The sequence below is a fragment of the Ambystoma mexicanum genome, chromosome 8 (genome assembly GCF_040938575.1).
Source record: "Ambystoma mexicanum isolate Mex_15411 chromosome 8, UKY_AmexF1_1, whole genome shotgun sequence".
In the NCBI taxonomy this organism is placed as follows: Eukaryota; Metazoa; Chordata; class Amphibia; order Caudata; family Ambystomatidae; genus Ambystoma; species Ambystoma mexicanum.
The window spans coordinates 715,217,925-715,290,013 of record NC_090929.1 but is presented as its reverse complement, the minus strand read 5'-3'; positions in this window follow the sequence as shown (position 1 = coordinate 715,290,013).

The window sequence follows — 72,089 nt, the reverse complement described above, 5'->3', positions numbered from 1 at the left end:
CATGAGGCAAATGTGCGGACCCATAACAAAATGACTGAAAGAGCGTGGGGTATGCTATAGGTGGGGCTACCCCTTCTCCCTCTCTTTTGAGCATGAGGGTAAGATAGAGCGACTATGGTCTGAAAGAGAAATTAAGAATTGTATATCAGAATTGGTAGGCACTCATGAAGAGGCGGGAGATCAAGAGGGAGCGGAACAAAGCAGAAGACAGTAGTGTATCCAGGGCCCATGGAGGAGACGAGTCAAGGGATCGAGGAAATTCCGAAGAGGCAACACCTCGCCGGAGGGAGAAGACTGAATCCAGTTGTTACTTCAACAAATCTCCTAAAGTTTTATGCCACTCAACGTCAACTTAAACCACAAGGTTGTACATAAATGTTGTGCTGGAGCCAGGACTGGTGGAGGGGTCCTTCCTCTTTTCAGTGCACCTCCTCCATCGCCTGACCTTTGCCGAACTATGACTTTGGCATACGCTGGAGATCAGAAAAGAGCTGAGTGGCTATAGACTGTTGGGCAGGTCCACCGTGACTCCTGCCGTGCACTGGCCAGGCGCTGAGGAGATCCTATCAACTTGGACGTCCCCAGAGAGGGTAAATGAGTGAGTTAAGGAGATTGAGATGCATGTTTTCAATTTTTGGAGTGTTAACGTTTTGTTCTGTGAAGGAGGGATGGGTGTGTGAGGGGTACTCAAACGATATTGTGACAGTATTATGTAGAGAGACCGTGAAGCAACGGTCTCCACTGGTGATCTGATACTGGATTAGTGTTTCTAACTGGATTCGGTTGGATGCCATCAGCTGGGAATGGGGGGTAGGCGAACAGGGGGAGGGTAGGCGAACAGGGGGAGGAGAGGCAGGTTGGGGAGGTGGGGGGGAGTAGAGTATCCTCAGTAGTTCTCAGATTGGTGTATAGTATGATACTTCATGGCTTGCTAGGTTGCCGATCCCCACTAAGGTGTCACTTGATAAATGTGAGTATAGATGGAGGTTAATTCTGACTCACAGATGAGAGGTCTCCTTAGGGTTGGAATACTAAACGTCAAGGGGCTCAACTCTCCGACCAAAAGATCCCTGGTACATCGGGAATTCCGCAGGACAGGACTTGATGTCCTCCTTCTCCAAGAAACGAAATATGCCTCAGGGGAAGAGCAAAGAATTCTGGGTGTGTGAAGGGGACAGAGTATTGGGGTTCGGGACCTCTGAGAAAAGGGGGGTTGGCATTCTCATCAGAAAAGGATTGGACTTTATTGTCACCAAGATATGGGCGGATGTAGAGGGACGTGCCCTGCTTGTTGTGGGCTCTATAAAAAAAGTGAATGTCACGTTTGCCACAGTATACTCCCCAACACAGGACAATCCTGATTTCTTGCTAAAACAATTCCCAAAATTATGTTGGAAGTGAAAGGTCATGTCCTACTTGGAGGTGACTTCAATTTATGGGCTGACACCAATATGGACCGGAGAGCACATGACGCATGTGAACCGGCTGAGTGTCGTTGCATTGCGGTGGCAGACATGTTGAGAAATATATGGGTTGCGAGATGCATGGAGAGAGCTCCATCCTGATGAATTGGGATACACCTTTTATTCTGCCCCCCACAACACATTCACTAGAATCGACTATATATATGAGTTTGAGGAACTAAACAACACAATGACGGGTTCAGAGATTGTCCCGGTCTCCTGGTCATATCATGATATGGTCACGGTCTGAGTGCACTGGAACAACTTTACCGATGAAGGGAGGACAATGGCAGTGCAATAAAACCCTATAGAAAGACCCCGTCTTTAAGCGGAAATGGAGAACGAGATTAACCAATATATTAAAACAAACAATACAGGGAAGGTTTCCGGGTTGACAGTGTGGGAAGCTGTTACGCTCACCTGACTCCCACGGAGGCGCAGGCCTGGTTTGGAGTGCTGTTGCCTCTTCTATGGTGAAGCGCAGGAGTCGGAAGATGGACAGGACCGGACCCTCAAATCTGGCTTGTCTGACTCGCAGAAATATCCTTCTGTGTGTGAAAAGGGAGTATTAACAATCTGCAGGATAATGTGTATGCCTCCCACTCCCTTCTCACCCTCCACGAAACGCTTCTGCGATTCCCCGTGAAGTCTCACCTTAGGGTCTGAAAGGACGAGCTCTCCATCCTGCTTCTGATGCAGGGGCGCGTTGTAATCCAGTTACTTCACTGGATCATGGATTGTAGAGAGTTCAAGTTTGCTTGACCTTCCCGGTAAAGTACTGTGCGAATTCTGTTTATAAGTATGAGCCCGAAATAATAATTGTCCGTTGTCTCTATTTCAGGTGCAGAACAAAGATTCCGAGATGAGCAATGGAACCGACGAAGGAAACTCAGGTGAGTTGTTTGATGAGAGGTTCCTTTAGTGTCCTTGCATTAATGCACTAATGCTTGTGTCTATTTTCCCCATAGAGGCCGGGGTTCGGAAATGCCGGAGATATGGCACCGACCCGAAGTGAAAGGTGCAGTTCCAGTAGATATCAGGTAAGTCTTTAATGAGCGTTCAGGTAATGTCTTAGTATACGCTCACTAACGCTGATGTCTCTTTTTCCCCTTAGGGGCCGGGGTCCAGAAACGCCAGGATGCGGCACCGACCCGAAATTAAGTGAGAATGACCCAACAGGTAAGTCTTATGATGGCAAATTAAGGTTTTCTTATTCTCTTCCCTAGCTCACCTTTGTTCTTGTCTTTTTCTCCCTAGGCGCTGAAATGTGGTTGCGGATCCAGATGGTCGCTGATGAACATGGAGGCGCCTAGTAAAGGTGAGTGGAATGCGGCGCTGCAGCGATCGATGCGATGTGCTTTTAAATGAATGTCTTCCTTTTCAGGATCGTCAGCGAAATGTCTCCGGAATGCGGATTTAGCAGGTAAGGACTCTTCTTTCTCCTATTCTCTTCTCTTCTCCCTTTGCAGGTGTCCCAGGATGCTGGCGGGCGTGGCAGAAGTCAGGATGCAGGAGCAGACATGGTGAGCGTCCAGCTGCTAGATGCAGAACAACGCAAAGCGTGAGTTGCTGCTTGGGCGTGGCTTAAATAGCCTTCAAAGTAGTTCCAGGTATGCATCCTTCCTCTCAGGTATGTATTCTTCCTCCGGCCACACCCTTGTGGTTAAGTAGTCCCCAAAGAGAAAGTAGTCCATTCAGGCCTCTAGATGGCCCGGATGTTGCAGCATGGTCTGCATCAGGTAAGTTTACACCAAGCACCTTTAAACACAAAGTCATCTTTTATGGGCCTGGCGCCTATGGCGCCAGGACTGTTGTCCAATATGAGCCTGGCGCCAAAGTCGCCAGGACTGAGTCCAAAGGGCCCCTACTTGGGGCTGCTGAGACTTCCCTCGGGGACATGATGTCTGCCTCTGGGGTAGCTGGGCATGGTCTGGCTCCTTGGAGGTAGGCATCATGACAGAAGCGGGGAAGGTAACATGGTGGGGCATTCTAATAAGAGAGAGTTTGAACAAGAAGAGGGAAAGGACCCTGGTTGAAAAGAAACTTAGAAAAGAGATTTACCTTCTAGACAGAGGAGTGAGATGTGCTGTGGAGAGAAGATCTGACAAGATTCTCGGGGCAAAGTGAAAGAGGGAAGAGCTCCGACTTCTAGAGAGCGGGCAAATAACCCGTAAACTGCAACTTCTGAGACAGAAGTTTTATGAGAAAGGGGATAAGGCTGACGCATTGTTAGCCGCCAGACTAAGGGGACAATGGGCAGAACGTAGAATCCTGGAAATAGAGATGAGGGGGAGCCCCCGAAGTGCAATAACTGGAGATATTCCTGAAGCCTTCGCCACCTTTTACGAGACCCTGTACAAATTGGAGGTAGATTCCGGTCATTTGGTACCGAAGGATATTTGGCTTCCATTGAAATGCCAAAGGTCCCTTACGATGAATCCCAAAGCTTAGAAGCCCCGATAATGGATAGGAAATCAAAAACGCAGTTAAGAGATTATCCCTCGGCAAGGCCCCTGGGGAGGATGGCTATACCGCTGGGTTTTACAAGTCCTTTCTTGCCCCCCTTCTTCCTTTTATGGTTGAACTCTTTAATGAGATCCTCGACACCGGGAAACCCCCGGACTCTTTTGTCCAGGCTCTTGTCTCGGTAATTCCTAAAGAGGGAAGAGACCTCAAGCAGTGTGGTGCTCATCGTCCCATATCCTTGTTGAAGGTGGATGCTAAGATATACACAAGAATTCTCGCGCTAGGCTAGAAACACTCATGCCACGCCTGATACATGCTGACCAGGTCGATTTCATACTTGGTAGACAGGGAGCTGACACCATGCGGAAGACCCTACACCTGATTAACAAGTCCCCAAAAATGGCCAATGACCCTGCCCTCCTATCGGTGGATGCGGAGAAGGCTTTTGCTCGGGTTGAGTGGGGGTTCTTGATGGCGGTCCTCCGAAAGGTAGGAATAGGACCGAAACTTAAGAGAGGGGTTCAAGCAGTACACACATCCCCCAAAGCATCTGTCTTTGTGAATGGGGAATACTCCCGCTGGTTTGAGCTAGGCAGAGGTACACAACAAGGATGTCCCCTCTCAGCGATACTCTTTGCGCTCTCACTGGAACCCCTAGCTCAGAGGTTGAGGGAGGACAACCAGGTAGAAGGACTCCAACTGGGAGGGAATTAATATAAGGTGTCTCTATATGCCTATGACCTGCTCCTGCACATCTCAAACCCCACATCTTCCATACCCAGAGCAGTCCAATTAATAAAAGAATATGGAGAGCTTTCAGTCTTCAAGATAAATAAAGCCAGGTCAATACTGTTACCCCTGCATGAAATCACGCAAGCAGACATTGAGAGGCTCTCTCTACTAGGTGTAACAGTGGAACATGTCAAACTCAAATACCTGGGTATATATGTCACAAGGGACATAAATAAACTTTATGAAGCTAATTTCCCCCCTCTCCTCTTGAGATTCCATGCTGACCTTACCAGATGGGAGAAACTCACGATATCTTGGATGGGAAGTCTCAATGCGGTTAAAATGGTGTGTCTCCCCCGATCCCTTTACCCGTTTCAGATGCTCCCTATTAGAATGCTGAAGCTCTTCTTCAACAAGGTTAAAAGAGCTATAGTAAGGTTCCTCCGGCAGGGAAAGAAAGCAATGGTTGTCTATGACACCTTGACATTACCCAAAGACAAGGGTGGAGTGGGTTTGCCAGATTTGAGGAAATACTATGAATCCCCCCAACTACGAATCCTGATCCCTCACCTAAAGAACCATAAAGAACCCCAATGGATTGCAATGGACAATCATTACCTGGCCCCAGCAACTATTTCTGAATGGCTTTGGGTACCGAAGAACAAATTGTTACGGAGACTGAAGGACCACCCGATACTGGGAACCATCTGGGTGGTATGGAGGGTAAGGAATGACATGCAAAAGATTAAAAGATTACCTCATGGCTGTCCCCCCTGAGCCACCTATGGGCTCCAGGTATCGGAGAAGACATCCCCAACTTGGAGAGATTTCAACCCTGGTTTGAGGCAGGGCTGGAGAGGGTGTGGAGGGATGGCTCCTTCATTACAATTTTAGAACTTGAGGAAGCTTTGAGCCTAGGCCCCTTGTCTGTTTTCCAATTCTTGCAGCTCAAAGGTACCATGACGAGAGACAAGTGAATAGTATCAGTAGAGATCTCACCCCGTTCGAGATATTGTTAAACTCCAGATCAGATGAGAGAGAGACCTCGGTGACAAAATTGACGTAGACATGTGGGGGAAAGTGTGCACGGCCACTTCCCAGGTCTCGATATCTAGTCAAGTTAAGCTCCACGGAATCAAATTATTACACAGATGGCAATACGACCCGCACAGGCTCTCCCAGATGTTCCAGTCGATGAGCCCGCTGTTTTGGTGGGAATGTGGAGAAATTCCCAACTATTGGCACATGTGGTGGGGCTGCCCCCAGGTCAGAGTCTACTGGGACGAGGTCCTTGGGTGGATCAAAGATCTAGATGGATTTCAGAGAACCCTAGACCCTTATCCTATTTGGGTTTGAAAGAAACGGGGATGAAAGGAGAAGAATCAAGGGTCTGGCAGCCCATCTCTTGTTAGCGGCACGTGCCACACTGGTAATGAAATGGAAATCCCAGAATTTGCCAAACAAGAGGGAATGGGTCAATGTTGCATCAAACATATGTGTAATGGAAAAAATCACTGCAACCTTACATGCAAAATCCACGCAATGTGACCTAATGTGGGGTGGCTTTGTGAGTAAATACTTACCCGTGGCTATAATTTGACTGATAGAGAGAAGAGCCGACAACCTTGCCCACTCAGCAATGGAGGAATGCTAAATGTATCAGTGAAAGCGACCCACATTACGGCCTGAAGGTGAACCTAAGGAGGTAACCAAATCAAAGGAAGCAACCAAGACTATTGTTGTAACCGAAAAGTTATCTTAAGTGCACCAATCCCAACACTCAGAAACATGTACATTTTTGTTGGAAAGAGGCACTACTGTTCCGTGGGGTTGGGGGGAAAAAGTTATTTGAACGTTTCATGCATAAACTGTTGGGGGAGAAGGTGCTGGTTTATATATCACTTTAGTAAGTCCCCAATAATGTTTTGCAATGTCTGTTTGTCTGTTTTGAAAACCTCAATAAACTTTCAATTAAAAAAAATAAATCTTTTTTTAGGGGTCAATCAAATTTATATCAATGGGGCAGAACTAAGACCGGAAATGCGAGGCGGGCCACCTGTCAAAATGTAACATGTAGAGAAAAGGTATCCCCTTGTACTACTAACGTGCATCTCGGAGCACACTGCAGTTTGACCAAGAGCAATTAAATAAAAGCCATATTCCTGGTAGCTAGATTTAGACCTTAACAAACCTAGGTAACCTAGCAATATTGTTTTTCTTTTCTTTGCTAGCATTCTTGGACTAGTAAGACCGGTTTTAGCAGGCAGGTTTTTTTTAGTTTGTAATGTGAAATTGCTAGCTGTATTTATTGCTGACTGTAGCATATTTTAGTGGAGTCAAAAGCATATTACTAGCAATGATTTGGCTAGGCGCTCATGTAAAGATGGTTCTGTGAATGAATGTGAATTCGTAGTTCATTTTTTAGTGTTTCAAGGGGACGTTGCTTGTGGTGTCATAATTTGACTTGCGTAGCTATGGGCTTCTTCTCTTTGTGATTTTCTTTTTTTACTAACACGTTCTTGTAAGTGATTGGAATTTAGCAATTTAGTCTTTTGCATTTTATCTCACAGTCGTTAATTAGAGCAGTGGTTCCCTTTACTGGTATATTGGCCGTGATGTGTTTTCAACTTGTGGTTCTGGTGTTCATCACGTTTTTTTTTGCTGGGTGGTACTTTTGCAGTGGCTCTGTTTGGCGTTGGTTCTATAATCCATGTAGGAAGGCTCACACGCGATCACATTTTAGTGGGCTGTTTTTTGTTGTCACATTACTAATCGGTTAACTTTTTTAGCATTTTCCATTGTCACTCTGTTGACACATTTTCAGTTTTCCTAGTACACATTTTAAATTTAAAGGACTGTCTCCCCATTCTTTATCTTCCAATAAACTGCCAATCAACTGTTTGCTTAATCGCATGTGTTACATTTGCTTTTCCTATAAAGCATCTCTTACTTTATGTGGTGCATAGCCTATTCGAGCCTGTGTCCACATTGCCGTGCTTTATAATATTGCCCACGCCCCTGGGCCAGTTAAAAAAGAATGCTTCTGCGTCCCAAATCATAGACCAGCAGTCTCGTGGTGACACATGGGGTCGAAGGATCTTCGTGCCTCCTCTACACGCATACTCAGACATGCTTTATCATTAGAACTTGGTGGGTGTGATCACAGCCTCCCATGACACTGAGCACGGGCTCCCTGCCTGCCTGCACTCCTTTGAAAGCACTGGAAATGGTGAAGCGACAGAGGCGTAGACAGGGCCTGAGTGGGCAAGGTCCACCCAAAAGGAACAAGTTAATTAGCTGTAACTGTTGTTCTCCAGCATGGGTCTGGCATGGATTCACATGCTCATGAATATTCCCCGTCGTCAGGCTAGGAATCCTCGGTAAAGAAAAAATCAGTATCAGTTTCGTTTCTGATCTGTCTTTCTTAGTAGTAACCAATCACTGGTCTCTGGGTCATACTGCCCCCAGCCAATGACTGCCCTCTCCCTAAGCCCCGCCCCTGGCAGCCATCCTCAGATTTGGTAGCACGTAATGTGGCAGTATGACCAAGTGAAGAGCCTCAGAGGGGAAGGAGGGAGGGTTTGCATGTGAATCCATGCCAGACCCATGCTGGAGAACAACAGTTACAGGTAAGTAACTTGTTCCTTCTCCAGCATGAGGTCTGGCATGGATTCACATGTTCATGAATATAAGAATACATAGCAGTACACACATGCACAACCACGGGAGGTGGCAAGGCTCAACATTAAGCATTACATAAAACTCAACATTAAGCATCTCTTACCTCCTCACCAGGCTCACCTTAAGTGAACAGTTTGCGCAGCACTGCTTGGCCGACTCTGGACTCCTCCCTGGAATCCCGGTCAACGCAGTAGAATCTCGTGAAGGTGTGCGTCGACCTCCACGTAGCAGCCCTGCAGATGTCCAGCAGGGGCACACCAGACAAGAACGCTGTGGTAGCAGTGATCGCTCTGGTCGAATGGGCTCTCGGACGGCCGGGCACAGTTCGGTTTGCCAACCGATGACAGTGCATGATGCAGCCGGAGAGCCATCTGGAAATGGAAGCCTTCGAGAGAGCCTTCCCTTGGTTCACAGGTCCAAAGTTCACAAACAGCTGTGATGTCTTCCGAAAACTCTTTGTTCGGTCCACGTAGAACTTCAGCACTCTAGCTACATCCAGCGAGTGCAAAGTCCTCTCGGCCAGCGACGAAGGCGACGGGAAAAAGACTGGTAACACCAAGGGCTCGTTGAGATGTAAGTCTGATGGTACCTTGGGCATGAAGGAGGGAGGTGCGTCCTCAGCACCACCCTTGTCTCGTGGAAAGTCAAGTATGGAGGCATGTAGGAAAGGGCCCGAATCTCTCCCACGTGTCGTGCAGAGATGATGGCCACAAGGAACGTTGTCTTCCACGACAGGAACTTCAACAGAGCCGAATTCAAAGGCTCGAATGGCGGGCCCATGAGCCTGGTCAACACCACATTGAGCTCCCACGCCGGGGCTGGAGCCTTCACCGGCGGGAATGATCGGGACAGTCCTTTCATAAACTCCTTCACCAGGCGATGAGACCACAGGGACAACCGTCCTGCATTTCTGTTGTATCTGGAAATCGCTGCCAGATGTATCTTGATGGAAGCATGAGCTAGTCCAGCTTTGGGCAGCGACAGTAAGTACGGTAGCACTTGAGGGGCTGTAACCCATAGAGGGTTAATCTTCTGTGCACGGCACACGACAGAGAACCTCTTCCACTTGTGTCTGTAGCACTTGAGAGTTGAGGACGCCCTGGCCTTTGCAAGAACCTCTCTGCAGTCAGCCGGGATATCGTACCCTCCAAACTCTAGTGCTGCACGAGCCAGGCCTGGAAGTTCAGCGACTCTGGGTCATGATGAAGAATGGCGCCTCCTTCTCTGGAGAGAAGATCTGCGTCTGTTGACAGTTTGACTGGTGGGGACGCTGACAACTCCAGAAGGAACCATATCTGTCTCAGCCACGTCGGTGCGACAAGGATCATCCTGCACCGGGACCTCTTGAGTTGGTTGATGAGCCTGAGCAGCAACGGCAACAGAGGGAACGCATACAGGAACAGGCAGTCCCAGGGGAACGAGAAAGCATTGCCCATGCTCCTCGGCTGGGGGAACCTGCTGGCGAACCTCTGGCACTTGGAGTTCATCACTGTCGCAAAAAGGTCGATTTGGGGTTTGCCCCATCGCCGGAAGAGTTGATCCACTTGATACTGGCATAGTTCCCACTTGTGGCACGAGCGCAGCTCCCTGCTGAGTGAGTCTGCAATGGTGTTTTTTATTCCTGCTAGATGAAAAGGTACCAGAAACATCCCCTGGGCAACGGCCCATTGCCACAGATCCTGGGCTTCCTTGGACAGGGCTGGGGATCTGGTTCCTCCCTACATCCGGATGTAGAACATTGTGGTGGTGTTGTCGGTAAAGATCCTTACCACCTTGCCCTTGAGGGATGGGAAGAATGACTTGAGGGCCCAGAACACTGCTCGGAGCTCCAGTATGTTGATGTTGAGCAGCCTCTCCTCCGGGAACCACAGGCCTCTCGCGTGAAGTTCTCCGGTGTGCGCTCCCCACCCCTCCAGGGAGGCATCCGTCATCACCGTCACCTGGTATGCTGGGGTCTGAAAGTCCGTGCCCACTGCGGGATGTGCGCGGGTGCCCCACCATCGAATTGCTTGACGGAATACTTCGTTGAGCGAGATCTTGTCCTCGAAGCTGCCCGTCGTTTGCATCCAACGGGCGTCGAGGAACTCCTGCAAAGGATGCATCCGAAGCCTGCACAGGCGCACCAGATAGATGCAAGAGGACATCATCCCGAGAAGGGACTTGATGGACCTCACTCTGGCCACGTCCGTAGCCAGCAGATGCTGTACCTTGCCCAGGATGGCCTGTGTTCTTTCCTCCGACGACGAGGCCAACTGCGCTACTGTATCGAGCTTGGCTACCAGAAACAGCGCGACTTGCGATGGAACCAGGTGGGATTTGGGGAAGTTGATGGAGAACCCCAGGTCCGTGAGCAGCCGGACGGTCTTTGCTGTGTGTTCGATGGCGAGTTCCCTTGTCCCTGCTCGGATGAGCCAGTCGTCCAGGTAGGGGTAGACGTGGATCCCCTGCAGGCGCAGCCGTGCCACCACTGGTGCTAGGCACTTGGTGAACACCCTGGGCACCGACTTCAATCCGAATGGGAGGGCCTTGAACTGGTAGTGCCGCCCTTGGACTACGAACCTGAGAAACTTTCGGTGTCCTTTTAGGATGGGGATGTGAAAGTACGCATCCTCCAAATCCAACGACGATAGGAAGTCGCCTTCCTCCAGCTGGCCCAGCACGTGCTGGAGGGTGACCATCCGGAACTTCTGTGCCTTGATGTATTTGTTTAGCCGACGCAAGTCTAGGATGGGACGCCAACCTCCTGTCTTCTTTCTGACGAGGAAGTATCTTGCGTATACTCCAGAGCCCCGGAGGCCCTTTCGGACGAGCTGGATGGCTCCTTTCTTGAGCATCGCCCTTACCTCTAACAGCAGTTGAGGGACGTGGTTTTCCTTCCTGGCCATGGGAGGAATTTGGGGGCATTTCTTTAGAAATTCCAGAGTGTGCCCGTGGGCCAGGGCATCCAGCACCCAACGGTCGGTGGAGATGGACTCCCACACGCTGACAAACTTCGTCAGCCGGCCTCCCACCGGGGTGCTTCGGTGGTGGCCCGACGCAACGGCCGGTTCAGTCTTGCTTGGAAGCAGCCTTGCCGTCTTGGCCTCCCTGGCGACGACGGCGTGATTCACCTGACTGTCCTCGTCCCCTGTAGGTTTCTTGCGACGAGGAGTGGGCCGCCTGATGCCTTTGGAGGCACCCTGCTTCCCTCGGGTGTTCCGAAAGGGTGGCCGCCATTGCTGCAGAACTCCCAAGGCCCGAGCGGTCTCCGTGTCGGTCTTGATGGCTTGTAGTGACTCATCCACTGTCTTTCCGAACAGATTGTTCCCGTCAAAGGGCATGTCCAAAACCTTGGCTTGCACGTCTTGGTGGAAATCCGTCGCTTTGAGCCACCCCCGGTGTCGGCAATGTCCGTGGCCGCAGTTATGGCGTGGTCTGATGCCACCTCACCCTCCTGTAGGATCGCCAGGGCCTCTGCCCTCTTGTTGTCAGGGAGGAAGTCCAACAGGGGGGCGATCTTGTACCACAACTCCCTGTCATAGCGGGCCACAATCGCTAGGGCGTTGGCCGCCTTAATCGTCGTCGCCGCCGATGAGATGACTCGTCGTCCCATTGCATCTAGTTTCTTTCCCTCGCCGTCCGGTGGGGAAGTTGAAGTTGAAGCTGAAGCCCCCCCGCTTTCTTCTTGGCCGCTGCCGAGACGACCGAATCTGTGGTCGGTTGTGCCCTAAGGCACAAAGGGGTGCTGTCGGAGACCCAGTACTTCTTCTTGTACCGGTCCCTTTTGGCAGGCGTCGTGGATGGGTTCTTCAGGAGAGCAAGTCCCTTGTCCCAGATGTCATCCAGCAACGGCACTGCGAGGACCGTCTTCCTCTTGGGCTCGTGCCGTTGGTAGAGGAAGCCTTCCTTCTTCTTTTCTTCGGGGCAGAGCTGAAAAAGCTTGGATGCCCTGGCAATCATGGCGTGGAAGGAGCCAATTTCGTCAGGAGGAGACGCCCTAAGGATTCGGAGACGGGAGGTCAGTCCCGTCATTGCCGCCATCGTCATCTGTCCCCGTCGTGGCCGTGTCTGTTCCCGTGTCATCCCTCGGGACCGGGTAGGGCGGCAAAGGCTGAGAAGGCCGTGAGGGCTGAAGGGGAGCCGGATGAATTCTCCTCCTCTTGTTTGGAGGGCTTCCCGACGGACCCGGTTCAGCTGGGTCGTCCGTCGGGGGTAGGGGCAGTCTCGTCTTTATCTCCGTGCATAAGGCTTGGATTGCCGTCAAAATGGCTGCCGAGTTGTCTTGTGGCTCGGGTTGTGACAGGGGTGCTGGGAGCGACGGTTGTTCCTCCTCCACGGGAACCTCGTCGTAGCCACCCTTGCTCTCGTCGTCCCCCTCCTCAGAATCCCTCCCGTAGGACCGGGCCTCTTCTAAATTCTCGGTCAGTTCCTCCTCGGAGGTTGTGTCCGTGTCCGTCATGGCTACCGCCCCCCCTCTTTTTCCACTGGGATTTTCACGGGGGACTTTTCGACGGGCTTAAAAGAGGATTCCCTCCGCGGAGGCAGGGAAACTCTGGACCCCGAGGTCGCCTCCACCGGGATAGCCTCCACAGGCTTCGCCAGTGCCGCAGTGACTCCCTCAATCGAGGACTTGGCCAGGATCAAGGCCTTCACCACCTTGGGCGTGCTTGAGGCCTTCACCTTAGGGGGAGGGTCACCGCCCCACTCCCCTTCGGCCTGATCCTTTGAGACCGACAAGGGCATCTCCGGAAGCTTAGCTGGGTTCTCGGATTTTCTCTTCCCAGAGCCAGAGCGTTGGCTCGCGGTTGATGGCGTCAGTGAAGGTGCGCCTTGCCTGGCAGCTGAGAAGGCAGACTGTTCGGCGCTCCCGGTGCCCGCGGACTCGCGGTGCTTTGCCTTCTGTTGGGCCCCTGTCGCCGGGGCATCCTCACAGGATTTAGAAGACCGCTCGGACTTCTTCTTCTTCTCACCTGCTGGGCTCTTGCCTTCCAGACAGTTGGAGAGACGGGTCCGACGACCCCTCATTGTCCGATCCGACATGTTCATGCAAAACACAGTCTTTCTCAACGTGTGTTTTGTCCTCGTGGAGGCAGTAAAGGCATTTCAAATGCTCGTCCTCCTTGAACACATTTTGTAGGTTGCATCCAGGGCAGATCCTGAACAGTTTGCCGGGAGTCGAGCTTCCCTTCTCCTGGGCCATGCTCTTCTCGTCCGCGAGGTAGGCCTCAGAAACGTCTGGAATCCTCCAAGAAGCGTAACTCGACGAAAACATCACCCTTGAGGGGCGTAGATAAATCCGAAATGGGTCCCCGTTGATCGGGAGTAGAAACGGTGGAGCTTGAGGCTCGATTAAACCGAAAAATGAGATAAATCTCTTTGAAAAAGCGCAAAACGCAGTAAAAGCTCGAGAGCTATAGCACGAGGACTCCCAACACTTGAACGTGCGGTAAAAATCTGAGGATGGCTGCCAGGGGCGGGGCTTAGGGAGAGGGCAGTCATTGGCTGGGGGCAGTATGACTCAGAGACCAGTGATTGGTTACTACTAAGAAAGAAACGAAACTTGATACTGATTTTTCTTTACCGAGGATTCCCAGCCAGACGACGGGGAATATTCATGAGCATGTGAATCCATGCCAGACCCCATGCTGGAGAAATCTGTAAATGCCCCCTCTGCAGGGCTATGTGGCCATATACAGATGTTAATGCCCCTGCGGTGGGCCCGACTACATTTGCTTCAGGCCCCACTTGTCAATCGAAGCTACGCCTCTGTGAAGCTGTGCATGGAGACTTTATTCTTTTTTTATTGGTAGACTTCCGGCACCAACCCCTCCAAATCATAAAGTTTCCAGGATTTGATGGATCTCCTTAAGTTCCGGAAGCTCCTCAAGACCCTCCTTTTCTCTTCTACCTTCCCTTTCTCCCTCCCATGCTAACACCCCCATCAGCTGCATTGACTGGCTGCCTGGTTCCCTCTGAGCTCTACAGGGCACCCGCTCCCCCCAGGCCTTGACAACCCCCCCTCTCACTTAGCATGTGGATCCACACCCCAGGCAAGTCTCTGTCACTTGCCCTCCTGTCCTCCCCTTGCACTCGTCCAGCCCCTGTGGCCACCCCCCCTCCACCCACCTTTCACTTGCACTCTCCCCTCTTTACCCTGCATTTTCCCACCCTAGCACTTTACTCTACGGGGGGACCGGCACTTCCCCCTCCCATCCCTCCATTATTGTTATCTTTCTCCCTTGTCCCCCCCACCCTCTTGTCTTGTTGTATAGGCACCTTACAAATATCCAATAAATACATAAATGTGGTGGGCTCCCCAGTCTATCAAAGGCCGGCAACCAATATATTTTAGTTGTGTTGAACTTCACCACCTGGTATCCTGAAGCCTTGCCTAGGAGATCCAACACCAAAGAAAGTATTCTAAAGAATGAATGTTCTACTTTACCCAGTTGGGTTTCCTGAAGGAAATTCTCACATGCCAATGGACCTTCTTCATGTCCCAACTCCTGACTAATGTGAAGAGCATATTACAGATTGACATGTTCTAAACCTCAATCTATCATCCTAAAACAGATGGCCTTGTGGAGCACTTCAATCAAACCCTAAAGAATTTTCTATCGAAATTGGTCTTGAAGGATATAAAGAACTGGGGCACACTAGTCCTTGGGCACAGTGGCACAGGGAACTACTCAAGCATCTAACATTTTTTCTCCGTTTGATTTGGTTTATGGAAGAGAATCTCGAGAGACCTTAGATATCATGAACAAGAGTTGGGAAGGATGAGAGCACCCAGAAGAAGTACCCCAGAATTCATCCGAACCGTATAAGAGCCATTATGCTTGATCCAGAACTTGGCACTGCAACATCTGTAAGTTAGCCAAGAGAAGAAGCGCCAATCTGGTCAATAAACCAAACGGAAGAAGATCAGGGTGGGTAACTTTGTCTTGGTCCTGTATCCGGCTTCAGAGAATCAACTGGTGAGTAAGTGGCATATACCGAATTACCCAAGTTCTCTGCTACCTCAACAAGCGAGTTCAACAAGACAACCATAAGAAGTCCTCAAATGTATAACACATAAACTGGCTAAAGCCTTGGCGGAGACCAGAAGACCCAACTCTTATGGCACACCTTAAAGTACCATCATCTCAGCAGCAGTGACTGATCTTAAATCGAAAGCCTTGACATCAACCCAGACACAAGGATTGACAAAGTTACTTACAACACTTCAGGGATGTCTTTGTCAACCGACCTGGCTGACTGAGGGGCTAACAACTTAGTACATCACATTGAATCACCCGAAGCAGATCAGTATGACAGCGAGCCAATCAACTGACAACCCAGCGCCTCACGGAAAGCTATAGAAGACGAGGTATACATGTTGGTCCCAGAGGTGATTGAGCTTCCACAAATCTACTGCTCGCGAATCCTGGTGGAGCCTAACTCTGATAGAAGTGGAGAAAACACTTGCATTCAGTGGGTGTGCTGATTAATAGAAGTGACTCTGCACGTGCATTGCCTTTGCCCATGCAGATACACTGCGGTGAGGTGGCACACCTGCAGAGTGCTGCTTGGGCTTGTGCCATGAAAGCAGGTGCCACAAATCAGATTCAGAACAGAAACAGCTGTGGTCTGTGCATGGCACTCAAATGTTTACCCTGCACCTGGTTTTTCCAATCGGAAGACAGGTGCTGGGAAAGTAAATTGCTGCCAGGTGGCTTCTGAGCCTCCTGACTGCATCCCCAAATAAATCTATTTTCCATTTCAGGCTTCAACCTCTGAAACGTCAATTGAAATATGAAGGAAAAAAAGCATTTGTAGTCAGAGGCCCTTGAAGACCTGTCATTGCACTTACTACAAACGTGGATTTGTCTCGGGACTTGAGAGGATAGCTCAGGGGCAAAACACTTGCCTTGGAAGCAAGACGACCACCTGGTCCGCGCTTACAAACCTGCAGAAACTAAGCCCGTTATAAATGACAAATCATAATCATAATCATAGGGCACTGGTTCCAGGTCCCAACCTTCTCCCACCGGACACACCACAGACAGTGTCAGGCACACACCAGAGAGCTGTCCTTGGAGAGACTGGTTACTCACTTGCTCCAGCAGCCGCCCCTTTTCAGTACTCACATGCCGTGTGAATGGATCTATGTGATTACTTCGACCCAGTTTACTGCGCTGGCCGAAAATGCTGACTTTTTTCTTTTTTTCGACCCCCTTTTCACAGACTATATATGCGGGGGGAGACCCCTGCAACCTCCCATACTCCCCCCAACATGAATTATTACTTTACCCCATTCGTGTTCAGGGAAATGAGGGAGTAAGACGCATGCGCTGTTTGCACCTCATATGTTGCCACCTGGAGACTTTGTGAATTGGCCCTACTTTTCTATATTCAAGAGACAAAGGTAGTCTGAAGAGACGAACAGTGTCTATGATGTGTGTCCCGTTAGTTAAATCTTGGACCTGGGGGAAATTTAATGGCAATGGTTCATGGGTTGGATTTGACTCCGGAAAGAATTGGACTGCCCTAGACTGTCCCGTCAACACAATGTAGTTGCGAGGAAAAATAAGCCAAAGCCAGGAGCTGGAGTGTTTTGGTGCACGTCTGAGCCACTAACCTTGGCTGTGTCTTGGTTGCTAATAAGCAGATTTCCGGATTGAACAAGTGCTTTGTGGTAATGGCGCGAAGTGCTCGGTTCATGCTGAGATGACATTTGGAATTCTTTGACATCATAGATGTGCGCCATTTACTCTGAATCAAAGAATGGTCGCGTAAAGCACTTCAATCAGTGTTCGTTATCACAATGTTCTGTGAAAGAAATGGCACACCGTGCTGCCCTTCCCCGACTTATCCACAGAGGCACTGCCAAAGAGACAGGGCTTGAATACTATACAAAAAATAGTTTGTGGTAAGGGGGATCATGGTGGTAAAAGGAGTAGATTTGCTGGGACCCTCAGAGGCAACAGGAGCGCTTGCATTCTGTTGGGTTAAGGGAAACGGGAAAAGCGGAAAGGGGCTGGAGGGATAAGGAGTGAGCGCAAATGCGACAATTTCAGTTTACAAGGACAGAAACGAATATGTTGCAAACTGGGGCAGGAATACAAATGACAGCACATCTCGTTTGGTGTCTTTTTCCAGAAGACAATTCTGGGTCTCTCTTATGCAGTGGTCTTCAAGCCTTTATGGCCTGAGCCCCCCCCCCCCCCCCCAGCAAAATGTGGGCAGGCCGGGCCCCTCTAAAAATGCCAAATGGCCAGTAAGGCCAAATGGCTATGAACTATCAGGCCTTCACTGCACCCTACTCCCGGTATAGTCCCTGGGTTCATCCACCTGCTCTCATCACAGTCTCTGGGCTCCCTCATCCCACTTCTACCCAGACCCTGGGCTTTCCTCACCACAGTCCCGGGCTCTCCTCACCCTGCTCCCACCACTGTCCCCTGGGCTCCCCCCACCCTGCACAGTCCCAGGACTCCCCCCTGCCCCTTCCTCATACCCCACTCCCTGCATAGACCCTGGGCTCTCCCTACCCCACAAATTGCATAGTCCCAGGGCTCCCGGATCCTGCTCTGAGGCATTCCCAGGGCTCCCCCCACCCTACACTCCCCTGCCAACTGCATAGTCCCAGGACTCCACCCACCACACTCCCTGCATAGTTCCCAGGTGCCCCTTACACCACTCCCTGCATAGTCCCAGGACTCCTCACCCTCTCCAAAAACAACCCCAAGGCACCCCCACCCACTCCAAAAACAATCCCAGGGCACCCTCAGCTGCTTCAAAAACAATCCCCGGTCTCCCCCACCAGCTCCAAAATCAACCAAAAGCCCCCCTCACCCGATCAAAAAATAACCCAAGAGTCCTGCCATCTGCTCCATTTGTTCATGTAATTTCAATCCGCTGTCCCATGCCCCCTACCCGGGGCATCAGGCCATGCCACCCCGGGGGTGGCAGCCCACAGTTTGAAGACCTCTGCTTTATACCAATGATGAACTGCTGTCTTGTGGTTTTCAGTAGTCTTTTTTGAAATGAGTGGGGCCCTCTGTGCAACTCCCAGTGCATATGTGACAGGGCCACTAAACCCAATCCCATGATTGGGTGAAATGGGCACTCTTGTGATAGCCTCATTGGCGGATCTATGAACTGAAAGAAAGCTTAGGTCAGGAGTGAGTCAGATTTACTCCTGGTAACTTCTACGTGAATTTGCCCCGTCGACTTAGAACAGAGCCCCAAATGCAAAGGTTGATTTCTGCCGCTCCGCAGTTTTGCACTTTCATAGGGCCTCGGGGAATCAGGCAATGGACTGGGAGAGCAGGGTCTGATCATTCCTGTCTTAAAAAGGTGGAGGCAGATACTCACCAAAGAGCCCAGAGTCAGTGGGCACAGAAGAACGACTCCGCGTATTCCTGTATCATGCCAGGTACTGATGAGAAGCATACTTATGAAATCTGTACAGGCTCTAGGTGTGCATTTTGATTTCACTCGGCAGGATCATGAGGCCTGCAAGAACCTTTTTTTGCCCCACAGCAAAAGCATGCATCTGTCATGCAAAAAGTAAAGGTTCTGTCATGCAAATTATAGCAAGATGGAGCGACACAAGAGTCAAAGGCATGAAGAGAAGCTGCGTCTGGCTGTTCTGGCATTTTCCTGGCTCTTGTGTTGTCAGTCTGAAATGTTGAGCTACATTCCAGCTTCCAGCAACTTCAACCAACCTCCTGTCACTGGCACTTCATTCTCACACAAAAAACACACGCACAGTGACGTCATCAGATTCAGAACAAAAAGACTAGAAAATAATGATCCATGCGTTCACCCACTCAACTGCAAGGAACAGCTACACAGGTCTTCTCAACAGGGATGCTAATGTACTGTTCTGTACAGTGAGCAATGCATTTCGTTAACTGCCATGGGTTTTCCCTCCAGTGCCAAGGCCTTTTTTGGTGATTTTGGTATATCGCCATACAATGCCTTCTAACTTTTTCTCTTTCATTAACCACTTAAGTGCCAAGGACGAGGAATCTCTCCTGAGATCCTTGTTAGTCTCATAAGAGGCCGTGCTGGCTGGGTTTATGCAGTGTGTTTCTGCTGGAGCATGCATGGGTATCCGGGAGGTTTATCATGCATGCATATGTTCTTACATGTTACCCGGGGTGCACACTAGGGACTCACTCATCGCGCTCAGGTTACATTTGAAGGGGTGGGAGATGCGCCCAATGGGGAATGGGAACTTACTGCTGCACCGCTACTCGTGATCTGGCGCTAATAACGCCAGACCGAGTAGTGGTAATGCTATTTACATTGGCAGTAATACCTCCAAGGCCCTGATGAGGCCCAAAGATGGTTCATGTTTTTTCCTTTAGTTTAGGTTATTAGGTGGTGCTGAAGCCCCACCTATAAACCAAAACTCTTGCACTGGAGTACAGATAGGAGGAAGATGACATGTAAAGAGGGAGACACAGCTTGTGGGTGTTGTTTGGTTATTTACCCACCCATTGACTGCCCATGGCCATGCTAATCCCTATGGCCACCCTTACCCAAAACACATCCTCCTATGAAATCTTTGGGCTTGCTCTATCAAGCAGTAACATCAAACATTGGCCTGCCAGTGTTATTTATAAGCAGTCTGCTCAGAGTTAATGTTTTCACTGCAGCTGAAAATGGCTACTGATGTAAATAAAATGTCTTAACTAAGCGTGCCTTTAGTTACAGTCCAATTAAAAACTACAAATGATAAGGCCAACTGTTTTGGCTTGAGGTATTAAGACAGGCATTTGCCAGATACTGCCATCATGCGCACGGGTAATCACTCAGTTCTCCAGCTGTTACAATGTTATGGCCAGGTATTACCATTATATAACAGCGCCTAGTAAATGCTTATCCCGTGCCTATGCAAACGCCCAAACGGTTGGCTTTGCCAATGCTTGTTTCCCTTTTGAAATCTTGATAGTAAAAAATGTAAGAGACTCCTGCAAGAGTTCTAATGGAGGACTTATAGTGGCTAAACCAAATTAATTCAGTGATCTTTCATAAGTGCCGTAAATTCCATCTTTTGTTTTGAGATTTTGTTAAAATATCGAAATCATTTTTATAGAAGTTTGCTAAAAATGAAAGTTCCGCTCATCTGACATTAGGATGCATTTGCACAACATTGATCAATTTACATAAAAAGCATTTATGTTTACGACTTCCTAAAAAGCACGTTTCGAGTTTGTAGGTTGTTCTTGTTTACCAAGCAGAATACATGTTTTCCAACGGCATTTCCTTGCATCTACGTTTTGTTTTTGCTTGGGCACACTCCTATTTTGTGGCCCTGCTGCTCTTGCCCTCTTTCCTCTAATCTCCCCCTTCCCACTGAGCGCCCTCATATTTGTAACAGGCTAGTTCCTTGGCAGGTATTCATTTTGTTGTTAGGATTGATATGGTAATTAATTCAGACTGAACACCACTTGTATTTCCATCTGTAATCGTGCCTGAAATACATTATGGAGGGCAAACTGCTGAGCTCAGCAGGTGTTTGCAGGAAGTGATTTTGTTCCTTGCGTTATGGGGCATGAGGTTAGAGCCCTTCAAAACTGCAAGGATGTTTATAATCAACACTTCACCCTCGTAATAGAAGATGAATAATGGCTAACCCGCCCCCCCACCCGCAATAACGTAAGAGGGGGTTTAGATTCTATTAAGGGACACGTAGGCGAGTATTATGCATGGATCGCCTTTACATTTCAACCCACACCAAAGATCTAAACATGTTTCCATACATTAAACATTTTTAAACCAACGACACCAACTTTGAACACCAAGACAGACCCCAACCCAAGATGGCAGTCCTGGCATCAATAACCAATCAGGGTCTTTCCCCCACTATAAAGTCCAATGCAGCTATTCCCTCATCCTCTCCTGCAGCTGGGATAGAAAAGCAGAACAGAAACAGCAGGGTTCAGATTGAGGGGGAGCTGGGATCTATTTACCTCTTGCTTCTAGCATACTAGAGCCTGGTTAGCTAGAAACCAACAGCTACCAGGAGTTACTTTTGGCGCCTAGCGTCAGCTGGTGCCTTCTAAACATGTGAATGTGACATTAACATTTAGTATTTGAAAATGTTAATAAATAGAACACATCTAATACACATTTAAACACAATGGACAAAAAGTTAAAGGAGCATCTGTGGTATCTCCTAGTTCCCCTGTGGTAGCTACCACCTACAGGCGAATGCCCGACACCCAGAAGCTGGTTTTAGCTCCTGCTCATTGAATCTGAATTTGGAACCCTGAACAGCACTCCAGACTAGAAGCGCCAACCATCCCGAAATGGAGCTCCAACAGAACCTTCAATTCTCCTGCAACTTCCGCGAAGATGTCTCGCTAACCTTGTCTTCAAACGACCACTGGAGGAAAAGAGAAAAACCAACATGAGGGAGGGTGGGGGGGGATAATACTCATCTGTGTCTCTTAATAGAATCTACACCTCCACTCACACTAGTGCGGGGGGGTTACCATTCTATGTCGAGACCGGATGCTTCCTACTATGCAAGTTCAAAGCTCTTGCCACTTGACATTTGCCATATGTTGAACTTTCATATGATAAAAGGCTTTAAACGTAGACTCTTTAGACCAATCAGCTGCACAGAGGATATCCTCCAACCTTCCACCTAACAATGCCGATTTAGGTCATCGCCCCCCTAGCCGAATGAGCCCCAAAGGTGGACAAATCTATCCCTGCCTCCTTCATAACCCAATGCACGTAGCGAGCCAGCGTGGCCGAAGACACCGCTGCAAAACATTTTCTGAAGGATATGAGCAACTGCGAGGTGGATGGAGCTCGTAACACGTTAGTCACTCTCCCATAGCACTGTAAGCAATGAACCACACATAATTTATTATCGTCTGGCAAAGAAGGATAAGAAAGCAAGGTAGTCAAGCACTTAGTTCTACAGGTGATAAAAAAGGTTAACCCCTCTGGGGAATAAACTTTATTAACCACATCTACTGCCTCAACATCAGAAATTCTGTTAATAGATATATGACATAACAACATAGGCAACTTTGCAGACAACTGTTGCAAAGAGATATTCTCATTTGACGGCCATGAGTGAAACAAACGGAAAACCACATTGACATCCCAAAAAACAGAATACTTAGTGTGATGAATCATACAGAGTCATCCCAGAATCCCAGCCTAGACCCTTCTCGCATGTGGCGAGTGGAAAGCAGACGCTACCTGATCCTAAGCCTGTGGGTGGTATCAGCGGGGAGGACTGTTAAGATGGATTTCTAAACTCTGAGTTTGTGGGCAGAAGTTTAGGAGTACTTAAACAGTAAGGGACTAGAACAATTGTTGGAACCCTCTCCAATTCTACACTCCACCGTTATATCCCTTACATCTTATAACACACAAAAACCGGTATGGAGCACACTTAAGTACATGAATAATTTAGCATTAGATCAATCTATTGACCCAATACCACTGTCCCTAGTCGGAAGCACACCCTACCCCTGTCAGGGGGTGCTATCGGTAGGTCATCAGTGGTAACAGAAAAGAGGGAGAAGACTGTCCTTATCTGGTTCCATGTCATTTCATCGCCTGCCTTTTCATCCCCAGGCTTTTTAATGTGCACATTCCATCGAATGTGCTCATGTTTTTTTTTTTTTTGTTTGGGGGGTACTATCCCAAACCCCCTCCCACACTTATTTATTGCCATTGCCCACCTGCCCAAACCCTTATCTGCCCTTTCCCACCCCCCTAAAAAATTTGATGAGCACATTCGATGGAATGTGCACTTCGAAAAGCCTGGGGGTGAAAAGGCAGGCGATGTAAGGACGTTGTACCCTTTATCTACACAAAGTGCATAACACTCAAAGTACATGTAAAAACAATTCGACCATTGCCCACTCTAACTAGAGAGAGATATAAAGCTAGTCTCATCTCTTGACACTCTGGACATTTCAGAGTGGAGTATTTCTTTACGGAGCCATTTTTATTTCACCCACAGTGATGTATGTACAAGCAATGTATTGTCTGGACAGACTGGTAACTAAAAATGCTGCGCCTAATCACAGCTGCAGCATAGTCTTTTTATAATTCTTTTTCAATTTTTATTAAAAATAACGAATAATTCCAGCCCTTAGGCTGGTGTTCGATGTTGATTAGAACAAGTCATATACAAATGTCTTTGTGGATATCGGCACTGGAAAAGGTCGACTGGTTTCAATGACTCTATTTGATTGGGGTCATCTTCTTCAGGAACAGTAGTTTGCCTAGTGCAATCAATCACTGTGGTCCATCATATAGTATTGGGCAGCCATTGAAACTCGCGCCTTGAAACACTTGTGTATAGGAGCGTTACAAATGCCTTATCATATCATATCATCCATGACCTAGAAGAGAGTTGAACATGCGTTTAGCTAGGTGTCGTGGTATGGACATTTATTCTATTCAGGGCTGCAAATGCCATATAACAGGCTTCACAAAACCAATTGTCATCATTTTAGACACTGACCAATTTGACGCTGGGGTTCTCACCCACCTCCCACTAGAGAACCTCATTGTGGACTCATGTGAGTAATATTTTTAAAAAAACGTATCACTGCACATATCAAAAAATGTGAGAGTTACTTTAGGGCCCAGGTCTGGTGTCTAAGGGCACGAAAGGAGCAGGCTTGCCCAAAACGCGAGGGGCTATTTCTTGAAAGTACATCTCGCTGTTTCAGGGAAAGGTAAAATGAGAGATCAAGTATTTAGGTCTTGGAATCTAGACCCCCATCATGTTACACATTCACAGTCTGTACTCGTGATTAGAGATGACATGCTTGATCCGAAAAAGCCACACAGCATTGGTAACACTGTCTCATGGATTCCCATGGTTCACATAAGCTGTTAATCATTACCGCACATTGGAACGGGGGGATAAGAATGTCCATAGTGCCGTTCTGTCCCTCAACCCTGCTTTGGTGCGCACGGGCTGTCTAAATGTCCCTACAGGTCTTGCTTACCTTCACGGAACTGATCAGCTAGCTCTCGATGGATTCCTGCCTTCCGCGTATCGCTGGCCCGACTGGTGAATGTTGTTGCTAAGAAACGCCGGTCTTGTGCTGTTAATATGGCTGCCCTGTTCGGCGTGCAGCCGGCCTAGCCCACAATGGACGCCTTTGCTTAGACACCACGAACTCCCGCTGCCCCAGTGGTGAGCCCAGCGGTGGACTCCGCGGGCAGCACCCCAGGGGGAGACAATCATCAGGTCCTCGCGGCGATAAAAGAGCTGAGGAACACATAGGGGACGGCACAGGCGGACCTACGAACGACCTTAGAGAACAAGATTGATGCAGTGGGAATTGAAGTTACCCTGCTACGACAGGATGTCAGGGCGCTGGCGGAAAGAACAAGTGGACTGGAGATAGCAGTGAAGACAAATACAGAAACTAGCACAAACAATGCAAAGGAGGTCCACATATTGAAACAGCAGGTAGCTAACCTGGAGAACCGAGCAGAGGAAGCGGAGGGAAGGGCGAGAAGGAACAACATCCGAGTGGTCGGCTTGCCGGAGGGGGAGAAGGGCCAGGACCACACGGACTATGTGGAGAATATGATCCTGCAAGAGATAGGAGCGGACAAGTTGTCACAAGGATTTACTGTCGAACGAGCACATTGGGCCCTGACGTGAAAACCACGACCCGGGTCCCCTCCTCGGGCGATAATTGCGAAAATATTAAACTATAAAGACAGAGAAAAAATCCTAGAATACTTTCGTAAAGGTGGGACGATTGAAAGGGCATCCACTAACATCACGGCATATCCTGACTACACAATGTTAGTGCAAAGGCAGAGCTACAGCTATGTGGCAGTCAAAAGGAGACTGCGCATGGCTGGGATCAAATCCATGTTGTTGTACCCTGCAAGGCTAAAAGTCTTTCACAAAAGTAAAGTGTTCTTTTTTGAAACCACGGAGGATGCGACGGCGTGGCTAGATCTGCAGGGCTGCCCAGATCGTGAGGTGGAACAAGACTGTGGGAAGCAAGATAAGTGAGAGGAATACAGTAAAATCATTGGGGTGCTAAGCAGAGGGGAGCCCATTATGTCATTATTCAATATTCAAACTGCATTATGTCGCTTTTGGACCAAGGGATCCTGTTGGACTGGAATATAGATAATAAGTATAAAGTTGATTGGAAAATATTAGCGGTAATAAATAGAAGCAGTAGAATGGAGGCAATCTACCCCCCAAGAGTTAATAGTAAGACAGCCACTAGGGCTGCTTGACCCTGCTGAGCCGCGAGTACGTGCTATTGCCAGAAAGGGCTAGATGCGGGGGTGCCTGAGATCCAGGGATGGAGCTGGGCAACAGTTGTGGAGGGTGTTGTTGGGATGGGATAGGGAGGTGGGAGGGTGGAAGGTTGGGGAGTTTGTTGTGTTGAGGGGGTTTGGGATTTTCGTAGTTAGGGGAAGTTTGAAAGGGAGAACGAGCCTATACAGACGGAGATGGAATTGTGATTTGGACCGCACCAGTGGGAAGGGGAAGGGAACACTAATAAGCTGTGGGGGACCTTAAAATAATTACGTGGAAAGTCAGGGGACTTGATAGTTATCTAAAGAGGAACAAGGTTATGTTGTATGTGCGCAGACAGAAGATAGACATCGCACTATTGCAGGAGACTCACCTGACGCGGGAAAAGATGAAGATGGTTGTGAAGAAATGGAAAGGGGTGGTGGTGGGCTCGACATATTCCGCTTATGCTAGAAGAGTGCTCATTTGGGTGGCACCGCATGTCCCGTTTCAACGGTTGCAGGAAAAGGTGGAAATAGATGGGAGGATGGTCATATTGAGGGGATTGGTGGAGAACAGGGAGATAAACATTGTAAATAAATACGCCCCCAATCAGAACACAGCAGCATATTTCAGAACTCTGAGTGCTACTCTTAGCACATGTATGGGGAGCGCGTTGATCTGGGGGGGAGATTTTAACTGTGTGTTAAACCCCAGGGTAGATAGATCAGATGGGAAGATTGATAGACCCGCCCCAGCGGCTAAAGCATTGCAGACGCTACTAGACGATTTTGGTCTGGCAGATGTGTGGAGAACGAGACACCCCCAAGAAAGGCAATACTCGCACTACTCTGCCCTGCAGCAGTTACACACGAGACAGGACTACGTCTTTGCTACGTCGGAGGTAATAACTGAGATTACTCAGACAGAATATAAGACAAGGGTCCTTTTGGACCATTCGCCCTTGATTCTCGGATGGCAATATTGCCCCCGAGAGCAAGGATTCCGACGTGGCGCCTCCGGGCAGAGGCACTTAAGGATCCCTGTTTTAGGGAAGACATAAGGGAGGAGATTATAAACTACTTTGAGACAAATACGGGTAGTGTGGACTCGGCGGGCACGCTATGGGAAGCCGTTAAGGTGGTGGTGCGAGGTGTCGCCATAGCAAAATCAAAGGGCCTGCAAGGTGGGATCTTGGCGGACCTACAAGAAACAGAAAAGGAACTGGAAAAGGCATTGAAGGGGGGAGGTGACACAGAGAGAGACATGGAGTTGATACTTACATTGCAGCAGAAATGCGCGGAGCACTGGGAAAGATTGTGCAACCTCAACTATAAAAAATATATAGAGAGGCAGCATGCGGGAGGGGACAAAACAGGAAGTCTTTTGGCATGGTTATATAAGAGTGAACCTCCTAGACCCACGATTAGAACGATAACGAGAGAAGATGGTAGTGTAGCGGACACCCAAGAGGGAGTTAATCAGGAGTTTGCAGAGTATTATAGGTTGCTATATGGAGATAAGGAAGGACGTACTTATGAGGAGATAACAGAAACACTGGAGGATATAGGACTGCCCAAGATAAGTGTTGAGGAAAGAGAGGAGCTAGATGCACTGATTACCCTGGAGGAATTGGGAGAAGTGGTGAGGCAGCTGCCTACTAGTAAGACCCCACGGGCGGACGGGCTCCCAAGTGAATTTTATAAAGTGTATAGAGAGGAAGTGCTCTCCTCAATGTTAGAAATGTAAAATGAAGTGTTTGAGGTGGGACGGCTGCCGGAATCACTTAGAGAGGCGATCATAATACCGCTTCCAAAACCCAACAAGCCTGGGCATAGCTGTGGCACCTACAGACCTCTGTTGATGTTGAACCAAGACAGCAGAATATTGATGGCTGTCTTGGCAAACAGACTGCGGAGAGTTATTGGCAAACTAATACACCCTGACCAGACAGGCTATGTCCCGAATAGAAATATAACTCACAATCATAGACGGCTCCAACGGGTGGTTGAATGGGGAAGTCAAAATGAAGGCGAAATGGCAATTGTGTCCTTCAACGCGATAAAGGCTTTCGACTCGGTCAAGTGGCCATGGCTGCTGGCGACCCTGGCGGGCTACGATATGGGGCCTGGATACATAAGGTGGGCGAAGATGTTATACAGTGAACCACTGGCCAGAGTCAAAACAGGATCAGTGATATCTGAGAGATGGCAACTTAGCAGAGGCACCAGACAGGGGTGCCCAAGGTCCCCAATGCTCTATATACTAGCCCTAGAACCCCTGGCAATATACCTTAGGCAACAATACGATACCATAGGTATCAAGATAGGAGGGGAATGACACTTGGTCTCCTTATGTACTTGAGGCACCCAGAAGAAAATCTCCAGTACATCCTGGAAGTGATGGATAGATATGCGGGGTTGTCGAAGTATAGCGGTGAATCCTCAAAAATGCAGTACTTTCCCACTAGGCAGCTATAGGGGAATCCCTGTGGGACGGTTGCCGGTGCTGCAAACACCATGGGTGGTCAGTACTTTCCGGTATCTTGGGATAGACGTGTATCACACAGTGGAAGAGAAGCACAAGCACAACACCGAGGTAGCCATAAAAAACCTAGGCGCCTGCATTATTTCTGTGGCATGGTACTCGAAACAGGGTGGCATTATGGAAGTTGCAGAATTTCTATGAAAAAAGGGGGATAAAACTGCCTAATTATGAGGTTTATTATGTAGCGAGCCAACTGCAATATGTTGCCAAATGGCTCTCAGATGAACAGACCCCCGAATCCAGGCTGTTTGGACAGGATTGTGCCCCGTTTTATTTAAGAGAGATGATCTGGCTGCCCAAAGCAAAAATGAAAGAACGCCCTAAGATGATAATGCTGGGGTGGAAGATCTGGCGCCGAGCATGCCAGATTATGGAAAACCCATTCCCATGCTCCCCTCAGGTACTATTAGTTGCACAGGCGGGAGGAGATAGGCAACTGATAATCAGGAACCACTGGGAGTTGGTGGGGTTAGTGACAATCGGAGATATCTGACAAGAGGGGACCATCGTAGATTTTGAAGTGCTGGGGGAAGAAATGGGATTACACACGGGCAAGTATATCACGTATCACATAATGGTTCAGAAAATTAGGAGAACATGGTCCGAAACGGTACTGGAGGAAGAACCAGATGCTAGCATAGACACAATTTATGATATAGCAGAGGGGGGGCACGAGATCTCAAGACTGTACGAGATGATGATGTCCAAGGTTGGGAGGGAATTAACACAATTAAGACTAGACTGGGAAGCGGAAGTGGGAACTTCAATGAAGGATGGGATGTTGGAACGTGCCCTGGGGTATCACAAGAAGGTGTCCAGAAATGCGAGACTAAAACAGATACAACTATACATCACGCACAGGGCATATATGACACCCCAGAGAATATCTAGGTTTGCAAATGTCGGAAGACAAGCATGTCCCAAATGTGGCGAAGAAAATGTTGGCATGGTACACATGTTTTGGTCATGCCCAGTAATTGAGCACTTCTGGGGTGAAGTAGCACAGAAACTGGCGGAAAAGGGGGTCATGATTGTTATTGATACAGCCTGGGCATGCTTGCTGGGGGGTTCCCTAGATCCAAGAAACTTAAGCATGTTAGTAAATTGAAAGATCTAGCATATGTGCTTGCAAAAAGAAGGATTGCCATGGGATGGAAGACATGTCACAGGGCACGGGTGGAGGTGTGGTGGAAGGATTTGCAGAAATGGGCAGAGGCAGAAACCATGGTATGGTAAGAGGCGAGCACTATAGTGGGAGAGGAGGAAGCGGGAACCCTGATGGCATGGAAATTATTAATAGCGGAATTGTTTGGAACGATACAGGATCTGACAGAATCCACGGAAGGGGAGACCCAACCACGCGAGGCGGATACAGTGAGTGTGGAATAAATAGGCTTGTGAGGGAGGGTGGGATAAGGGGAGCAGTGACCAAAATTATGCAAAGAAAAATTGAACCGTCGATACTTGCACTGCGTGCTTTGGTTTGAATTGTTTGTTTGAATAAACCAATAAAATTGTTTTAAAAAAATAAATAAATACATGGGTGCAACCACTGCCACCACAACACGACAAAGTCATCCCTAAGCTTCACCCACACATGGCCACCCTCCCAAACAATGGCAATGACATGTGTCCCCCATGTCCCTGCCAGATCTACCAAAGACCCCCAATACATATACTGACCCTGCAACTTGGTCAGACATTAAGCCCAGCCTTGCCCCATCCAAAGCCCCCCTCCCTCGACACTCCCCCATCCACATCCCAACACCCCACACACCGACAGACCCCCCCATACCACCGTCCCCACCAAATGCCAGGAGAATACGCCAGTAGAGCCGTGTATCATGTACCAACATCCCACAACCTGCAGCTGAGTCCGCACAACCGAAACATGTGTGCATCATGCCATGTACCACGGCATGTCCCCGCTACAGCATGCCTCACAACAAACATATTGCATAGTATCAGTGCATCTTGAGCCCACACTGTTACCTAACATCATGCCTTTCTTCCACCCTCAAGCACATCATCTGACAGTGATGGAGGCCAACCAGGCACCCCAAGGGGCACCAGACGCCAAAGGCAGTCAACACCACAGACCACCACAATCACCCAGGACATGGCAGCAACCAGTGTGACTGTGACAACTGCCCCTCCAACCCAGGCCGCATCTGCAGTGCCTACAACTGCTGGCCCCTCCACCCTGGCAGCACCTGCAATGCCTACAACTGCTGCCCCTCCACCCTGGCAGCACCTGTGGTGGTGCAATTGCCAGCAAGGACAACAGCAGGAGGACGGACACTACCCCCACCACAGCAGCCACATACATATGTCCATGACTCCTGATGATGCAGGAGACACCACAGGTACACCACCGACCAGGTCACCTATGAGCGGCCTGAATTCAGCTCCATGAACCTCCCAAGCCCACCACGGCCACCCTTCCCCAGTGTCAGGGACATGAACGGCCGCATGCGCCGCATCGAAGAAAGGCAGGAGGGATTGTCGGCCCTTGTGCAGCAGCACCTGGAGGAGTCCCACCTGTTGCAGGGGGAGACAGTCCTGCTCCACACTGTGGCCCAGCTAATGCGACAGAGCATGCAGGCCATTGGGCGCAGCAGTGCACGTGCCCTTGGACGTGCAATGTCTGCAATAGCGCTCCTGGCCAGGAGGGTCTGTGAGGGCAATGGCCCTGCAGGGGCCCCTGGATTGACGGCCAGTGACCCTACCCTGATGCCATCCACAAGCTCCATGTCCGCTAGTTCTCTCTGTGGCAGCCCAAGGCGGAGGTTGATGCGCCTGTCAGCCCCACGACACAAGGGCAGCCCAGGTAGCAAGCGGGCCCCTAAATAGGCCAAGGACTAACATGTGCCATCAGTGTGTCTTGGGCTGAGACATCATGGGCAATGTGACACAAGTTGGGGAGGTGGATGGGGAGAGATAGTTGGGTCGGGGGATGGGAGGGATAGTTAGGGAGGGGTTGTGGGGAGTGATAGTTAGGGAGTGGTTGTGAGGAGGGATATTTGGGGAGGGGCTGTTGGTCCACCTGTTATATTTCATCATGCATATCAATACACTGGGTATTGCATTGAAATTATGACTGGACATTCATTCTTCATGTGAGAGTGTGATTTATTCGGTGTACACCATAGATAGTGGTTGATGGCCTAGGCCATGTACATATGTGCTGTGCTCAAAAGTAGTGGGTGGTCAGTTCATAACGTACATCACGCTGAACCGTTACGCCATTTTAAATGAGGTAGCGCGTCATTAGATGAATGGGGATGCAGAATAACTCTTACACCAATACTAAGACCGACTCAGGAAGTTGGCAATGGTAATCTGTTTTATTCTCAATTGTCTAAAACAGGGAGTACAATGGACATCAACGGACATCTCAGAGAATAATCTCAATGCATCACATAAAAAAATAACACTTTTATAGCAAAAACCCATCATACGTGACATCATACTACGTGGCAAACTAAGAAAACTTATTTAGGATTGTGGTTGTTCTACAGGGAACATCTAAGTATACTTTCTGAAGTGGATTGGATTGTGATTGGGTCTCTATAGTCAAGTGGACAATTTATGCCCACCACTTGTGCAAGTCATGCTCAATATTTGTTGGATGCACGTCACACCATTGGCTCTCAAACTATAGGGCTCTTCAATTCATGGCCCTTTATAATTGCTTGGCACACTTGTACCCTTCTGGAACATTCAACTCGCTAGCAGCATGGAAGCTGGTACCCCAGGTGCTGGTGGGTGTTACGCTCACCTGGTATCCACGGGGACGCCACCCAGCCGTAGGGACTCTGGTATCCTTCTCTGCGGTTCCCAGGTGTGGCCAGCGGGGAAGTTCTGCCTGTAATACAGGAGGGCTATGTTCAAGACTGGCCAACTGGGGTAATCAGCCCCCACCACCCCGTATGCCTGCAGCCCCTGCGGCCCTCTCCTCACCTTATTGTTAATCCAGGTGTGCTCTCCGTCCTGCCTTCTTGGCAGGGGCGCGCTGTCCTTTGTGGGAGGATGCGATCGAGTTACTTCACTGATGCCGGCCCTTTTTGAGTCTTTCAGGTAGGTCTTATTGCTGTTGTATTTTGTTATTCTTGCATACCTTTCTTTAATAAATGTCTCTTTCTCTTCCTTAGATGTGCGGAAGTCCAGTGTGATGCATTGGCTGAATTGGGTCTCGCCGGTAAATGATGGCGTGTAAAGAGCGCTATGATGCGGTAAGTAGGCGCTACACGCAGCGCCGTGATGCCTTGCCTTTGCTAACCTGTTGTCTTTTCTTTCCCATAGATCGCGGTGCTCACCCGGAGTGTGGAATTCCGAGGCGATGCTGGTTGAGGGGCGACTTGCGAGGTAAGCCTTTCGGCACAGTTCGTTATGTTGTAAAGTCTCTAATATCTTGTTTTCCTTCCTTTTTTGCAGATCCGTCGGTCCGGGGGACGCGTTGACCCTAGGAAGCTGTTCGCAGGAGCTGTAGGCAGCTAACGATGAAATTACAGGTAAGCTGCTGCTGCCAACAATGTCCTTTTGTCTCCTTGCAGATGCTGTTCTTCCGAGGTTCGCGGGTACAGCTCAACGCAGTGAGCATCACGTTGCAGGATTGCAAAGTAACGCAAAGGGTGTTATCCAAGTCGGGTGTGGTTTAAATAGCTTCAAGAAAGTAGTCCAGGTAAAGTAGTTCCTATGCCACCACACCCAAAACACTATACCGCATAGCTTGGTTCCTAGGATCCAAGCTATGTGGATGCCTCCATGTTGGCTGGCAACTGGAAATAAACTAGTTCCCTAAACACATGTCTTTACTAAGCATGAGCCTTGTGCCAAAGGCGCCAGGACCGGCCCCAAGAGGGCCTAGGCAATGGATGCCTACGTTTATTGGAGACCCGAGCCAAGACCCCTCCTGGCCCATGGACTTGCCAGGGGGGTATCTGGATGTGGGTTGTGACAGCGGGTGGACTTGACGATGCCTCCCCACCCAAATAGCCCATCATCCATCATCGCTCATGCCTTCTGCCATTTGAATTGTCTTTGAACTTGGCCTTGCAATGTATCACTGCTCCTGAGAATAGAAGGGAATGTGAACACGTTCTTATCTTCTAGTCTCGGTGCTGCTTGCCTATGCTATATTTACATCTATCACATGTGACAGGAGACCGTGTTTTAGTTCCTTCTTCGCATTTAATGATATTATATTAATAAAACCTGGCACTCACAGTGTCTTTCCGTTGCACCTTAACAAGAGCTTGCCTCGCTTCTCATGTTCTTTGTATCTCATGAATAGGTAACCAGTTCTTGGCTGCCCCAACCCTTAACACTGGGCCAGACAGCCTTCTTGATCCTTCCTCGATTCTCAGCTGTTTTCTCTGCTGTGCCACATTTTCAGCCCTTCTCTTTCACAGGTCATGAATTACTTAAGATGCAACATCGAATATCCAGATTCTATACATGTATATATTGGCGGCACCGCCTGCAGTCTATCCACTACGTATAGCCTGCTTCATGATTACTTGCGTTGCAGCATCTGTACAGTTACAAAACATATTATATTTTATTCAGTGCTCTTTGCACGTGCAATCTCCATTCCGCACAGGAACAGTTAATCCCTTCTTTATTTCGCCATCAGATTCCATGAGGTATATACATTCTCTTCTTTGATCAGTCTTCTTAATGCGTTTTTTTCAACTCATGTGACGCCATCCAGTCTCTTTCATTCATCTTTATATATCTTCAGGGATCTCTCTCAGCAGACCGTCATCTCTCTGTGGATACATCTTATAGGGCTTTCTCAATGGATACCTTGTTTCGAAGATCTTTAGCGGTATAGGTATCATTATTGGCGTTGTGCATGTCACAATTTCCGGCTTCCAACATATAGGCAGAATAGTGGTGGTACTTCTGGTAATGGCATTTGGTTCCTCTTCTACAGTCTCCCCTCTGGTTGATTCATCGACCACTCTCCCATCAGTCTTCACAATCAGACATCCTTGTCTGAAAAAGTGCTTCTTTGGAGTCCATATCTTCATTACTCCTTTCAGACATCCTGCTGATTTTACATGCAGCACTCCAGGTCATGTGACTACATTGTCCATTCGGGCAGCAGGAAAACCATCATCCCATATATTTCGTGTGGTTGCTCAGATACAGGAACTTTGTTCCCTCAGTTACTAGAATGCTTGCTGCTATATATTTTCTGATTTCATCATCTGTCAGCTCCTTGGGTCCAAACTCAGACTCAACATCGATTATGATCTTCATTCCTACTGCTTTCTTTGCTGTCTTCTTACACTGCGTGATTATTAACCTGATCACACAGAATCCAAACATGATCATCACCAATAGTGCTCCAAGAAACTTGAAGATATTCGCCATCCATTGTGGAAAATTTGAGAAGATCGATGCAAACCAGCTGTCATCTGCAATATGTTCTGTCTCCTCATCCATCTTTATGTGCAAGTACGTTTGCAACGTTATGGCCTCTGTCAAGGTCCCATTCTTGTAATCGTGAGAAGGTATGAATGTGCAACATGATTCCCCGATTTTAACGCAAACATTTTTATCCATTGCTGTAATCATGTCCAGGACATACCTATTCTGAGAGTCATCAGTCTTGTGGCTCTCAATTCTTCCTTGATAGCCTTGAATCCCTTTATAGTAGTGTTGATAGTCTGCAGGAGCTCCCAGCGAGTGATTTGCAACCACTTCACATTAGCCATCGTCTGGATCCCTGGCATAAAGATAGTCGCGAATACTGCAGCAGTCTGACTGAACAACCGGTGTTCATAAGGAATAGCATCAAAGGCTTCTACTAACTTAGCTGAAAAGTAATTCTCTCTTCTTGTCCAACTGAGAAGTCCAAATGATCTTCTCTTCCTCATATGAGCATCTGCTTTTGGAAACTCTACAATGTTCAGGTCTCTCTTTGGAATCCCTAATGCTGGAACATGAATAAGTACTATGGAACACACCCTCCCCAATCCTTGTGCAACTTCATATAAGCTCTGGATCCACAGGCCCAGTAGTGATCCATTAACACTACTGTTCCATCCTTCTGTTCCATCCTTCATCCCTGGTACATCGAAAATTTGGCCACACTGCTGATTGATTCTGACCTTTCTGGTTCCATTGTTTCTGAAACACAAGGATTTGCTAGAGGTACTATCTGCAAAGGTCCTCCTTTATCATCGACCCACGTCAGCAACTTCACAATGTTAGCCCAATGATGCTTGCATTCATTTGCTGCATGCCACACAATTGCTTCAGGCCAGTTAGTGCTGCCGCCTTGCACATAATCAGGCCTTGCGCCCATCCTTCTGGAGTCAACACTATATCACCTTCAGTGTTCTTTCCTTGACACTTTAGCATTTTGCTTTCTTCTCTTCTGATTCCTGCTTCGTTTATTACAGGCTGTTCATATGTGTCACACTACCCATCTTGGAAAGACTTCTCATACTAAAAACGTCACTGCGCAAGTGGGATCAGGGTGTGTACAAGGACCAGCTTCGATCCACCTGGAGAAGGGACACACCACCACTATCATATACCTATATCCATTACATACTTGCATCATATTAACACATTCAATATGTAAATACTGAAAAGGACCATTTGGTAGAGGAATCACTCCTCTAATCCTTCGCAGTGTATGCCCAGTGGTAAACTTTTCACATACAATGCAATCTATTACATAAAATGCAATGTGTTCTCACAGGTTTGGTACAAACCAATCCTCCGCAATAGTTGCTGCAAGGCTTACCCTAGTTACATGCACAGGGTAGTGCAGCTGTTCAAGCGCTTCCCTTAACAATGCTACTGGCTTCACCGGCTTTCCAGTGCTGTTTTGTCTCAATAATGCTTCCGAGGGGGATAAAGAACACCCCCTTTGTTTCCATAATTCTTGCTCTTCCTGTGGTGCACTGCCCTAAATTTCCATCAACTGTGTTCTCGGTAAATGATTTAACCCTTCATTTACTAGCACAACCGTGACTATTTTCTCCTTTATATCTGGAGTATCAAAACTTGAAAAATCTCGGGAATATGCAGCCCTTTTGGCCTCTACAACCACGGCTTTGTTCCCACGAGAAATAAAGTCAGTTTGCTTAGTATGTGCTGCATATTTAACTATCGCTATGCTACTGGGAGTTGTAGTGCCTTAATAAGCCTGTCCAATAATGCTGCATGTTGCACTGGAATGACATCCACTCGGAGGTAGCCCCTCCTTTTCCAACGTGCTAGTCCTGCGTGCACGGTTGACATCACATAGGTGGAGTCACTGTACACTGCCACTTCCTGCCCTGCATGATTTTCGAGCGCGACATCAAGCGCTACCAATTCAGCTTGCGCTGAAAAGCGAGACGGTAGTCTGAAATTCGACGTTTGTTCTATGCCTCACTACAGCTGCACAGCTGCCAGAATCCCTTTCTCCACCAGTATGATCGATTTTCGAAGAATCATCAATAAAGAGATTTTCCCCCCTGCCAATACATTCTCCTTTATGTGCAGGATGTCATCGTAGAACTCCTTGTAGTTCGCGCAATCATGCACATGCTCGCCCTCTGCCACAGGCTTAGCTACAAATGCGGCACGGTTCACTATTCTACATCTGGCTATTTTAATTGCTGGATTCAATATGATCTCCTCATACGCAGATGCTCTCTTGGATGCCAGTGTACCCTTAGGTTTCTCCAAAATAGCAAACAAAGCATGCTCCAGAAAAAGTGTCATAGGACACCACATTACAATGCTGGTAGACTTCTCAATTGCGAACGCAGCTGCTGCCAGCGACTGTTCACACGGAAAGTGTCCCTTCATAACTATATCTAGAATCCCAGTGTAATATGCTAGACGTTTATAACCTAGTGTAGTCAATATGTGTAAGTACTACTGTCATTACTGTCCCATTCGTGTTGAAAATAAAAAGAAGTCCTCAGCATAATAGGGAATTCCTAAAACGGCAGCTGTACAAATTGCTTTCTTCAATTCTTCAAACCCTCCCTCCATTCTATTTTCTCATTGTTTACCTGTGCTTCCTTTAGAGCTTGCAAAAGGCATCTTGTGTACGAACTATAATCAAACACCCATGCTCAATATAATTGCATAGCCCCAACAACTGATTGGGTTGCTTCACAGTATGTGGTTTTGCTGTTTTCATGATTGCCTCAGTTCTTCCAGGTGTGAACCTTTTTCCCTCATGTGAGATCAACTGGCCTATGTACAACACCTCTTCTTGACAGTACTGTAACTTCTCTTTGTCTACCTTTTATCCCTTGTCTGCTAGAATAGTCATCAACTGGATCGGGTCTTGCCTGCACTCGTCTTCTGTAGTGCTACAAATCAGAATGTCATCTATGTACTGTATCACAAAGCTCTTAAAATCAATATTGCCTAGATCCATCTGGAGGACCCTATTAAAGATCAACAGGGACTCACAGTACCCTTGAGGCAAACAAGTGTGTTTCAGTCGGATTTGGCGGAACAATAAGAAAGTCAAGTCTTGTGAGTCCTTGTGCAACGAATTGAGAAAAACGCATTTTTCAAGTCAATCACCGAAAAATATTGTGCTGCTACTGGGATACTGCATAGTATCGTCACTGGATTAGGAACTAAAGGAAACCCTGCCTCTACAATCTGGTTAATTTGTCTCACATCTTGTATGAATCTCCACGACCCTCCCTTTTTTTTATCGGATACACTGCCGTATTACACAATGATTCAGACAGTGCCAGAATACCTTGTTCCATCAGTGCTAAAATAGTCTTTAAAATCCCTTCATCCACCTCTTGAGACATGGGGTACTGTCTTGCTCGAGGTAAAATTGCTCCTGATTTCAACTTTATCTTAACCTCCCCTATCCCCTTCAATAGGCCTACGTCATAGGGGCATGTAGTCCATAAAGCGCTTGGTATCTTTTCCAAGTCCTCATTAAAAAATGCTGGACGCTGCTGCACTATCGCCATTCGCTGTGGGATCTCTCTTTTTCTATATTCTAATGCAATATGGAATACTAATCTCGAATATTACTTCATCATCTGTTGTATCATCTCTACACATGTCATTATCAGTGATGTCAGTCAGTCTACACCCTTTCCCAATCACTATACTCCATGGCCTGCCCTCATCATCTGTTCCTTCAAGCATTGCCATTTCCCCTCGCAGTATGGCTGCATTTTACTGTAGGGGAATAGTCTGTCCCCCCTCTTTGTGCATTGGTAGCTGTGGCCTGAACAAGAATTCATCAGGTATTCTCATAATCTTTCCCACTAAGCTGGGTAGCCATATCAACAGAATGTGTACCCCATAAAGAAAAACGTCTAGTTCCAGTGGCATTCCTCGCAGAGCCATTTTCCCTGTAAATGCCAATATGAATTCACCCACATTCATATAATGTATCACTCTCGTAGAGCACACTATGCCTTCATCAGTAAAAGAAATCTTGTTAAGCTTTGTCATTAAAATCTCATCCTAGAATGTTCACTGGTGCCATGAATACAATAATGGAACAGACATGTCACACTCTCCTATGGAGACTGGTAATTTGTCAGTAAAAGGAACTCGACTCGTAGCTCCAGAGAATCCCTGCGCATTCATGGCAATTCCTGACATTGGATATTTTCCCTCTAGTATGCATGAGCGAGTTGCACCAGTGTCTACTAAAAAAGAAAAAGATTTGCCTCCTATCGTCACATCAACCCTTGGTTCCTCTTGGCGGTCTGATGTCACTGATAGTACTGAACACATCAAGACGCCCGGTGAGCTGTCCTAATGTGGATGCATACATACCCCTGTACCTGTCAAAGGATTTCCCCCACCACAGTGACACCCCCTATTTTAGTTGTCAATAATTGTCCTGTGTTTCCGTTCTGCTGTATCTGCATGGGTGCAAGCTGTGACTGCCCTTGCAATGGATTCAATGGTGCTTGCTGTGCCTGCAAGGCCTGTTGCATTTGCGGTGCTTGTGCCTGGTACACTGTATGATCTTGGGTGAACCCTTCCATAGCTTGTGAGCTATATGCTGGTGGATAAGCTGTCCCCCTCTTGAGAATTACCTATTCTGTACATACCCTTGGCTCCCGCATACACGCACAATGCCCTGTCATCCCACATGTACAACACACCGGAGAAGTCGTTCTGACTAGTCTCCCTTGGTTAAATCCTCCTTGCACATTCTGGTTATCATTCTGCATATTCTGAAAACCGCTTTGATTATTCCGAAAACCACCTCTTCTTCTATATCCCATTCCTCTGCCTCGTGGCACAAATCCATTCCCTCCTTGGCCCATCTGCTGCTGATTATTCACCTGTGATATACCCATTGCTTGCTGTATTCTCAGTCCTTCTCCACTTGTCAATACTGCCCCTTCTATTGCATACTTTGACAATTTCTTCTGAACTAACTTGGTTTCCTCAGGTTTTCTAGCATCTTCCTTCTTCCTATTTTTCTCCTGTAACAGCCGGCAGTGATGCACTATAGTCAAATGTATCTCTGTCCATGGCTTCACTTTAATTCCCACTAGTTTCTTGAGCTGCCTCTGTACCTGCTCAGTCAACCCCTGACATAAAATGTGGTAAAATATTGCCACTGCTTTTCCCCACGGCTTGTGAGTTTCAAGAGTCCAGCGCTCCTGAATCTTAGCAAGCAGATCCTCGTCTTCTTTCATCTTATGTGTCATAATTGCACCCATATCTGACGTGTCAGGATACTGCACCCTGAGAGCTCTCCAGACATATGCTCTACAATTATTGAATGGTGCTCCATTTTGCGCAGTGTTCTGTGCTGTGACACTTGAACAGCCTGCTTTCACCTAAATGTCATCAACTCTTTCCCCAAGAATGGCTGCTATGAGACCCTTAATGTCCCCTATTGCCCGAGTCTTTCCCCCTTTCATTTTCTCTAATTCATAGATCCATTTTCCTGCACCCGCCATTAAAGTAGGGAATTTACATCTTAAATTATCCTTATCCATTTGTGGTCATGGAATATACTGCAGTCTGGCCCCTCTTTTCTCCAATAAAGAGAACTGCATGAATCGCAATCCACAATCGTCTCCCATCATCTGCCTATTCATTGTGGGGACAATGGTTCCTGATCACTTTCTGCCTGGCAATGACCTCAGCCTGTTCACATATGGCAGTGACTCTCCCTTCTTGCTATACGATCGTCCTCTACGATGGACGCTCTGGATATGCTACATTATCTTGCATCCTATCCTTAGGTTCCTCTAAATCAGACCATCTTACTGCCTTGTCCATCTGCAGACATCAACTCAGGAGCGCATGCACTTCCTCCCTCCTCCCAACGGAAGGTTTCTCTCTCTTCGTCTGACATATCTAGCCCCCAACTGATATGGCTCTCATCCCCTTCACCCTTATCTAAAGTCAGCCTGTCTAAGGACAAAGGTCTATGCTCGAGACTGAACAGGTCTCTTTCTTCGCTCTGTGATTGGAAGACCAGGGATCGATCTCCCTTCCCTCGGCTTTCCGATTTGTTACCTTCTCTTAGATCATGATAGGCCTTATCGATTCTATGTCCAATGCTCCCTATGTCAAAATTTTCTTCTAGGGTTACTCTAGATGGCCCTGCCATTGCCTCCTTTAACGGAAAAAACTCTTCTATATCGCCCCACGATATTACTGGACTCGGTTCCAGTAACTTCTTCTGAATGTGATCAATTTTGCATTCCCGCTGTCTCCTTATTCGTTCCACTTCTTTGTCTAATTCTCTTCACTTTCTCGTGTCCCATCTAACTCTTTCCTCTTATTGTCTTTTCTCCTCTCTTCTTTCATTTGCTCTATGCTCTTCCTCTTTCCTTCATTTCTGTATCCTTTTAGCCTTTCTGTGCTTCATCCTCTTCTCTTTTCCTTTCTTGCCTATCTTGTTCTTCAATTGCTCTGCTTGTTGTCATACTTTCTTTGCTCCTCCTCCTTTTCTTCCTTCATTTGCTGCTCTTCCTGATACATCTGTTCTCGCCTCTGCCTGCTCTTTCTCCTGCGTTCATCCTCTTTCAATCTCTTTTTTTTATCGTTCTCTGTCTTTTCTGTCCTGTTTGTCTTGATCTTCCCCTTGCCTAACTTCCTCAATACATTTCCCATCGAGCTTGAGTAATATCTGTCCTCCCATCATTCGTTCTGTACAAGCGTTACATCGTCAGCTTTATCCTTTCCATCTCTTAATCTCTTGTTCTATGTTTGTAGTCATATTCAATCTCTCACTTTTCTGCTCCTTGTTCTGCATGATATTAAAGATCTCCCCCTTTCTTTTGGTCTCTTCTGGACTATCGTCACTGCTGTAAGCAGGCGGTTCGCTTATTGGGTTACTATACCCTGTCGCCGCTTTCAGTTCCCATAACGGATACAATCCTACATCTTCTGTACTTTTGCCATTCACTTCTGGTCAGGTAAGGGGAGCAGAAGGCTCAACACCTTCCTCCATACACTGAGTAAGCATCCACTCCTCAGGCGGTGGATCCTCTCTCTTCTCTTGGTACATCTTCCAAAGCTCTAAAATAGATAACCTCTTCTCCAATTTCTTCCCGGTGTACGGAGTGTGCATGTATGTGGTCATGTGCTGCAATACCACTTTTGACAGCGATCCCCTTTGCGCCATTGTATAAACATTTCAGCTGCTGTGCCCGTTACCCACTCCGTACTGTACTGTTTGAGCTTAGGCATATGTTTTGGCAACATCTTGCATAGGTGCATTAGAGGAGTAATATCTCCCAATGTGACGAATCTCAATTGACTGTCAATACTTACCAGTGTTTTACAAAGATACGTTTATAAAAACAACAAAGTAAGAGCGTGCTCCAACACTTGCCCCTCAAGCCCTCTGTTTCTCAATGAACACAACCTAATTCTTGGTTTGCGCCGACAATGACATTAAATAGGCAATAACTTTTTATCTCTACTTAAACTTTACACAACTTATTCTTGTCGCTCTTCAACACCTTTTTTCTAATTACAAAATACACAAACAGTCAACAGAACAATTGGACCCATGGAACCAGGAATAGCCTCTCAACACATTTATTTACTTCATAAATACCAATAAATGTTCAAATTTCAATTCATAAAAACTTTTATTTGCATACCATATTCATATAAAATACTAGAACATTTCCACAGAAAAATATCTACAAGTTCCACTCATACTCAATCACTCCTACCATTCATTCAATTTTTGCTTTTTCGTATCAAATTTTTGACATGTAAATATGAATGGCCTCATATATGAACGGCCTCCGACCCTAACTCAAGATTACACAAAAGTCCTCCATTTGATTATCTAATGGTTCCGTCTGTGTGTTTCTAATTACACCGACATTAGTCTACACGTGTTTCGGTTGTCTTTTTCGGGACATCAACATTCATCGGCCCTTTGTTCATACAACCTTCTTCAGGACAAAATTTGGGGGGATTCCTTATTCCCATAGGCATCGAGTAGGGTGAGTATCACCACTCAACTAGATTGTGTATTCCCTTTCTGTATCCTTACAGGATATTCAAAATCTTTCCTCAAGAGGGATTCTTCGCAGATCAGTCCGGAGGGACCTATTAATTATCATTGGTCCAACGGCTATGATCTCGTAGTAAACCAATTCTAAACGCGTCTTAATATGCCAATATACACAACGTACACCAATTCTTAACGAATAGCTGATCTCTTCTTGTAGATGTTATATCATTAGACATGGTCTTGCTTCTTCTTTGCAGGTCCCAACTACATGCCGTCTCGCTTGTCGACTTCATGCCGGAAAATACACAAACAGACAGACTAGTCCACTCTTTTACATTTAAACCATGCTACTCATCTTCATCATCTCGCCCCTAAATTACTCTGACTAGAGTTTAAATCATCTCCTAACATAAACCTGTTTATGCGCCGCCTATTTTACCCTGATTAGGTTGTGAGATGATTTCTTCTAAAACTCCTTGAGCTAGGAATCCCGGGCCTTCTCTCTTTTCTTACTTTACACTTTTATAACGCTCTTCATTTCTTTCTACTATAATCAACCTTGTTACTTTTATGAACTACCACAATCCCATCCCCACAATTTGCCATTTCCATCAGTCTACTCACCATTAGCTTGTTCAGCTCGAGGCCTTCAGTATCGACTCCCCTCTCCAATCAACCACTTTCGCCTTCTGTTTGCAAAGCGGCTGTGGAAACCAAGAGGGATTTTATCAAAGAGGGACACGTCCCACTTTTCTTGATCTTTCTTGCCAGAATTCTATATCGGCCGCTCTCCACAGGAAACCCTGCAATCTTCCGGCTAGATGCCGAAGGGTGCTCAATCGTCCGAAATACTGGAGTTCTACTTAATCAATGGGTCTTGAACCATCCGACATGTGACCACGTGAACCGTTAGGCCCTTTTAAATGAGGGAGCGTGTCATTAGATGGATGGGGATGCAGAATAACTCTTACACTAATAATAAACCCACTCAGGAAGTTGGCAAAGGTAATCTGTTTTATTCTCAATTGTCTAAAACAGGGAGTTACAACAGACATCAACGGACGTCTCCCAGCATAACCTCAACGCATTGCATAAAAAGAACACTTTTATAGCAAAAACTCATCATACGTGATGTCATACTATGTGGCAAACTAAGAAAACCTATTTGGGATTGTGGTTGCTATACGGTGAACATCTAAGTATACTTTCTGTAGGGGATTGGATTGTGATTGGGTCTATATAGTCAGGTGGACAACTTATGCCCACCCCTTCTGCAAGTCATCCTCAATATTTGTTAGATAGACAACACACCATTGGCTCTGAAACTATAGGGCTCTTCAATACTTAGCCCTCTATAATTGGTTGGCACACTTGTACCCTACTGGAACATTCGCCTCGCTAGCAGCTCGCATGCTGGGATCCCAGGTGCTGGTGGGTGGACTTGACCATGCCTGCCCACCCAATTAGCCCATTATCCATAATCGCTCATGCCTTCTGCCATTTGAATTGTCTTTGAACTTGGCCTAGCAAAGTATCACTGCTCCTGAGAATAGAAGGGAGTGCGAGCACGTTCTTATATTCTAGTCTTGTTGCTTCTTGCCCATGTTCTATTTCCGTCTACCCCATGTGACAGGAGACTGCGTATTAGCTCCTTCTTTGCATTTAATGATATTAAATAAATAAAACTTGACACTCATAGTATCTTTCAGTTGCACCTTAACAAGAGCTCACCTCGCTTCTCACGTTCTTTGTATCTCCTTGAATAGATAACCAGTTCCTGGCTGCCCCAACCCTTGACACTGGACCAGACAGCCTTCTGGATCCTTCCTAGATTCTTAGCCGTTTTCTCTGCTGCACCACATTTTCAGTCATTCTCTTTCACAGGTCCTGGCTTACTTAAGATGCAACATTGAATATCCAGATTCTATACACGTATATATATATATATATTGGTGGCACCGCCTGCATTCTATTCACTATGTATAGCCAGCCTTCATGATTACTTAGTCTACTTGCGTTGCAGCATCTGTACAATTATAAAACAACTTATATTTTCTTCAGTGCTCTTCGCACATGCAATCTTCATTCCACACATGAAAGGTTACGCCATTCTTTATTTTGTCATCTGATTGCATGAGATCTATACATTCTCTTCTTTGATCATTCTTCTTAGTGCGTCGTCTTCACCTCATGTGATGCCTTCCAGTCTCTTTCATTCATCTTTACACATCTTCAGGGATCTCTTTCAGGGGACCGTCATCTCTCAGCGGATACATTTTATAGGGCTTTCTCAATGGATACCTTGTTTGAAAGATCTTTAGCGGTATACGTATCATTATTGGCGTTGTGCATGTCGCAATTTACGGCTTCCAACATAAAGGCAGAATAAGGGCGGGACTTCTGGTAGAGGCATTTGGCTCCTCCTCTACATTGCCCATCTATGGCATCCCTGCAATGGGGCAATGGTATGTCATCCTCGCTGTCAGTGCCGTCCTCTGCTTCCGCTGGGGGCATGTCCATGTCTGGGGGAAGGGGAATGTTGCACCTGATGGACATGTTATGTAACGTGGCACGGGTCTGGACAATCTTGCCCACCTTCATGGGGCTGTTCATGAGGGTACCTCCCGATCTACTCAGGCAGCAGAACCTTGCCTTCAGCAGCCCAAAAGTTTGTTCAATGGTGCACTGTGTTCGGATGTGTGCACGGTTGTATGCATGCACGTGCTGGTTTTGCGGTTGCCTGATAGGGTTCATGAGCCATGGAACAGAGGGATATCCGGCATCAACTGCATGGGAGGGACACACGGGGGACAAAGTCAGTGGCATGGAAGCCATGTCTGGATGTTGGTCTCTGTCACATGGGATTGGCACAAGACATAGCGAATGGCACAGATGACCCTAGTATCCAGTGCAGTGTAATGCTGAGGGGGTAGTTTGCATACACATTTCCCTCACCATATCAAACCCACCTTGCCAATTACCTCTATGGGTACACCAGCTTCTACTTTGACTATTGCATGCGCCACTTCTGGTTCAGTTTGCATGTCGTACGTTGGTCATCTCACCCATTTGTTCATCTGTGTACCCACATTGTTTGAATTCATGTCACATGCATATGGGTATGTGCACTTGTGACAGGCAGGTGGTCTGGCTACATGCTGTGGGGTACACTGCTGGTGGGGAGGTGGGTTGCATTACTCTGACATATCTGTGACGCAGGCAGTGGGGATTGTGCACAGTGTATTATTGCTGGGTATGTGACATTGGTGAGATGCATTCTGGTACCTGTAGTGCATTTGATGTTCCTGTCCAACAGTGCTCTATTTCTGATGGGGTGTGCTCCATCTGCCCATGTACTCATGCCAGATATGCCCTTCTGATCATGCATGCAATATGTGTACATACCATTGCATTACACACATGCACTGGTGACAGTGAACAAATCCCCCTTCCACAGTGCACATGCAATGGTACTTTAACTCACCCAACAACCAGATGCACTCTCTTCTGTGACATGCCATGTACCCTGGGAGTGTGGCGTTCTGCAGCACCATGGAATCATGCGTGGATCCAGGGAAACGTGCACTGCAGTAGGTGATGAGGTGATCTGCATCACACACAACCTGGACAATGAGAGAGTGATACAGTTTCCTGTTTCGGTAGACTGCCTCATTGGCATGTCTGGCCACCAGCTCAAAATACATGCAGTCCAACGCACCTATAATGTTGGGTATGCCTGCCAGGGCATGGAACCCCACTTTAGTGGCATTCACCTGGGCAGGTGTTCTGGGGAGGGCAATTTGGTTAGACACGTGCCAAAGGAGGGCATCCATTACCAGGAATAGGGATAACCTGTGCAGCTCTCCCACAGTGTGTTGGAAGGTGCCAGTGGCCAAGAAATGCAGCACTGATACTACCTTCAGCAAGGGAGGTATGGCGGCCCTGATGTTGATTAGTCTCCCAATGTCATCCTGGATTAAGTTGACTATGTAGGTAATGGTCTCCCTGTCCAGCCGATACAGGGTGTGGATCTGTGTAGCACTCAGGTTCCACGGTGTAGACCTTAAGCGGGGTATGTTGCTGCACACCTGAGACTGTTTAATAGCTGGTCCGTGATGCTGGTGTTTCCAGCGTGGTCATCACGGTACAACCAGCATTTTTATGCCAGTTTTTCTGTGTTGCTCGTACTCGGAATGTGCCCGTAGTACAGCTGTGCCGGTATTTCAGGCATGGCGTCCGGGAGCAACCACTGTTTCCATTTATGGTGCTCTCAGCAACGGTAGCACCGTGGGTGTCAATTGTGGGGACGGTGTTTGCAGCATTGCAACTCCTAGTGTGCCGGTCTGGTGCAACCGGCACCGCTATTTCCGGACTGCCACACTTGTAATGAGGCCAGTCTCAGGAGGGGTGAGCATGATCGGAAGCCCACAATGTGCACACACAGTAAAACTCCACAGAATACTCTTAGATAAGTGTGTATCAAAAACACATTTATCATAGGCTGTATATCTAAATACAAATAAATCACAGTAATAATAAACAGTTACCACACACGCCTTATTTACTATATATACAAATGCATTTCGCCTATTGCGGGTAAGGGGAAAACACAACCACAACCTATAACAGAAGAGGTAAGTAAACACAATTATCACATTAGTCAGTTCTTTAGAGTAGATCCTTAACATATGCAGTCCAGCCCTACGAAGTGGGGAGCCTTGTGCTCAAAAGTACAGCAGTGCGTTAAAAACACACAGTAGTGCGTAAATAACGCACAGTCGTGCGTAAGAGCAAAAGCTGATCCTCTTCAGGGAGCTATATCAGTTCAGGAAGGGGCTTGAGGAGATGAAGAATAATGCCCTATTATTCGAGGAGGGTCTACCCTTGCAGGTAGAGCATCTTATGGACTTCGGGAATAGCTAGGGAGCGCAGGCTAACCCAGCTAAGGTGAGTATCTTTTCAGGGATTCTCGTGTGTAAAAACAATTGGCTGTGTCAGGGGGCAACCGATAAGTGATGCAAGTACTCACCGACCTTCGACACAGTCCGGGCCAAAATGTGCCAGTCTAGTCCAGGGCGCTTGTAGGTTTAACCCCTGCAGTTACACATTGCTCCGGCTCTCAGCGGCTGTGGGACGGGATGATTGTCCGTGGTGGGACAGTAGCCTTTTCTCAGCTCTTTATGAAGAAAGGAAGACAGTTCCAGTGCAGTACGTCTCAGGGCACAGTGGGCCAGGTATGCAAGGCTCCTACAGGGACCGTCACCACAGTGGGCGACACAGGGACTGCAAATGCTTGTGGCGTGGCGCACTATATTAAATTGCGACCCAGAGAAGCTAGGACAACGTGTTTTTATGGGAAAGGACCGAGGACCACAAGTTAGCAAATCCCAAAGTCTCGAGTGTCAACTCGGGATGGCGGCGCTCCTATACAATACCCCGGGTTCGAGCTGGTCAGTTCGCTGGATGGCCCAGGGAACACTTCAGAAGAGGCTCTTTTCGAGAGTAAGCAGGAGGTGCCGAGAATAGTTGGTTCCACTACTCCAAAGGGTCGAAGCGCCCTTGCAGGCCTTCTGTGATCAATGCAAAAGCAGGAGTCCAACGGGTCAACAGCAGGGTCAGGGTGCCAAACTTTCAAGCACATCTCCGGCGGTTCCACTGGTCTGTTCTTTCATTTCAGGATACTTGGCTCATTCTGTAGTTCAGTGTGAACTTCATTTGATCGACCTGGAATGGATCCAAGATTAGTTTCGCACTCAATTCTGGGATAGCCAATGGAACATCTGCTCTCTTGCATTCATGACAGGCATAGGCCAATCATGGCCCACAGTGGTTCCAGTCATTCAGGCCTATCAGACATACTGGCACCGAAGTGTGGATTGGGACCAGACAGTCCAACCCTCTTCCTGAGCACTAGCACACGTGACATGCATGAGCCTGTGAAAGATGCCGTTTTTGAGGGAGGCTGCAAGCCCAAATAAGGGCTACACAGGTCTATCGACCTGGGGGAAGGCAAAGGGACAAAATGACAAAAGGACAGAACAAAAGACTTCGTAGCACAGCCATTTTCGGCACTGGCCACAGACTTGAGCCAAACGCGGTAAACACGATATGGTCCATCAAAAAGAAGTTAAAACACTTTAAAAGTAAACTACTGCCACCAGTTTGTCCTAGGTACATTTGTACAATAACAAAAAGCTTAAGAGGGTTACAAGGGCCATAAAACAAAGGACCCCTATGTGCAGTACTGTAAGCTACTTGGCACATAGATATGGCCCCTAGAGGTACGCAGTACAGAGGTGGAGTACTGGTTAAGGTGGGTGAACATCTGTAGGGCTCCTGGACCAGATGGCCCTTCAAATGATGTCCTGAAGTGCAACATAGAAATGTTTATCCAATAGATCCTAAGTTGTTCAACCTAGGAAGTTGGAAGAACCCCAAGTGTGTATTAACACATTTTGTTATTTATATTCATAATACAATTCAAAGTATGTTGTCTCAATGATTTCCTGTTTCTTCTGTATATACATTTCTCATGACTTCAATATAAACTTCCAAAAAAGTTTTCATTCCAAAGACACAGACAGTTGTGTGTTGTCCAGTGAATTTCAGTCAAAGACCTTCTTCAGGGACTCAATTCTACAAAAATAAACACATACTTTTCATATTTCATGATTCTTCAAATGGCATATATTTATTTGCTGTTGGTCATATATCTCCCCAGACATAATTTGTTTACCTGCCTGTTGTGTCCCATATGTATGTAACTTGTGAACCCTTTGTTTTCTTGGTCAGAATTTTAAATTCTGAAATAATAGACATTTCTTTGTTAACTGATTCATAGTAAATATTGGTGGTATGGTGCATTATTTCTGACCTTTCATAAAACACATTTTTCCTCATACCTGTCTCTGTATTTTTTCTGATGATCCTCAACAGCGTCTTTAGTTCTCCTGTAATGGAACATATAGTTCTTAGAATCTCCTGGGGATACATTATCCCCTTAAGAAACTGCTCTCTAACTTTTTCCAAATGAAGGAGTTCTCTTGTCTCACCTTGTCTGTCGGAAGTAGCTGTCTGACACCGGAGGACCGCTTGCTAAAGCTGATCCCCGGTGTCAGAGCGGCTTTATTTTGGCAAAATGGCACCGGATGGCATTAGCGCCATGATGTAATTGACATTGTGTCGTCATCACGTGCAGTCGCCATCTTGCATATACTTGTGAACGTTAATGCTCTTGTTTATCTTTCATAATTCATAAGTTGGGACATTGTATGCTTAGTTTGTGTATGCTTCAACTGTTAGGTAAATTGATGTAGTACTTATCCATTGGCCTAAACATTAAAATACATATTCTGAAGCCAACATTTTTTTAAAAACATTCCTTCAACAAATGAACACTTTCTTGTTATTCATGATTAACACGTGTAGACTTGTTCTTTTGAAAAAATATAAAGACATTTTCAAACATCATCTACTACATTTTCAAGCATAGATTTTTGGTGGTTATAGATAATTGACATGAGCATTTTAAATGTTTTCTGTCTAATTTAGATACATATTTCTAGCATGAGCACAGTGGGACACATTTAAGGTTGGTGAATGTTCCTTGGGACAGAGCAATTAGTTGCCAAATGTTCACAGTGATGCGTATATATCAGTGTATGAATATACATTCAGGTAGTTCAATTATTAATCAGATGTTCAAAACTCTACATTTTCACCATAATAAGCTATTTTTATTTATTTCCCTCAAATAAAATTGCATTTCAATTTTTGTTCAACTACAATTCTAAGCATGTATTTCTGGGTATTGTTGAAAGTGTATCACAAGATTAACCAACTTTGTACAATAATTCCAATATTCTTTGTATGTTTCATCTTGAAACATGTTCTCAACAATAGCTATTGATACAGTCATTTTGTCCTGGTTAACAATACAATAGATAACTGAGTTAAATTTAAGTAAGGGGAATTTTTCAAAATCAATCTCGGAACAGTCAGCAAAGTTGCATTCCTCATTCATACCATTTGGGTAGACAGAGTTCAATGAATCTATCCAATATGTCTCTTTTTAATCTAGTAGTTTTGTGATGTTGCAACCCCATAGTCTTTTCACAACCACTTTGAGAATCTGGAATCTTATCTGGGAAATTTGGTGTTGAGCTTCAACAAAATGTCATGTGACAGTAGATTTCATGTTACCTGTAAGTATGTTGTAACATGTTTGTTCCACAGTGTTTTGGCCTTTTGTGTGGATTTCCCCGCATAGTATTACCACAGGGGCATTAGATACTGTAAATTATGTTGCTGCTGTCACAAGTACCAAATGATTTCAAATAGATTTTCCTGCATGGGTTGGGGTGAAGTAACAGGTTACCTTTTAGGACAAAGCTGCAATCTGAACATTGTAGGCATGGGGAAGGTTCTGCACCTATTTGTTTCCTGTGTGGGTCTGATGCTATTGCTCCTTACCAACATATCTTTAATGTTTCTGCTCGTGCTGTATGCAAAGACCAGTGGTTCGCTGTATAGTTCTCCTAGTGCCCTGTCCTGTGCTAGAAAAGGCCAGTATTTTTGTATAATTCTTTTTATCCTTCGACATTGTGTCAAATGTTTTGAGACAAAAATGAGAGGTGGTTTCTTTTTTTTAATATTATTGCTCAAGATGCTTTCTCCCGAGTCATTCTCTACTTTATTCATTGAGCTGATAATTTATGCCTCTTGGTAACCTCTTTCCTTAAATCTGTCTGACATTTCCTTTAATTGCTTCAAACACCTATTCCATATTGTACAAGTATCTTGATGCTCAAGAATTGGCCATATGGTAAATTAGTGATGGTGTTAGGTGAACACAAAAAACGTAGTCTATGTAGTAAATTCTTCCTGTCCATGGGTTTCTGGTATAGCGTGTTTTGTGGTCTGTTGTCAGTGTGTATCATTGTTACGTCCAAAAAGTTGACTGTATCGGTACTGTGTATGAAAGATCTGTTGGCTCTCGAATTTGTACATGAAGCAGTTGGCGTAAATGGGGGCCATGGTGGCCCCCATGGATGTTTGTGATACTTGAAAATAGTGATGTTTTTTTCACCTAAAATAGGAGTTTTGTGCTATGAAATCCAGTAATAACATGAGGAATTCATTGGATGCTTGTACACTCTCGTTTTTCAATAAAAGCCATTCTACTGCTTCTTGCCCAACATTATGTAGAATGGAGGTGTACAGACTGCGTACATCTGCAGTGAACAGTAAGGTGTTGCTGTCTAATTGTAGTGCTCACAGAAAATTCAGGAAGTGTGTGGTATCATTTATGTATGTTTCTGTTTGTTCAATGAGTGCCTGTAAGAAGGAGTCTAGGTATGTACCAAGTGGTTGAAGGATACTGTTGGTGGCCGATACTATGGAACGTCATGGTGGTTTGATTATGTCTTTGTGAATTTTGGGTAAGTTGTAAAAAAATCATGTTCTGGGATGTGATGCAATGAGATAATTGCGAGTTCTGTCAGAAATCCAACCTCTTATCTTCTGCTCTCATGAGTAATGTGTCAAAATTCTTCTTTATCTGTTCTTTGGGATCTGTTTCTATAGGGACATACATGTTCCTGTCTTGTAATTGACTGATGCATTTGTTCTCATACTTCTCAGTATCCATAACTACTAGTCCGCTACCCTTGTCTGCTGGCTTGAAAGTTAAGGATCTGTCAGCGAACAGTGATTTGATAATCACTGATTCTTTTTGGGTGAAGTTGCTTTGCTTTGAGTGTCCATTAGTACGTTTTTGTAGGTCATCTGTGACTATTCTGTGAAACAGATCTATAATAGGATATGGTGTGGGTGGTATGAAGGTATGACGTGGACGGAATTTGATCAATTTTGTCTCCTCTTTGGGTTCTGTTCTGTCATCCATGTTTTGTTGCGCAAAAAAACTTTGAGTCTCAATTTCTTGGTGAACTTAAACAAATCTACTTTGCTGTCAAACAGGTTTGAACTATATGTATGCACAAAGTCTAAACCTTTCTTAAGTAGTGCGCGTTCAGCCTCAGTCAGTTCTTTGCAAGATAGGTTGATCCCAAGTATTTTTGGGGTATTGCGTGTTGTGGGCTGGTTCTGGCTTCTTTTTTTGTCCCCTTTGGGACCTTGTATTCTCCCTCCCCGTCCTAAAAAAAGGGTCATAGGCATTCGAGTGCGTTCAGAAGTTGTGTTTTCGCTACTAATGCCCACTGTTTCTACTCTACCTGCTTTGTGACTAGTGGACTCTGAGTCTGTGCTACCTGGGTATGATGAGCTTGTGGTGGCATGGTTGGTTGTGGTCTGTTTGCATCTATCCGTTCAGGCAGCTCCAGCCCCATGGTGTAGCAAATTGAGGGCACATTGCCTCCGCTCAATGTCATATAAGCAGCGCCTATTAAAGAATGATGGAGCAATTCATGATTTTTTAATAGGCGCTGTTTACATGATACTGAGCTGGAGGCAAGGCACCCATAAACACACTTTACAATAACAGCAGAGGGCTCATTTCTGTTTTTTCGGCTGATACTTGTTCTATTATCAGCCGAACAACAGAACTGAGCCCCCTGCTGTTGTTCATTTGTGGTGGGCGGGGATTGAGGGCGCACAAATCTCGCACAGGGCGCTGGCAGACCTCGGGCAGGCACTGCATCCAGGTTTATACTACATTATTTAAATAGTCATAGGTATCCCTATGGAATTTGAGCAGCTTTTTATTTTCTATTTCTGTTTGTATTCTGTCAAGTTCCTGTTGATATCTTTTAGAATGTTCTCTAAATCTGTCACAGTTAAGGTGTTGGTCAGTTCTGTTTGTATTTCTGAGATTTTGTCAGACACTCTAGTTTTGGATAGCTCTTGTACTGTTAGTAGTATCAAATCTAAGGATCTTTTATTTAGGATTTGCTCCCATTTCCGAACAATTTCCTGGATTTATTTGCACAGTGTGGGTCATAAAGGAATTTGCAGGCCTCTTGGTATACGTTGTGCGCAATAGTATTTTGTGAGCGTTACTGCACTGTAGTTTTCTATTAATCTCTTTATGTACTAGTCATTCTAAGTTCTTGATTCTTGCAATGAGATCTGTAGTTGTATTGGTTGTGCTAGTGTCTCTCATAAAATTCAAGATAACATCAACTTCTTCTGCGCTAAAGCCTAAGGTTTTGACTTTCCTGTCTGAAAGATTTACGATATCTTCATATGACATATTCTATTAAACGTGTACCTCCACTCTGGTTGTTTCTTTGTTAACGGATTTATAGTAAAAAATTGTGTTTTGCTGCATTATTTCTGACCTTTCATAAAAAATCATTTTCTCATACCTGTCTCTTTATTCTTTCTGATGATCCTCAACAGTGTCTTTAGTTCTCCTGTAATGGAGCATATAGTTATTAGAATCTCCAGGGGATGCATTATCCCTTTAAGAGACTGCTCTCTAACTGTTTCCAAATGAGGGAGTTCTCTTGTCTTACCTTGTCTGTAGGTAGTGGCCATCTGAGACTGGAGGACCTCTTGCGAAAGCTGATCCCTGGTGTCAGAAGCATTATTTTGGCAAAATGGCGCCAGACAGCAATAGCATGATGACATCCCTGACATCGTGACATCACTGCGTGCCAGTCGGCACCTTGCATTTACTTGTGAGCATTAGCACTCTTGTTTTCCTTCGTAATTCATAAGTTGTAACATTGTATACCTAATTTTCTATATGCTTCAACTATTAGGTAAATTGATGTACTTATTTCATCGAACCAAACATTAATATACATATTCTGAATCCAGCATTTATTTTCAAAACATTTTTCCAACAAATGGACACTTTGTTATGTGTTATTCATGATTAACGTGTGTACATAGAAATGTGGGCAGGGATAGTATCCACACTCTTTAAAAATATTCTTAAGTTTTCATCTACTCCTGAGTTGGGAGGAAGTCTCAACTGATCGCGATCTTCAAGAAGGGCGATCAGGCCAATCCTAAGAGTTATCACCCCATCTCAATTCTTGATGTCAGGACTACAATTTTCTCAATGATTATGCTGCGAGACTTGATTGGATGGATCATTAAGACTGAGGGTTGGGACATTGGTCAGTCTGGGTCAGGAAAGGACTGGTGACCCAGCTTAATAGCCTTATTTTGTGTCTCCTCCTTGGATAGAGAGAGATAATGCTCAGAGTCAGTTGTACGTGGTGTTCGTGTATCTCACCGCAGTCTTCAACAAGGCTAATAGGGAATGTCTATGGGGGAAGATGAGATCTAGGGGCATCGCTATAGCTCTTGTTGAGATTCTCGAGGCTTTACATCAAGACACTAAGGTGAGAGTTAAACCGAATGTGGTGGGACACCTGTCTAACCCGGTGGTTACTAAATGTGGGCTGCACCAGGGCTGTGTGCTCGCTGCATACCTTTTTAACTTTTACCTGTCAGATCTGAACACTTAGCTCAACAACATCTGTGCTTTGCCCCTGCGGATAGGTTAGCAAGCAGTCCATAATATGTCCTATGGCTCCGTTGGACTGCAGAGGAGCCTGGATGCATTGGCTTCCTAAATGAGAGAAAATAATCTTGAATTTAATATAAACAAGACCAAGATTATGGTCTGTACCAACAAGAAGGGGGGTGCAAGTTTGTGTGGACGCTTGACAGTAAAACGCTGGATTGTGGGATATACTCTGTACAACAAACGACATAAGGGGGGCACTTTACTATGCTGATTGAAAAATGCAGGTCATACGCTGTATAGCTGAGAAGGTTGTCCAACAATTATGGTCGCTTTTTCCTTAAGCTCGCTGTTAAATACTAAAAGGCCAACATTATTCCTGCACTGATGTATGATGTTGAGATTATAAACAACAGAACAGAGCACAAATGGCAAATATTAGAGGGACTTATTTGGCGTAGGGTTTTTGGCCTGCCTGGTTGCATTCCAATGTTATCTATTAGAAGGGAATTGGGACTCCTCTCTCTCTTTCCAATATGTTGGATGGAGGGTACTAACATTTTATCAGAAAATCTTACTTCTGCCAAGCTGATCCCTATTTTCACTTTTGAACTCTGTTTTGAAGAAGTATTCGAGCAGTGGGCTCTCTCTGTGGGTTTCTGAATGCCAAGATTTACTGTACAAGATTGCACGAAGTAAAGAGGTTTTGATCCAAAATCCACAAGAAATCAAATCCGCCATCTGGGAGTATGATTGGTACCTGACAGTTGAAGAGACTAATGCTTTTACATCATATGAATTCCAACCCCCTTTTGAGAAAACATACAATTTCCCAGAAAATTATATAAAAAAATTCCCTTGTCCGCTCTTTCGGAAAAAGTACATGCGGCTTAGTTTCAATCTGTACCTCACATTAGAAGTCCTTGGGGCCAAAGCCAAGATTTCCACGGCCCTGAGAATATGCAGGCGATGTGGGATGGGTGGTATAATTGAGACACTTGAACATCTTGTTTTAGAATTTAAAGAAACACTGCATTTTAGGATGACACATCTTTTAAAATGTATTGAAATGTTTGAGTTATTTTCAGTTTATTAATGTTGCTGTATGATTTTACAAGGGGACTCAATCATTATGTTGCGTTGAAGCTATCATGGACTGAGTTCTTAATGAATAATGCATTTATGTGATCTTATGTGTTATGGTGTAATATTTGCCTTGTATATTTCTGTTTTATATTGTCCTTTTATAAAATTGTGAAAGGTTTTGATAAACCAAAACACAACATTTTTTAAAAAAAAGATGATTACTGAGACCACTAGGGGGCGTGGAGGAACATGGCCACCTGATTAACGGCTCCCACTTCCCCCGGCGACCAAGAGATGATACAGAGCAGTACCAACCAGACCCAATGAGAACTGTTGGTAGGGTTGTGCAGTGATCCCCCGGGCGCGTTCAGGGAGCAGATCAGTGGAGAGGTGCCGAGATACAACTTTTACCTAAAAAAGATAGGGGGAAGCGAAATATTCTCATGGGCTATTGAGTTGATTCCCCATACCTGTTTTAACAATTTAAAGACTAAAGAACTCAACCACCGTTGTATAGTCTCCTCTGAACTTGAACATCAGACACAATTCATTCACCAAATAAAGAACGGTGTCTGTACACTCACTAATATTAAAACATATATTTCAATGTTTATTCTTATTTCATCATGAATTCATAAAAGCACATAAAGCACATACAAGTATTGTACATATTACAAATATTCAAAAAAGTGTCAGGTGCTGTGCAATATTAAGATAACAAATCTTGTTAATACATAAGCAAGACAAACATTCAGATCACAATGGCTACAGAGAGTAGTCAGTTTGTGTTTTACCTATTCCTCGTTGGATGAAGCTCAAATGCCCTACTAATACAGGGCTATTTTCTACCAAATTCTCTAGTATATTATGAGTGGATCCTGCTAATGGGGTCCCAAATCTATTCAATAGAATGTTCTTTTACACTGTTAATCATTACAATTAACATAGTATCCTGACATGTTTCATTCTAATCTTAACATATCCCAACTACTACAACTTCATTAGGGGTTCCAACGTTTTGTAACAAGCATTCACACACTTCTGTGCTGTATTCTGCAATAAACAGAAAACTGCCAAAAATTGCTTCTATATTTCGGCTATCCTGTTCAAAGCGTCATAAACATTCGAGTATGTGATTACTGTGTGGTTAAAGCATCTCTTTAATAGACGTTACTCCACGTGATGTTTATGTTTCAGTTTAGGTTTATAACCGGCGAGTAGTAGCATCCGTAGTAGGGCAGTCACGATAATGGAAACTAAGTCTTAGTATAGCGGTCCTCGTCAGTAGCTGCCACTGAAATGCAAAAACTTGTTTCGTTCTCTTGATGTATAACGCGGCCGGCGTGCCGAATACAGGATGTTACACGTGGACTTCCCGTGTCTTGCCTCGCGTTCTTTGTGCCGAGATACACCAGTCCGCTCAGCCCTCACCAAGCCAATGCAGTGGAGGGAGTTTGAGGCCCACCCCCCACCACCCACCTTGATTGCAGCGGAGCGGCAGGCAGTGGCGCATACCAGGAGACCAGTCGGATCCCTGTTGGGATAGTGCATGGAAGGAAGGGCAGCCGTGACACAGCAGTGCAGACTAGCAGCAGGCCCTGGGGAACAGCGCTCAGTGTTTCTGCCAGCGGGCCAAGCATTGCGCAGAGGAAGCAGAGAGGGGAGGAGACACCTGGGCCATTCCGATCCTGTCTCACAGCAATAGATCTGGAAGAAGTAGGTTTCTTATGGCCACCATAAGCACCGGCAGAAACAAATTCTGAGGAGTCAACCACCAGGTTGTCTCAAATACTTCAGTGGTCATGTGGATGCCAGTGAAGTAAGGTACTCGACACCTTGCTAGCACTGAAGCGACATAGGGAGAGGTGACAACCCCATGTCCCCGCGGTGAGTGCAACCAGACTTAGGATAGTGGAAGGGGATAAAAGCAAGGGCCTGACTCACAAGAAGCCCCCGATGAGGGCCCACCCCACATAAGGTGAGAGGACTGATAGGCCACAGCCCCCCATTGGCCCTGGCGGTGGTGTGGAGCGACTGTCCCTCAGGCCCTTGGACCGGGAGTCTGCCGAAGCGGATGGGTCCCAGGAAGGCAGCTGGCATGTCAGGTGGGGCATAACTTTGGCATCTGCCCCAAAGCTGGGAGAGAGCTGGGGTGCGTGAGAGGGTGAGTGCGAAATGAATAGGCAGGTGCCCCAGGAAGGAGCTGTTGAGGGGTGAAGAACGAAAGGATTTGCAGAGTGACCCTAGGCACTGCCTGAGGGAAGAAATTGGACTTTGGTTAGCTGCCCTGAGATGGAAGAACAAGGGGTGATGCACATGGGGAGGCCCAGAGGTGCCGCAGGAGAGATGTCAGGGGGGCAGCTGTTGAGGGGAATGGACACCTCAAACTTTGCCACGAAAGATGACATTGGCAGTACCCTAGCAGAAATTAAAGCGCTCCCAGTGGACCTGCAGGCATCCCTGGATGATCTTATGGGAAGAGTAGTCACAGTAGAGAGTAAGATAGAGGGCCTGGAAAATAATCAACTCAATGCTGATTTGATGGAAATACACCTGGATGCTCGAATGACAGAGTTGGAGCTGCGTGAGGAGGACGTAACTCAAAATGGACTTTCTGGAAAACAGGGAGAGAAGGAATAACAGCCAGATACTAGGGCTAAAGGAGACAGAACAGGCTACCCCCTTACAAGTGGAACGCAAACTGCAAGGCATCATCAACCTGCTGTTCGAGGTGGAAGTGGGCAAAGAGGTGCAATTGGAAAGAGTACACAGAGGTGGAAAGCCATATGGGAATGGGCCCCGCTCCATCATTGCCAGATTCTTTAGTTGCAAGGACAAGGCGGAAGTACTGGCAAGAGCGCGCACGAGGCAAGACTTGGAATATGAAGGCTCCCGTATAAAGGTCTATCAGGATTTGTCTAACCTAAAGCTGTACAGGAGAAGGGATTGTCAGACACTCACAAAATGGTTAAATGACAAAGGAATCGGGTACCAATGGGTGTTCCCATTTGCCTTACAGTTTGAGGTGGACGCGGTTGACTATCGGATCACTTCTGCAGAGGAGGCAGAACAGGCACTGGGCCATCTGAGCTCAGATGTTGAGAAGGTTGCAATTCAGGTGGCAAGTCTGGCCAAGAAAAGAGGGAAGCAGGAGTCATTGCTGAACCTCCCCAGGCGGCGTAGAGGGCAGAGTGGGCGTAAATATATTCGACTCAATGGCCCGTCCACGCGAAAGGACCCATGAGTGTACTGGTGAGGGAGCAAAGGACTGAAAAGGTGCTGCACCAGGACGGACAGACAGAGGAATTACGTCGGTTTGGAAGAATGTGTCGCCGGAAGGGGGCATGACCCTCCCACCCCCAAGTGGCCCTCACTGGGAGAGAGGGTGTCTCTATGACCTTCACTGCCAGTTGCATTTTACAGTTAATGTACTTGAAACAGTTTAAGTTCATGTCGGGGTGGGTGGTTTCAAGGATAGCACAGAAACGCAACAGATTTTACAGAAGAGGGTGCCGACTACAAGGAGAGAGGCAATGGGGGTCGCGCTTGAAGGACGTGAGCAGGTGGAGCAGGGATGGGGCCAGGGTCAAAAATGCTTGATAGGGGAGGGTGAAGCCTGGTCAAGGGAACAATTAATGTAAAGGGGCTGAACTCTCCCAAAAAGAGGTCCCTAGTAGTCTGTGAATTTCGGAATGCCGGTCTGGACGTGCTGTTCTTGCAAGAAACAAGGCTGGTGGAAGGAGAAGAGAGACGGCTAAGAGGGGGCGGGAATTGGGAAAATCTACTGGGCCTCAAGGAAGGTGAAACAGGGAGGGGTAGGGATAATATTGCATAAACAAAAGAGCTTGCAGGAATGTGGGGTACAGAGAATGATGGGCGGGCGACTGCTTATAGTGCAGGGCACTATTGAGGGGATGAAGGTGGTACTGGCAGCCCTCTATGCCCCTAACAAGGGCCAAACAGTGCTTATTCAGGAGGCCCTAAATGTAATAAAGGCCACGGTGGGCAAAGTTTTTATCGTGGGGGGGAGACTTTAATGCTTGGGCAGCCGAACTACTGTAGGAAATCCGCAAAGGAGACAGCCCCTCTCGTGGAAGGGCAGAGAGAGGGGCATTTGGCCCGAGATATTGGGGCAAGGGGGTTAGTTGAAGTCTGCAGAATGATACTACTGGACGAAAAGGGATATACTTTCTACTCCACCCCGCACGCCACCTATACTAGGATGGATTATTTTTTTCTCAATGGGGATCAAGGAGGGAGAGTGGTTAGCAGTGCTATTCGACAAGTCGGGTAGTCAGGCCATGATATGGTGGCAATGGATCTAGATGTAGCAGGGCTTAGCAAGCCATATGGTAGATGGAGGTGTAACGACTCCCTCTGGCGGGAACCTCTTTTTGCTGATAAATTCGCGGAGGACATTAGTGCATATTTTGAGATCAACACCACCACGCGGATGGATGTAAATGTGTTCTGGGACACCTGAAGGGGGCTCCTTATATAGGAAGGAGCACGCAAAAAGAGGGAGCATGGACTAGGGAAAGAGGCGCTTACAGCAGAAATCATGGAAGGGGAATCAGGGATGCATGCACAGGGGAATATAATCAAGAGGACGAAACAAACAGAATTTAAGGATCTTAGGCTTGGGGATACCCTGTGTAAGTTAAAATATCTTAAGCAAAGATTCTATGAAAAAGGGGATAAGCCAGATGCATTGCTGGCTGCCAGGCTTAGAGTGCAGAGGGCTGAGAGGTGGGTTGCCGTGCTGAGGGATGAAGGAGGACAAGGGGTGGAGTCCCCTGCAGAGATTGCAGAAAGGTTTGCACAGTATTATGAAGGCCTATATGCAACAGAGTGTCTGGGGTCGGCTACCTCCTCGGAGGATTATCTCAGAGAAGTGGAAATGGCGAAACTCACTGTGCCAGAGGTCGAGCTCTTAGAGAGCCCTGTAACAGATGAGGAAGTGGGGGTGGCGATTCGGCGACTCCCTAACGAAAAGCCCCGGATGATGATGGATATACAAACGGCTTCTATAAACAATTTGAGGGGGTCCTTCTGAAGCATATGACCAGGAAGTACAACAATATACTACGGGGACCACCCGGGCATCCTTTAGTAACACCCTCATAATGTTAATACCCAAGGGATGGAGGGACCCAACCAGATGCCCCTCATATCGAGCCATATGGTTACTAAATGTTGATGAAAAAATATTCATAGGCATATTAGCCTTGCGGTTGGAGGGTTTGATGCCCCGGCTGATACACTCTGACCAGGTGGGCTTTATTGCAAGGAGACAGGGAACAGATGCCGTTAGGAAAACAATTGATTTTATGGAGCACGTCACCGCGAACTCAGAGGGTTATGCATTACTCAGCCTCGATGCAGAAAAGGCATTTGATCATGTGGAGTGGGGATTCCTATTTGCGGTACTAGGCAAGATGGGGTTTGGGGCGCGAATGCAGCGAGTGATAGGGGCAATGTACGCAGTGCCAAATGCATGGGTGGTGGTCAATGGAAAGACGTCCCGTCCCTTTCATCTCAGCAGGGGCACGAGGGCCCCTTGTCCCCACTGCTCTTCGCACTCTCCATAGAGCCGCTCAGTATAAAGCTGAGGCGAGATGGGCAGGTGTCTTGGATCAGAGTAGGGGCAGTGGAGTATAGGTTCAGTCTTTATGCAGATGACATCCTCCTTCATCTGTCCAACATGACAACATTAGAGGGGTAAACCAGCTACTTCACGAGTATGGGCAGGTGTTGGGTTTTAAAGTAACTTTGGATAAATCAGTCCTTTTTCCCCTGGGGCGGGGGGCACACGGAGAGAAGGAAAGCTTGAGTGAGTTTGGCATCCCGATTGAGCAAAACACATAACGTACTTGGGAATATGGATATCAAAAGATTTGAATGACCTGTATGTAAACAACTACCCCCTTTGCTGAACATGCTTTTTGATGATTTGGAAAGGCTCACCCTGTCCTGGATGGATAGGATGAATGTAGTCAAAATGACCTTCCTGCCCAAGGTGCTATATGTTTATCAGGCCCTGCCAATTGCGATGCCGGAGGCACACTTTACAGAGATAAAGCCTTGACTCACCAAATTTATGTGGCAAGGACAGAAACAAAGGGTACCTTACGGGGTGTTCATTTAACCCAAGGAGACAGGACGGGTGTGGCTACCCAACACACGTTTATACTGTCGGGCTGCTCAATTCAGGGCCCTCATCCCGCACCTAAGAGTACATGTGCAGAAACAATGGGTGCAGATAGAGAACCACTTGTTCCGGCCAGTGACAATGGGAGAGTGGCTGTGGGCGCCCCAAAAGGCAATACCTAGGATAGTTCAGGTGCACCGTGTCTTGGGACCATTGTGGAAGTTGTGGGGTAACAGAAAAGAAATGATGGGAGTCACGAGATGGCCATCACCTCTGAGCCACGCTGGGCTCCCCCAATCCATGATAATATCCCACAGCATGCCCGTTTCAGGATTGGTATGAGGCGGGCTGGAAAGGGTGGGGCAGGTCGTGAAGGTGGAAAGGGTTGTGGACTTGCCCAAGCTGGAAGAGGGATTGGGGATGAGGTCACTGCAGGTATTTAAGTATCTTCAACTCAAGGGTGCCATGATGTCACTGGAATGGAAGGATGCCCTATAGAGAGAGTTGACGGCCACTGAGGTGATTTTGAGCACTGATGTTTCCACGAATGCGGTTGGAGGGGGTGTGTCGGGAGGGCATACTTCTGGCATATTTGGTGGGATTGTGAAAAGTTACTGGAACTAGGTCCTGGGGTGGATAAAGTTCCTTGATGGAACAGAGCGGCGTATCGACCCCTGGCTGGTGCTATTTGGAATAGAGGTGCTGGAAGGGGAGTGGAGACGGCTGCTACACATGGCTCATTTCCTCCTACTTGCCGCACGTGTATGCTTACCCGGGGGTGGAAGAGGGCAGTGCTCCCCAATTAGAGACGGTGGGCTCTGAAGGCACGGGACATTTACGAAATGGAGGAGCTGACCGGGCTGTTACATGATCAGCTCAACTGAGAATTAGAGTGGTTAGCCTTTCTCGATAAGTATGACTCAGATTGAGCACAGTCGAACACTATGTGAAGAATAAAAACGAGGTGCAGGAGGAGGGAGGTGTCATAGGTGAGGTCCTCTTGGAGGCTCAAGAAGACACCCGCAGACCGGGCTCCAGCCCTTGCAGGGCGGCGTGAGCCCCCGATGCAGGTAGTGAAGGCATAAAGTTCCAGTGCCGCGCGTATAGTTGTGTGATTCTGTTATATCGGCTACCCAGGGGTGGGGGGCGATTAGCGATTAGGATGGGAGGAGGGAGCATTTGGAGATTGTCACATTCATGTTGGGGAACAGTTACATTGTAGTAATGATAAGAAAAGAAGAAAAAGACGGACAAGTTGACGAAATGTGAGGAAATGGGCATTTGGCCACGCATATTTGTGTTATGCAACAACTGCAAATAAAAATTCAAATGAAAAAAAAAAGAAATGATTACAGTACAAAGTGATAGCAGAGTAGACATGAATCTTGTGCACTTTAAATATACACAGGTTCCATGGCCATTGCTGTGCATTGCAACGTTTCTTTCCCAATAATAACTAGAGAAAATAAATAATTAGGGTGATAATGTTCAAATCATCCCCTGTCTTTATCGGCTGACAACAAATACTACAGTAGTGATGGGGAGGGGATTCAATGAATCCTCAAGTAAGCAGGAAGACTTGAAACGTCATGGCCAAGAACCAAGGAAATTTTACAAGCAGCCCCCAATACAGAGGAATGAGTAACAAGATACCACTGTGGTTCAAGGAGTGGTACCGCTGCCCGATGTGCCTACTGTAACCAAGTCACAGAGTTTAGGCTTTGTGATGTGGCTGGGATGGCCATGGGGTAGGGTGTCACCACCTGATGTGTGATATAGTGCCCCAAGCAGGTAAATTGCAGGTCCCCTGGCTCATCACCATTATAGGAAGAAATATTGGGCCTCATTACAACCCTGGTGTTAAAACAGGCACGGCTGCCACCAGAGTTGCATTTTTTCCGGCAACCAGAAATGGGCAATTATCGGGTCATTACGGCCCCATTGGGCTCAATGTGAATGGGGAAGCCGGATGCACAGGCACCGTTATTAACGGTGCCTGTGCATCCGACATGCTGTGCTCGCGGGTGCCTTTCATTCCGCTAACTCAGACCTGGCGGAATGAACGGCACCCGCGAGCACAACTCAGAGTTTGCTGGTCCGGATACAACAGTGCCGGCAACCTTACCGGTACCATTGTATCCGGACCAGCAAGCTCATAATGAGGCCCATTGTCCCAGCAGAAGTTACAGGAACTTAGCCCAGGGGAAATCAGTGCCCTGAGTAGGAGTGGGGCCCTGACGAGAGGCCTGCAACCACGAACTGGAGGCTGGGACCATAGTGATAGGTCACAATCTCTCAGAAAAGGGGGAGGAGTGTAATCTCTGGGAAAAGAAAATGCAGGGTCAAACCCTGGGTCACACATTTCCCCGGGTCATGATCCTAAAATGTATGATTCCTGTCAAGCAAGCATGCAGTCCAGCTTTCATCAAGGAACACCCAAACCCATTGGGAAGTTCTTCACTCCATCACCCTGACACTTTCCCTGTGTCTCCTTACCCACCGCCCATATTGGTGAGAGCTTGTTCCAGAGACCTTGCTACCCAACACTCTGTTCTTCCTTAAGGTCCACTAGACTTCCAGCATCTATTTAAAGAAGGATTGTGGGATATGCAAGAAAACTTGCACAGAGAACCCTTTCTCAGTTGGGGTTTGTCTTCAGCATCATTCACAGGAATGGCCACGTGAGATAGAATGACCTGTGAGATAATCTGCAACTTCAGGGCATCACCGCCTGCAACCAACAAGCATTCAACAATGATGGTTCAACATGAGAGAGACTGTGTGTATTTCTCTGTGGCGAATCATGGACACCCAAGAGGACCGTTCACGGGTCAGAACGTGCGTCAGAGCATCTAAGCACTGGCCACAGAGCAGGAGACTTGTGGCAGCAAATACTGGACTAATGTGAAATCCAAGATGGAGGACAATCCTGTTAACCATGATGTGTGGAAGAGTTCAGTGCAGCTGTGAAGAAAATTAAATTAGGCACCATAGGTGAACGCGATTCATGGCACATGGCCTCAGGAGTTGGGTCTGCACTTCCATGTAAGCAGCTTTCAGTCAAAACAAGGTATTGGTGTTGGAAGGTGGATGGAGGTGATAATCTGGAGAGGAAAGTAAGCAGAAGGAAGGCAGCATAGGAGTTACAGATGCAGAAAGAATTGGAAGGAAAGATAATGTGGAAGGAAGGAGAGGACATACCTGGAGAGGAGAATAGGGGGAAGATGAGCTGAATAGAAAAGTGGAGCAGTGAAAGATCTGGAGAAGGGAATAGAAGGAGGAGGTAGTGAAAAGCAAAGTGGACAGTGGCAACAGAAGGAAGAGGTGGTCAAAAGCAAAGTGGTGAAAGGAACGTTGATTGAGAAGGAGATGAGAGAGAATCAGTGGAAGGGCTGCCTAGCCACCTCATGCTGGCAATGACCGTAGCACACTCAGCTATTAGTACCCTGGGACTCACACCCAAAGCTCCCTGGAAATTGTCTGAGATCTGGCAATGGCTGAACCAGGTGTGGCATCACCTAAAGGAAGCCTGGGCTCCTCGGCTCTAGCTGGTTTAGAGGTTCAATTAAAGAACTCAGCACCCTGACTATTACGCCAACAGCAGAAGGAAGCAACCAAACCAATCCTCACCAAACCAAGAGAGAGAGAACGGTACAGGGGAAACTTCAACCTCACACCCGCAATGACTGTGACTGTGAGTGACTTTCGTTTCACTACCAGGATGGGGAGCCCCAGTGCAGTTAGGGGTGGACTGATGAATTATGGTCCTCAAGCTGAAATTGTTCCCATTTTGATTTTGTTCAAATCCCTCATTCACTCACCCAGTCCTCCCCAAATCCTGCACCTGCTTGAATCCTCTTTTGAGTCTTGAACTGTCTGCTGATCCCTCGGTCATGAGACTACCCAACTCATGCACACCTGCACCTCCATTGAGACATGGGAACACCGACTTTAAAGTGTACTTGGAGGCATGAGGAGCAGAGGTTGTGCCACAGAGTACAAAACAAGCACTGAGTATGAATGCATAAATAGTGACAAGATTCAACAGAAATTTGAATGTGATGAAACACTGCATAGAATTCCACACCGCAAGTCAGGAAGCTGGGCAGATAACGGATAAATATATATCTTCATAATGGATGTCTACTAGTTAGCTGTCACCAGCACCTTTAGGGACAATACTCACAGCATGATTACAAATAGGATAATAGTAAGATGTAGGAACAATTGCTTCACAGAAAAACTGATACAGAGTAAAGGTTTGGGATTGGAAGGTGGTATGACAGTTGCACGCAGTACACTACACCAGCATGGGAGTCGGGTGAAGCAGGAGGCCGTGCCAGCGGACAATCTATGAAGTGGCATAGAAAACCTGTTATAAATGCGGCAGCCAAAGACACATGGTAAGTAAAGAGGTATGCCAGGACCAGAGCAAATAAACAAGGGCACTTCTTGAAACGTGAATGTGTGCAAGAGCATGGACATGAGGCAAGTGGTGCACAAATTAGAAATTGCTGATGATTGTGGAACGATTCTGAGTGTTGCCGATCAAACATGCAAATGCATAAGATGGAAACAACACTGGGAAGTGACTGTTGTGGTGATGGTTGTAGTGGTGGTGTGTGTGTTTGGGGGTGGGGGAGGTTGTAATTGAAGATGCTTGCAGACTCTAGCACAGACCTGACCATTTTGGAGAAGACTTTTGGAGAGACATGGAGCAAAGTTGGGTAAAAAATGGACGATACTGACATTGACTGAGACCAACAAATCTAATTCCATAAAGGTAAAGGGCTGTATAAGAGTTCTAGAAGTGCCAAAATAAAGGAAAGACAATTGGACCTCATTACAAATATGCGGTCTGGAATTAAGGGTGGCGGTAGCAACGTACCGGCACCCTTTACAGACCTCCATGCTACAACGATGCCGGTAGGGGCCACAGATCCCCCGGCAGGCCTGACCTGCAGGCAGTTCAGGCCCCTACCGGAATGTTTTGCCATGGAAGGACCGGCACTGTTAGCAATGGGGCCAGTGCTTGTGTGTCCCCATTTCCATGGAGTCCTTTAGGACTCCATGGAAATGGGGAGTAACCGTTGCCGCCGCCACTTGTGATATCCCGGTGGCACCGGGTTTAACAGGTGGTGGCAAAGGTGTTATGGGGTTACCGCCAACCTCGTAAAGAGGCCCAATGCCCATTGCAAAAAAGGGATCCCAGTACTAGGATGGTCCCATCAAGGAAGAATTAAACTAGACCTGAATGCGAATGAGCAAGTCGTAACAATCCAAATGAAAGGCTCTGATAAGCTGCTGGAAAGAAACTGCTGTTACAAATAAATGACAAAATCTTCAGGTAGATTGGTAAGCATATTTAATGTGAGTCAGCAAAGCAGCATACAGACAATCCACAAGACAGGGCACGAAACCAACAAACTAACTGTGTACGGCACAGAAACTCCCCCTTCCGGGCTCACAGGTTTTTTTTACAGTAATGGACACAGGTTCTTCTATGGAAGGGGGCGGATCATGGATCGTACAGTGGCAACACTATACAATGTTTCAACGTGCAAAACAAGCTTCTCATCATAGAGTATGCAGACAATCGGTGAGCGTCTCACACCTTGGAGAGTAAACATTGCAACATGCAGTAGGGAGTGCCAGTTACATTTTTAGCAGATCTGCAGTTTCTACTATGACTTCAGTTCTCACGCTGCTCAGGCAGTACCTATCCACCTAATGTTGCAATCTCTACCCGATAAGGCCAACGGCCAGCGAGGCGGGGAGCTAAAACACACTTGCTAGTGCCAAACAGGAAGTACATCAGAAGCGGCTAAGGTAGAAGCGAGCCACAGCTAATGGAGCACCTGGAATACATTTCAGTTAAGAAATGCCCTCAACGACATAGGACAATGCAGTAATAGGCAGTAAGGCTCAGGTTAACATGGCAGCCGCGGGTCGACTGAGCTTTCACAAAGGAGGGTCAGAGGAGTACATAAACAGGTAGTCGGATTTTACAAAACAAACGAGAGTTCCAACTGGTCATTGGCCCACTCAAAGGCCATTTGCAGAAAATGTGCATCAAGAAAGGTGCATGTGTATTAAAACACAAGGTGTGATTAATACTGGACACATCGCGAGGTGAACTAGAGAAAATGATGCACAACTGTTGCATGACAAAGTAACCGACCTGGTGGAGGCAACCAAATGGCTAAACCCCAGAGTAGTTACCCGAAAGGCAGAGGCAAAAAGACTGAAGTTTTGTGGCGGTTTACAGAGCCTTAACAAGGAAAGTCATATTTGACAGTTCCCCACTACCCAATGTAACTGAGTGGACACTATCTCTTAACATTGTGAATGTTTACCAAAGTAACCCTGAGGTGTGCTCATCAACAGGTGAGGCTACACATGACATCTTCGAATTAAGTGGAACCCATAACTCTTCTAGGCGTGTCCTAATACACAATGGGCCTCATTACGAGTCTGACGGTAACCGAGGCGGTAAAACCGTATTACCATTCTGCCTCCGTGATTCCCGGAATTACCAGGGCATTACAACCCCGGTTTTCTGGGAATCACGGAGGCGGAATGGTGTTAATCCCCATTCCCATTGAGTCCTATGGGACTCAATGGGAATGGGGATCATGGAAACACCGGCAGCATCTCGTAATGCTGCTGGTGTTTCCTCGTTCGCCTGCAGGCGGGCGGTGTTAAGCCCGCCAGGTCAAACCTGGCGGGGACATCACCTCCCGCCTGCAGGAGTCGGGATCAGGCGGTCCGGAAACAACGGTGGCGGCGGGTTTACCGCCACCGTTATTTCCGGACTGCCTTATTTGTAATGAGGCCCAATGTTCCTGTTTGGAATATGGGCAGCGGCCCCAGAATGTCACTTACATTAAATGGAGTCATTAACTTTCAAGATGATATGCAGATGAATGCCAACACGAAAGAAAACTGGGTTAAGAGCCGAGCAGAAGTACCTTTCCCCAAAGACAAGGAGAAACTGTAATCCTTCATGGATTGGCTGAATATGACACTAGGATTGTTAAAGAAGTTGTATTAAGGAGTGGCGACGTACAGTGCCAAAAACACACAAAACCCCCTACAAAGTCACAAAAATAAACACACAAGGGAAGACTTCATTGATGAAAGTGAGCCTCGGTGGGAGAAGAAACAGAGCATTTACCCATGGTAGGTCATAGGAAGCAGGGAACTCACAGCTGATTGGCCGCTGCATAGAGAAACAGCCATGAGATCCAATATGATGGCCTGAGCTTTTATATCTTTCCCCCGCTGGAACATGTGACTGGAGATCAGAAGTTAAAATTTCTAGAAAGAGGAGGAGGAGCTGTGGACTACATGTCACAGATGCCACAAACAAAAAGTCACCAATGGAGTGAATGCATAAGAAGTAAAGGCCCGCTCGAAAACTAGACTCTTGACACTTAGTAAAGACCAATACCTAGTCAACATGTACTCTGTGAGAAATAGTGCTTCATTTTGGGAATACATCACCACCCGCTTGATAAAACCATCTTATATAACTGTGTTCATATTATATAACTGCGTTCCCCAACAGTTCCATCGCCAGAGAGTATGTGCTACTAAAATGTAATGTCTTGATCACCAAAGAAGCGCGTCGTGGAATTGCGCGCAACTCCCGCTTTTGTTGTCTATGTGGCACTGAAAATATAGAAACTATTGAGCATTTGTTAATAACTTGTGAGAGTTTGCAATTCATAAGAACAAGTTAACTTAAATCATATAATAGTGGGTTTAATTGTGATGATCTTTCTTCGGTGTGGCCTGTGTTTTTAAATGGATGTGACCATTACATGATTTTTTATCTTGTGAAATTTTATTGAAAATGTGTTCAGTTTCTAAAATTACTAACCTAGTGAGACCTATTTTTTCTACCTTAACATGTCTAGGAAATGCCGATAACAATGGTAAATGATATAACCTCTCTCTCTGTATGTACTCCTAAAATCTTGATCATGTTTATAGCCCTGTTTTTAATTGACACATGGACATTTACACTTTTAAACGGCTTTTAAAAGGAAAAATTATACCTAGGTTTTTTTAACCTCGTTAATATGGTTTTAACTTGAACTTTTATTCGTTGTACCTGTTTCAGTGTTGTATATACAAAGCCACTCGGCTGAAAGTAAATAAATAAATAAGCGGTAAAAAAGGCAGAAGTGACACAGCAGAGGTAGACAAGTTGGGGAGATCTTGAACAGGTGAGATGGAGGTGGTCACAGCAGATCCTTGGAGGAGAGATGGGAGAAAAAGATAGCGGGGCTTTGCTGAACCGGCGATGCATTACACCATGATAAAGCTGTTACCCCGTAAATGTAAATGCCCATGTTACCCAGGGTATGTCCAACTCTACTTGTACCACAAACTATCAGTGAACATACTAGAGTCACCGGATTCAGAGCAGCAGACACCCAGGTTAGCCAATTCCTTATAGAACACATTGCCGGATGTCAAAACTTATAAGCAGAAGCAGAGCTCCTATACCAATCAACCCCTAGCAGGACACCAATCACACATAAGTCAAAGGAGAATGAATTTTGCAGCCACTCGGATGTCCAACAGAACACAAAGGGAATGATCACAGGTTGGCAGTGGCAAGAGACACTGTCCTTCACAAAGTACACATGGCAAGGATGGCAGGACCAGGATAACCTATCACCATGCAGGCTGCCTTCTCGCGAAGTAGACAATGGCCCTCATTACAACTCAGGCGTTAAGGGTTAACGCCACCGTTAACCCTTAACGCCTGATTCCCACCTTAACGCCTGCTTTTTGCAGGCGTTAAGTTCCATGGTGCTAAGGCACCTTGGTGCTAATTACGGCACCGTAATTTACGGTGCCGTAATTAGCACCTTCCCCACTCCCATTATGCCCTATGGGGCAAAAATGGGAATGGGGAAGGGAAAATGGGAAATGGGGATTTACCGCCCCACTCACCTTGTAATGGGGCTGTAAATCCGCCATCCACCATGGTGTAAACATAGTTTACACCATGGTGGTAAAGTTGGTGCACTTTGCACCTCAGTTGTAATGAGGGCCAATGAATTACATGTGCACGAGAACCTACTCCTGAGAGTTAATAAAATCATTTACCACAGAAACCCAATTTAGAGTCTTTTACCTTATGCAAAAATGTCATTTCACAAAGATGCTCACAGAAAAGCGGCTTGGATTGGACAAAGAAGTGGTGAACTGCACAGGATATTACAGCATTTGCAGGAAAAGTTACTAAAGACTCAATGCAAAATCCACGCCACTCATGAATGTGAGGTGGGGAGAAGTAGTTGGGGGTGGTGGGGAAGCTAAATTGACTTCATTGGCACTGTACGTCACACGCCATGGCAACAACTAAATACAATCATACTGGTCAACTATACCTCAGAAGTATTTTAAAATCTTGGAGGAGCTCATCGGCCAAACCGCTATTTTACATTTTTCTGTGGTGTATTCCATAGAGAGGGGTCCCTGGCAATGATTAACAATAGTGTCATCGTACTATCTTCTGAAATGCCCAAGTTGCGTGGGACCCTCATCCATCTCCTGGAGCGCCCTCCTCCTGCATGCTTTGCAATAAATGTTCCAGTCATTGAAATGCATGCATTTTTCATGCATTTAACTGACAACTGGAGCCGAGCTGTATGTGAAGCAAACTTGGTATGACAACGTCTTGCTCATTCCCAGGACATGAGTAAAAAAAAGGATTATCAAACCACATGTGTGCTGCGCATCCTGCAGCCCCTGATGAGCAATTCTTTGCTCCACCCATGGGTTGGAAAGGGTTTCGTGGTTTTAGA